Below are 72,089 nucleotides of genomic sequence, written 5' to 3' on the forward strand. Positions count from 1 at the left end.
TTCAGGGGGGCAAAACCGAATCTCGCTCTCATGGCAGGGGGGCATAGTATATTAAACCCTTACTTTTTTAATAAGTGATTTTCTACCTAAATTAAACTCTAAAAACTTGGATGATAAAAACTAAATTCTAAGGTCATATTTATAGAGTTACAACTAGTATTGAGTGTCTTCAAATTGTGTTGGAGAAGTGGGAGAAAAATATGAAAAGTGGAGGAAACTGAATCTGACTTCGTTGCAATTTTCCAAGTTCTAAAGTTCATGGCCATTGCCATCAAGCCAAAATGTTATTTTTGGGCTTCCGAGGTTCATGGCCACCACCATGGCCCAATGGCCACTACCATCAGGCCAAAATGTTTTTTGGGCTTCTAAGGTTCATGGCCACTGTCATCAGGCCAAAATGTTGATTTTTTTGTCTTTTTTGGTTGCATTCATTGCCACATCATGACAAGCGTCATGGTGGACGCCATGACTGCATAATCTTAAAATTTTCTTTCGCTTTGGCCGTTTTGTTCCATTTTCTCGCACGAAAGCTCCCGCTTGTTAAATACTTGAAATAAATATAAAATACCAGGGTAACATAATAAAAAGGAGACAAAATAATATAAAATTTCATGTGAATCGAGTAAAAAATGAGATATGTTTTGTGGTTATCAATTGCATATTAAATATACACATTTAAATGTAAATGTAAATGAACAAAATAATGTTAAGTAACTACATTTAATACGAGGTTTATGTTCTAATTTCTTTTTGATGAATAATGTGATTAGAAAATAGATGTGTTTTGTTTAGTTATGGAACTGGAAATAGAGAGGAATGTAGAAACTACGTCGGAGCAAAGCTTCCAGAGCACTACGACGACGTGACATCATGGATCGAAGGTCGCGATCAAAGTGTTGCTCGAACTAGAGGTTTTGATTTTGATACGACGGCGTTAATAGGTGTTCGCTATCTCAGGTACGGTGGATCTAGGGGGTACCTGCATGGTCAACATTCCAACGCTCAAGTTAGTTTACGGTTTAAGATAGTGGTAGTGAACATTCATATTATATAGTGTGTACTCGAAAGCCCTTTACGAAGGTATTTATACCGTGGTACTAACAGGGTAGATTGGATAATGGGCCTCGTGTTTGTAGGCCTTTATCGGGGCAGAGTAGTAAGTCTTGGGCCTTTGGTTGGCACATAACAGATTCCCCCAAGGATATCGGGGGAGTATTCCACTAGTCGTGGATGGCCTTTGAGGATGTGTGTCCAGGCGTCAATTAGCACGCGCCACTTAGGTTTTGCGAAAGCGTGATGGGGATGTGAGCATTAAATGCAATCCCATTATTGAAACATTTTTGTCATTTTTCTTTAACATTTTTGTCATTTTTCATTTTGTTCCATCTTGAAAGCTTCATATTTCTAGATCAAGGCCAGAGCCATGGTTTCCTTCACTTGCTTATTTCCTTCATGAGTCATCCTCAAAGAATCAAATATAGACTTAGTTGAGTCTCTATATGTAATCTTCTCATACTCAATATAAGAAATAGCATTCAGCAAAATTGTTCTCGATCTGTGATGATTCTTGTTCTCGTAGTCCTTTTTTTGTTGATCATTCATCTTGTTTCTTCCAAGCTTTACACCATTTGAATCCATAAGATGTGTGTAACCATCCATTACCATATCCAATAGATCTGCGTTATATACAAGGAAAAAGCTTGTGATTCTATCTTTCCAGTAGTCAAAGTTTTCTCCATCAAAGATGAGAGGTTTACTAGAGTAGTGATCTTTATCATAGTTGTTGGTAGATACCATATCGTGTTCAAAAAAATACACAATGATAAAAATACACAATGATTTTTATATTAGTTCATTTTTAACTAAGATAATCTAATCCACTCGTCAGAGTGATTTTGCCTTCTCACAAGGACATAATTCACTAATCAATCAGATTACAAACTCAAATACCAATATTCAATGACTTCTCGAGGCTACAGACTAAACTTAGTCCCTCGAGGAATTTAACCAAATTTATAATACAAAGATTGCGTGTTTACTAGAATGATTTTAAATAAGCGGATACACAAAATGAATTTCAGAATTTACATTTAAGAAAATATACAAGAATTATCTCTAAGTGTAGTGAGTGTAGTAATTGTTGTTTCTCTTGTTGTCGTGTGTTATTATGTTCGTTGTCATTCTTCGCCTTCAAAATCCGTTGTTTTCTTTAAATAGATGATGAATAGTACTGTTGGAGGATGGAATTAGAAACTTCTTTAATTTCACACTTGTAATAATGGTACGGGGTTGAGTCGTGAATTTCAGAGATCCGTTGGTAGTACATTTTTAAGAAATCCAACATATTTGTCCTTTTAAAGGAATGTTTGATTTTCCCTCTTGAATGTATCATCTCCGAGAATATTCTTTCAATAATTATTCTCTAAATCATTGGCTTCGTATTTGAGATGATTTGAAGCTTGATCAGAGTTCAGAGCCTTGAAGACTAAACTTCAGGGTCTAGTGAAAATGAGGCTTGAGTTATTAGAGTAAATATGGATTGTTTGTTGCAGAAGCTTTGTCTTGGTTATCTAGATGATTGACTATCACATGAACACTTCTTCATATTTCAACTTAGTTGAAATCCGGAGTCCAGAATTTCTTTGTCTAGAGTCCGCTTTATCAAGAGTCTAGAGTCTACTTTATCCAGAGTCCAGAGTCGACTTTCATTATCTTAGGATTCTGCACACTTAATGAAACTATTAGTTTATAAAATTATTCTCTAAACTTTGTTACATCAAAACTTAAGGATTATTGATAAAGAGCCAAACTTGTTCCAACACCCTCTTCATGAGTCGCCATCCAAACTGGTTTTCTTTTAATCCTTGCTTCTCTCCCTTAAAAATCAAGTTCAACATCATTTGTTTAACTTGTTGGTGACCCGATCTCATTTAAAGTGCTTGAGAATGCACCTTGATTGTTATCATCACTATTTCCTTCTTAATCTTGTGCAGGTCCTTAGTTTTCACTATCTTCTTCATTTTGTTCTTTTTCCCAATATAGAACATCAACTTTGCATTCTTCTTCATTTCTTCCCCAATCCCAGGCATCGTCTTCTTTAAAAGCTACATCAATGTTCACAATGAATTTCTTTGTGTCACGGTGGAAAAATTGAGACTAAGCTAGTGACAAGAGTCACCACCGAACTTTATAGTTTCCAAATAAAAGGGAAAATATCGATAAAATCCAACAAAAGAAAAGATCTGGATACGGGGGTTGGTTATGCAAGGGGAAGGTATTAACACCCCTCACATATGTGGTATCCATAACAACCTTTTAAAAATTTGCGTTTTTGGCTAAAGGGTTAAGATTAGAAAAAGACTAAAGAGATGAGAAAATAAATGTTTTTATTATTATTGTGTGCTCGATAAGATGTCGCATCTTATGTTTATATACCCCTTTTGTGCAATATGGAAGTAAGAGCATTTGTAGTTCTGCTAAAAAAACACGGAGATTTGGTTTGTTTGATTTTAATGGAAAAGACATTTCGTCGCTTTCGAGTGGAAAATACCAATTGTCATCCACTAGTATGAGGAAATGTGTATTTGTATAATCTTGATACAGAGAGATTTAATTGGATTTAATCAATAAGCATGTCTCACATTCAAGGGGAAAATATTAACAACTTCAACCTCAACTCTTAGGGGCTTATGGTTTACGTCACTGCAAGAATGTAACTAATGTTCTTCCTTTTTGAAAATGTTTTCAAAAGAAAAATGCACAAAAGGCATAAAAGAAAATTTCATGATGTTTTCCTTTTTTAAGGTTTTTTGAAAGTGTTTGAATATGCTTAAGTATCTTTTTAAGAAAATATTTGACGAATCACTTGACAAAATCAAGGTTTATTATGAAAAGGTGTTAAGTTTGAAAACAAGAAGGTTTTGAAAAAGAGAGAAGTTTTGAAAATTGAAGAATGAGGTATTAGAAGAATAGACTATCCTAAAGCATGAAATAAAAGGTCTCATTATAAGGTAGCCCAAAAGAAAGCCTTTATGAGTGCAAGTGAATTAACCACAAGATGGAGCAAGCATTTGACATTTGTCAAAATAATCATTCTTTTCCCTTTGGAGTTTAGCCATAAGATAAGCAATATGATCAGCTGAGTCCTAAAGCCTCAAATTAACCAAGTCTTAGATGAAATTCAGGACCACAAGTGTATAAAATTAACATAAAGATCACAAAGCATCATATGAATCCCAAGTTCAAAAGTTCAACTATTTATCAAAATAAAGGCCAAGTTCTAAGATGAAAGTCCAAGATCCAGATGAATCAAAGTCTTAGATGAATCTCTAATCCAAGGGAAAGCCTCCTAAGTCTAAGTTCAAAGTCCAAACTCCATAAGCATGGGATAGTAACATCAAGTCCACACAAAATTATTAAGAGTTTTTAGGGATTTGTCATATTTAGACGTTTTTTAATCTTTTGATAAGCAATGATGAAGCAATAAAGATAATAAGCAATAAACATAACGACAAGAAATAAATGACAAGAAATGTAAATGGAAAAATGATAAATGACATTAAAGTAAAGGACATTAAAAGTTAAAGTGCATAAAAGTAAAGTTAGCATAGTTATAGAACATTGTTAGTTATTAATGATCAATCAACCGATTCAGGATAATTTTGCGCTATGTTAAGCAATTGTAAGTGTACTTATGTAGAAGTAGCACCTATATGAGGCTGGTCAATAGCAATTTATGTATCATATTTGTTAGATAAATGATAGAAATTATTCTGTTACAACAAAGTAGCACAAGTCAAAGCAAAAGCTAAAAGAGAAAGAGATAAAGAAGAGAAGAGGATGAAGAATTAATCAAGCACTAAGGCAAAGGAGACATGATCATTACTTCAATCCACTTTCTTCATGATACCTTGAGACAAACTTATCATCAATCCAAAGTAATAAAAATGATCAAATAATCATTTAATGGTAGATTTGAAATGATGAAAGTTCATCAAGCATTAATCCAAAGCCATTTGAACAAGATGAAGCTTCAATCAACCAAAATTGATCAAGTCAACCAAGAGTCAGAAGCAAAACATCCATTAAAATAAAGAAAAAAATATTTAAAAGATTTTTAAATGAATTAAAATGGAAATTAAGGAGAAAATACAAAACATATAACAAATAATCAAATAAATGACCAAGAAAATTAGAAAAAAAATCAAGAAAACTATGAGGAACAAGTTATCAAAAGTTTGATCCAGAAATATTTGAAAATGATGGAGAAATAAATTATTTAAAATTAATTAAAAAGAAAATAATGGGAACATAACAAAAAATATTAAAAAAACATTTTTAAATTCTAAAAAAACATGTGATAGAAAGTATTTTTATGAAATTATGAAAAAAAATTGGAGTGAAACATCATTTAGGAGACATTTTTAATATTTTTTTAAGAAAATAGAAAATAAATGAATTAAAATAGAAAAAAGAAAATAAAAGCCAATGGATAGGTGAGGTGTCAGCACGCTATTGGTCAGAGAATTCAAACTCCACTATGAAGCGCGCGAAGCACTTCATCTTCAACTAACATCATTGTTCATGTTTCTTCACTCATGAACAATTTATTTGTTCCGAGTGAATAGAATTTTGCAGAAAACCTAAAGAACGCTAGTTCTTCAAAGTAAAATTAAATGATGAACACAATGAATAAATTCCAGTTATGTTAGATCTTTTGATCAAGGGAATAAGACGAAGAGTGTGGTATCTCGTTTGAGTGAAATAGGAAATCGTATCTACCTTTCTCAAGTGAGCTTCGAAGGTCTGAAAATGGTAAATGGTGAAGGTGCTTTAAAGGTGTTTCCAACTTTTGTAATGCTTTAGTTAGCTTCAAGCAAAGACGATGAAGCTTTATGGGCAGATATTTGAAGTTGAAATGAAGATAAATGGAGAGAACAAACTTATGGTTTTTGTGTTTTTTATGATTAATGGAGGCAGAGTTTCTGTGGCTTTCCAAGCTTGAAAATGAAGGCAAAAGGGTGCTCTATTTATAGGGAATGAAATAAGATCATATACGTGTGGGGTTCGGATCCCAAATGTGTGAATCATCGTTAGAAAGCTTAGGTTTTTAGAGTCTCTTGTGTTTTAAGTCTCCTACGTATCTTTTGATACTGTGTGGTATACTGTATGTAGCTTGACTATTTTTCAAGTTGTTTGTTCTCACTCAAAAGCCTTTAGGTAATGAGTTGAGTTCTTTGTTCTCACTCTTAAAGCTTTTAAGCAGAAGAGTAGAGTTTTTGTATTGGAAGTGTGATATTCTAAATTGGTTTATTTTTTATACAGTCTCTAGGATTGGGACTGTTAGGTATCACTACGGTGATTGGAAGTGGGATGGCAATTTCTTAGGTCTAGATGATGACTTCTAGGCAGAAGTAGCGTTAGGTAGTGATTAGGCGATAAGTTGTAAACTGGGGTGCTTAACTTCGAACTAATACTGTTGATAGTGGACTTCCTTCCTGGCTTGGTGGCCCCAGAGTAGGTGTTGTTTGCACTTAACTAGGTTAACATCTCTATGTGTTATTTATCATTCTACAATTTAAATTCAGTATCAAATTCAATCTGATAAATCTGGTTTATTTCCAGACGTTGTAACATCTGTCTTGACATCATGTAAGACAGTTGTGTTAGCATGTATTATGCATGTACCAGAAATTTCAGAACCAATTCAAAAGGATGCTTGATGTGAAAATGGAAAGCTTGAAAATTTGGGTCGTGCCACTGAAAATCAGGCTGGGCATTAGGTCAACCATGTCATGAACTTGGTTTTGTGCACAAATGACCTGAAATCCAATCCAAAATTTGAGATGCTTAGAAACTGAATTGATGTTTTACCTCTGAATGAAAGTTGTAGAGGACATCAAGAGGGACATTTGACCTCAATAAGCTCCCATAAATGTTGAAAGTTGAGAAACTTATACCCTTTTGACCATATGGTGTGCCATACTCGATTTTAGGTCAAACCAACTTGGGATATTTGAAGTTTTCTTGCATTCTAAGGCTTATTGATGATCAAATGAATACCATATGAATGAAAATTGATTGCCCTTGAATTAGTATTGATAATTGCTTGGGAAATTGCATGGAAAAGGCATGAACATAAACCATGAACCAAACTTGAATCACTTATACAAATAAACCTCAAAATTGAACTTCTGTTGATCCAATGGTGTTGAAAGAAGCTTGTCATGAAAATGGCCTAATATTATAGGTCATGCATTGAAGAAAAGTCCATTTGACCAATATTTGACCACAACTTTGACTTTGATGAACCAAAACCTAATTTGGAAACAATGCTTAATCTTTGGGAAAACCTCAACCACAAGCCAAGTTACCTCGAGCTATTGAACATGAAATAAGATCCTCTTGAGTAGTAGACACCCTATTTCCTTTGATTTCCAACCACACCTTCCACAATAAGAGAAAAGAAAACCAACAAACATGCTTTTGTATTTTGAGTAGAAGTTGATGAAAGTTAGATGATAAGCATAAGCAAATAGAGATGTAAAAAAGAACACAAAGGGTGCTTGGTGATCTCCCACAAAAGATAAACCCTAGGATCAAGGCGATATGAGAGAAGCATGCTTGTGATTTTGTTCAAAAGAAAATGAATGATAGGTGGAATCTTAGGGGTAAAAATTAGGGTATGACACTTTGCAATAGAATAAAATAATTTATAAGCTTTAAACTTATCACTAACTAAAAAAAAAAACACATTTTACTTTTGCCGTCTAGCTTACTTATCTTTTGGTCTGGTACATAAGCATGAGCTATGCATCCAAAGATATGAAAATAGTCAACTCTTGGCCTTACACCAGTCCACGCTCCTTGTAGGGTTATGTGATCTACTACTTAAGTTATACTTTTATTTTGTACTTGTACACAACTTCTAACTGCTTTAGGCCAAAGTACTCTTGGAACTTGTCTCTCATTCAGTATAGATCTTACTGCATTTATGATCATCATATTTTATCTCTCGGTGACTCCATTTTGTTGAGGAGTATATGAAGCTGTAAATTGCCTACAAATGACTTGATCCTTACAGAATTATTCAAAATCATTATAGGCAAATTCACTGCCTCTATCAGTCCTTAAACAAGTGATGAATGCACCCATTTCTTTCCCAGCATACGCCTTGAAAATTTTTAAACCTACCAAATGCTTATGATTTTTCATGTAAGAAATAAATCTAAGCTTTACGAGTAAAATAATCAATAAAGCTTAAGATTTACCTCTTATCGTTGTTTGAAGATGGTGTGATAGAACCACAAATATTAGCATGAAGTAGTTGAATCTTTTTTGAGGCCTTCTGCGAGCTTTTCTTTGGTGTTGACTCTCTATGTTGTTTTCCAATTAGACACTTAGTTCATATCTTCTTTGAAGACTTCATGGAAGGTGACCCAATGACCACCTTCTTTCAAGTAAGTGTACTGAGCCCTATGTAAATAAGGTGCCCAAAGCGATAATGCCATAATTAAGTTTCTTTCTTTGACACCATTCTAACTTGTAGACACATTTGAGTTTTGTTTGGTGTTGCAGAAACATTCAAAAAGAAATTCCTATTTCCCTTTATACTATTGTTCATAATTAATCCTTCATTTAGGGGAAATACTTTGCAAGTGCCATTTTGAATCATAATTGCTAACCTCTTTTCTTGGAGTTGTCCTAAGTTTAACGAATTTCTTTTAAGCTTAGGGACAAAGTAAACATCATAATTTACTCGAGTATTCATTTGCACATGTATGCTTCTTTTTGTCACAACAATCATTGTTTTATCATTCTTAAGTTTCACATTTCTGCAAAATCATTCCTCCATTTATAATAATAATTTTTGTTTTCTATCAAATGATTATTGCAGCCAGAGTCTAAGAACCAAGCTTTTTCTTATGTGGGTTGACACAGCTCTTCATACGTCATCAATAAGATTTTTTATTCTGCTAACTCTGCACGTTGCAGTTAAGGCATTCATACTAAAAGTGACCCAACTTGTGACATTAAAAGCACTCAACAATTGCTTTGTTTAAAGATAGTCTTCCTCCGCCATGCCCCCTCTAAAAAACCTTTACCTCATCTACTTCTGATTGGTCTATCATCATTGGTTATTTTCAACACATGTTATTCTATCTTAAATCCATACATTTTTTGCTCATGAACAAGACAGTTGTTACGTAGTTCATTAATACTCGAGGTACTCAAATCATTTGATTCCTCTATTGGACACACAACATCATTCAATTTAGAGATCAAATATTTTAATATCTTGCAAACCACCATATTTTTCTCCATTGTTTCACCATTTGATTTCATCTTGTTTACCACATTAATAGTTTGTCCCAATAAGCTATCAACCTTCTCGCATTCTTTCATGGTCAATAGCTCACACTCTTTCCTCAATGCTTTAAGTTATGCTTTTTTCACCTATGTGCTTCCTACGGACCTTGATATTTCCTTCGAAGTTCCCTTGTCAAGAATCATCTCTAAAATTTCTCTATCAATAGTTCGAAACAAAAAAATTATTGACCTTCAGATCTTTAAGCTTGGCCTTTTCCACACTCTTTCTGCGTTTCACTTGTTGATGTTGTTCCAATTGATGGTGTTGGGATTCCTTTTTCTGCGAGGCACCACATCTCTTTACTTCGAAAAAAATTCTCCATCGTTATTGACCAATTATCATAATGGCCATTGAACCTTGGAATGATCGGACGTACAAACTTTTCAGAAGTTCACATGTTGATATTTTGGTGTTTCTTCTCACACACTCACTTCATACGCATGCACTTTAGTTCCTTGGTGTTTCCCCCTTCACTCCCCAAACAATGTGAAGGCTCCTTTAGAGTTTTGATACCAATTATTAGAACTAGAAATAATGACGTGACAAAAAATTGTGTTATTCGTAAAAAAGTAAAAACGGACTTATATAGTCATTCCAATAGAAATACGTCATGAGTCAGTACTACAAAACAATAAAACAAAAATAAATAAAAATATTAATCATAAAATATAGAATTTCCTTCTAAAAAAAAAACTTCCTAATTAAAAAAAAAAAACTTGACTTTAACTAACAAAATATAGTTTTTTTTTGACAGAAATAATATAGTTAAAATTTTAATTGTGATAAATCTTACAAAGTGCTCCCATTGAAAAAACATGATAAAAAATTAAATATAACTTTTATCAATATTTTTGAACCATGTTACACATCATCATCAACTTAACAAACTACCCACATGTAAGTTTCAAGTTATTCTTTAAAAAGTGGAATTGAAATATCATTATTTGTATTTTACTTTATCTCAAATCAAAAGATGAATCAATAAATCTCTTTATTGATAAAAAAAAGTTGAAACCAACTTTGAAAGTGTAGAAAGCCACATATGAGTTCATCATAATGAGATGATGACAAAGAAAGAGATAAAAGTCCCTAAAAGTGAACACGCATATTCAACTATAGTTGTTTCTTTGTGTTCAGAATCTGAACACAACGATGACCAAAAAGAACCCACAAAACGACAACAGGCCCAATAACAGCCCATAATCATACAAACAGGCCCATAAAAGCCCACCAACGCATTATCTATAAAGATTAAGAAATTGTCATCGTACGATCATATCATCTACCCCTAATTCCAACCGTTGGATGAAAACAGTAGGCCCCACAAAACCAACCTTCATTGACTCTTCACACTTCATAGCAGGCACAGTTACAGTACTCAGAAATAGTAACACTCGAAGACGACATTGCCGCGTTTGCGTTTTGGTGTTTTGCTCGTTTCACACTTCACTCTGTTACGACGTCGTTTTCCAACAAACGACGGCACCGACACTCTTTCCTTCCATTTCTCGCTTCTCCGGTAACCATTCTATACCTTCAAGCTTTCGCATTTAGATTCATCTTCTAATCCAATGCTCAATTCTAGAATTCACATCAATCGATCAGTAAGATTTTCAAGAAAAGTGCTTTCTAGAAAAATCCAAACGAGTCCTTATTTTTCCGTTTTTTTGAGATTCCAGTGTAAATGTAAATGCCGTTGAGACTGTTCCGTTATTTTGGGCAATTTTTTTGTTATTGTTGTTGAAGTTGCATGATGATGATGCAAATTATCGTTAATTGATTTTTTGAAATTGCGTTTGTTTTTAAGCTTCCGCAATTTTTGCTTATGTTATGTGATTTTAATTTTGACCTTTTCTTTTTCTTTATTTTTTGCATTAATTCATAATAATACAACGTAAAGTTTTAATTTTTGTGATAATTCTTGTTATGAGATTTATTAGGAAGAACCATTCAAAGTAGTAAGGCTCCATGAATAGTTACATTTGAGTTTTGTGATACAATTTTTACCCTATAGGCTTATGATTATACTTTTTTTACTGAATAAAATTCAGTTTTGTAAATTCTCGCCACTATACTTACTGGTTTCATTTGAGTTTCTTGTTTGTCACTGCGGCCGATCAAATTAGGGTAATTGCAGGTTTATTTTCTCTTTAATTTGATTTTGTAGTTGGTCCCATAAGTCTAACTCCCGGCTATTATTACGATTAGGTCGACATTACTTAATACTATTATTTGTTCTGCATTTGTTTAATGTGGTTAATAGAAGATATATTTGTTTATATGTGATAACTCTGTTTATGAATTCTTTGTTTTTGGAAGTTTGATTTGTAACTGTAATTCAGTTGTGCAGCTGGTTAAAAAGCGGTGATATTTTCGCGAGGGAAGTTTCTTTGAGAGGCAGAAAGGTAGTTTCAAAGGAGGTGCTTGGAATGTTTATCCAATTGATCTCGAGTTAGAACTGAAGCCTGAAAGCTATCCACCAGCATGAGTAATAAACTTAGTGATGGGTTCAAACCAGAGAAGTCATCTCTGTCGTATGCTGATCTTAATAAGGAGATTACCAAAAATGAGGCAGACGGTTATTTAAAACAATTACCAAATCAACAAAAGCAAACAATCCGTAGAAGGGAAAATGATGAAGATGAGCTTGTTATGCACATGTCAAGTTTACCAGGTTATTTGGAGAAGGGAGAAAAAGTCCCCGAGAAAGTTTTGAATGTTGGGGTCCTTGATTGGGCCAGTCTAGAACATTGGCAGTACAGTCATAAACATGTACCCCATAGAAGTAGTCAAAGCTCGACATCTTCTAGTAATACATCGTCTTCTATTCGCACTGAGGAATTATCTGGTAATTCTAAAAGGGGCCTGAATTGGTCTCCTCAGCAAAGGATAATCCCTCCGTCAGTGCGATCTCACTTTATTGCTTCTACAAAGCAAGACAGTTCTGTTGCTGTTAAGTCCTCTGCAGAAAATTTTGGAAATCGTCTGAATCTTAGAAGCAGCTACAGTAGTTTTGACATACAGCGAAAAAATGTTCGCACTGTAGATCATCTTTCCCGAAACCATTCTACTAGTATACTGAAAGGATGTGATAGGTTGGAAATGAGCACACGAGATGATCAAATGGAAAAGAAAAAGGAGAATTTACCTAGAGAACAAAATAGTGATATTACTGCACATGATATGCTTGGGAAAAGCAAACCAATTGTTCTTATTATACCTAGAGACATTCCTCAAAAAAACAATCATTGTGGAGCTTCTGATATGCGAACAACCTTCGATCAGAAGTTAGGAAGCCATAGTCGAAAAACAAATTCAGTAAATCCCAAGGAACCTTCCTGTACATATATGAGTTGCGATGTTTCAAAATCACGTACTTTGCTAGATGAACTTAGTCAAAGTCATTCTCAGCCTAAAGAGTCACGGTCCAGTTCCTTAGATTCAGAAAAATTCAAAATTCCTGTTTCTACCTTTTCAGCACCTTTACCGGGCAGAATGGGAATGAGCCCAGGCAGATCTAGAAAGGCTGAGGAAAGGAAACCCAGCATTGCTGGATCTTCATCTGCAAATGAGCCTCCTAGAGAAGCAGAACAGAAAGTAATTACCGATCATAAAGTAACTCCTGAAAAACCAAGAAGCTCTTCCCCTTTTCGCCGATTAAGCTTCAGTATGGGATTCACAAATAAAGTTTCTGGTTGTAAGGAGGTTGCACATGTGCCACACCAGAGCTCCATAGCGACGCATAAAACTAGTTCAGAAAATGTGAGGGGTAATGCTAGCTCAAACATTCCAGGCAGTGATAAACCTAGAAGTTCCAGCAGAAGCAGGGCCAGCCCTTTGAGGAGATTCCTTGATCCACTAGTGAAACCAAAGGCAGCAAACTGCCATCATTCTGTGGAGCTATCTCAAAAAGTTTCAGAAAATGCAAGAGGCAGTGATGGGTCAAACATTTCAGGGAACAAATCAAGTGCTGCCGGTAAAGGCAGGTCCAGCCCTTTAAGGAGATTACTTGATCCACTGCTGAAACCAAAGGCAGCAAACTGCCATCACTCCATGAATTTATTTCAAAAAGAGACAGTGTCAGCAAATAAGAACTGTAGGTCAGGGAATGGGACATGTTCCACTATACTGCCAGCAAAAGAATTGGACAAAGACGAGAGGTTTGGTTGTTCCACAGCTAACACTGTGGAATCGTCGAGTGAAGAGGCGCATATGCCATCAACATCTCAATCTATACTGAGGATTTCCATGAAGAATGGTCAGCCCCTTTTTACATTTGCTGCTGGCAACAATAGCAACATTCTCGCTGCCACAGTGAAGAGATCCACTGTCTTAAAAAAAGATGAATGCAACTGTATCTATACTTTTTTCACCTTTAAGGAGATTAAAAAGAAGAATGGTAGTCGGACGAATCACAGCGAAAAAAGCAAAGGTCCCGATTATATTCGCCAGGTCATTGCCCAAATGAAGCTTTCCGATATGCACTATGATGATTCAAATAGTCAGAGTCGTGTGGAGTCTATCACAAAAGAGTTTGTTTTGTTTTCTGTAAAGCTAAAGCAAGGAGGTGCTCAGGTGACTGACTATCAGCCAAATGACGAGCTTGCTGCGATAGCTGTCAAATCACCTAAAGCTGTCAATTATGCGCATCAAAACAGTTCCCAGAATGAAAGTCAAGATCTATTACAGCTGACAGTGGTGCTTCCAAGTGGGGTTCATAGTCTTCCAAGTGATGGTGGACCTTCATCGCTGATTGAGCGCTGGAAAACTGGTGGATCCTGTGATTGTGGTGGTTGGGATTTGGCTTGTAAACTTAAAATTCTTGCAAACAATAATCAAATGTGCAGAAAATCAAGAAGATCGGAAGCTTATTTTGCAGATCAATATGAGCTTTTCTTCGAGGTATGTCTTGATTAATTTATGGTTGTTATCATATTGCAGATTAATCTTTAGTTGGTTAGCCTGGAGATAATTGATTACTAAAGTTTTTTTTTTACCATAAATGCTTAATACAGGGAAATGACCAATGTCAAGATAGCCATCCTGTTTTCAGTTTTTCAAATTTTGAAGCGGGAGCATATTCAGTAGCTTTTGGTTCATCGCTTTCACCCTTGCAAGCGTTTTCAATCTGCATAGCAATGTTGGATGGCAAGCTCCCTTGTGAACTTTCTGGATCAAGAAACTCCATTGAGGAAACAAATAGGAGGCAATCTCAATTGATTCAAACAGATGATTCAAAGGATCATAGTAAATTTGAGGGCATTCCTGCAAATTATGTTGCTTATCCTCCAATCTCTCCTGCTGGAAGGGTCTAAACTTTATGGAGTAAAGTCATTTCTTACATCTCCTTGTCATCATTAAGTGCACAAAGTGGGTAACCAGCAAATAATCGTTTTTTGATAGTAGTATGCTATTCTTCATATCTGCTGCATAGGTGAAAAGCCTTGCAAGTTCATAACAATCATAGAACATCATTGTCTACTAACAACCAATTGAATTGTGAATAGCAATAAGTTGCAGTTTATCTTTTGGTATTTCATATTTGTCCCGTTGGCATGGTTGACCATTGAGAAAATAATGTATTTAGAGCCTATTCATTGAGTGGATAGGTAACCACCATTCAATATGCCAGCTTGAGGTAATGTGATGCAAGTGTACTATTAAACCTCTTTTAATAATGGATAAAATAAAAAATGGTTTATTTTCTAAAAGACCATAACAAATTAACAATTTATGTAACGAAGATATATAGGTGATAACTTGAAAGAACAAGAAGACAAAAAGAGGTATTGTAGTAATCTACTGTGCATTTTCGGCAATGGGAGCTCATTGCTCTAAACAATTTTTTACTATTGAATTTTTCAAACTTTAAGTTTTGTTTAAGGGAATTTCTTAATGAATCTTAAAAAAACACTTAACAAAAATTTCAAAAATGTATTTCTAAACGCACTATTTGTCATTTTAAAATATTTCGAAAATGTATTTTTAAAATAAAATTAGTCATAAAATTATGGTGTTGTTCAAAAACGAGAGTGATTTCTATGTTCGAGGTGCGTTAGAAAATATATTTCTAAAATATGGGGTGTTAATATATTTTTACGAGGTCTCTTAGTAATCCTTAGGTTGCATTAAGAAATTCCTTGTTTAATGTTGATCCATTTATCGGTATAGATGATAGAAACAAGGGTAAAGAGAATGGTGATTGGGGGTGGATTCACTGAGTTTGGCTTGGACCAACTAAAAACTGCCACGTTAAATATTTCACCCGACAAATTATACTAGAACACGGTGAGGAGACTCCTAAATCCTAATGTTGTCTACATAGGAAAAACTGTAGATCACGTGCTCATTTATGTGAAACATTTCAACAAGTTTGAGTGGCCTCAATCACACCAGTTTGTGCTTCTCCAAAATTTCCTAGCATTGTCACTTAAGATAAAGACATCAATAGATCACTAACACACATATTGTAACATTCAACAATTCCAAAATATATTGGTGTTGACGTAGTAATATCAACATGGTATCGGGGTCTATGTCTATGCTTCATAGTGTTTTGCATGAGTGAGCTAGTAGAGGCAAGTTGATGTTTGATATGTTTTGTATAAGGGATGACAAACAGGGGCAGGACGGGGCGGACATAACTAAGGATACGGGTCTAAAACATTGATCTGCTCTGTAAAAAGTGGGGGCGAGGCAAAAGATGCCAACGGCCTTTGTATCTTTTAGACTTAAAAAAGTAAAATTTTATGTAAAAGCCCGAAAAAAATGGAGCAGGACGGACATATTAGAGATTGCGAGCCTAAAATGTTAACCGGCCCTGCAGAAAAATGCGGACAAAACTGACATGTCCAATGAACCGGACCCATTTTGTCACCCTTGAGTTGAAGGGTTTCAACAAGTGTGTTTGGGGAAATCCACACCAATTCCTAGTTCGTTTGTGTTTCTTTATTGAATTCCTTTTTACATATGTAGCACTCAGGTGGAAGCTATAGACATCAATACATCACTAACTCATATTGTTGAGTGTATCAATGTGTTATATAACACTGTCGCTTTAGATTGAAGATATTGACATCAATACATCAGATTGAAGATGCTAACATCAATACATCACTAACACGTATTGTTATATTCAGCAATTCAAAATTATACTGGTATTGACATAATCGTGTATATGGGGTTCTTTGTTGTATTGCCTTCGTCTGTCTTATTTATGTTTATTAAAGAATCATATAGAGATAAAGGGCATCTAGGTAGCAAGATAATGTAGTCAAGAACAATTTGTTGACAGAATAACATAAACTGAGGGTAAAACTTGAAGAGTCAAATTATAAATGAAGAATGAACTAAATTAACTGAGTAAATTATTCTAGAGTTTTGTGTGAGCTACATCAAGCTCATAAGTATTCAAACTCTTTCTTAATAAAATAGCTTGACCTCAACATAGTCATGGAAAAAATAAAGATCTTGCAAAATATTAAATCTCCTCAGGCTGCAACTACTAATATTGCAGTCCTAGCTCAGGCAAATCAAACCGCAAAATAGAACACCGATATAATACACTGCGATCATTGAGGCTTCCCGGTACCAAGCAGCTGACCAATTAGATTAGTCACCTGGCAAAACCAAAAAACCCAACTTTAGAAACAAGATAATGATTATGGTTGTTAACATGTGCAGTTTCCATGAATTCATATGTAAAAACCATATTCAGATTATCAGAACTTTTGTGATTCATTTTCTTTGCATTGTATCACACTATCGAGGCACTATATAGTAAAATTAAAGAGCATACTATTTAACAGATGATAAAACCAACTAATTGCATCTTCAAAAACCATATTCAGATCACAACTTCTATGATCTATTGCTTTGCATTGTATCATACAATTAAGGCAATAAATAGTAGAAATTCCAAAAAGAGCACACATTTTTTAACAGAAAGTAAACCGAACTAAGATTGCATTCTTAAACATCTGAGAAACTATTTTAGCATTAGAAACGAACAATCAATTCCTGGATTTGCAAATAATAAAAAAAAAAGAAGATAGTCTTACTACTAAAATAGCTGAAATAGACACACACACACACACACATAAACTTGCTAGTGACACATTCAATCCAAAAGAAGACATGAAGTAACATCTTACATGCCAGTATTTGGAAACACAGCGATCAATGCAACTATTTTCACCCATATTTAGCTCAGACTCCTTGTACCTGAGAACATAACACAACAAACATATCATTATATAATTCACAACAGATAAACCTTCAAGTGAACAAGAAACTAGTCTCCAATTTTACCATAAGACCTTCAAAACATATCAAACATAACAATTTCTTAAAACACTTGCTGAAACTGAAAAAAAGAAGAGTTTTTTCTTACTTATTGTCAACACACTTGTTGAAACAGGTCTGGGTCATCCTGGATATTAAAAAAAAAAAAAAAGGTAAGCCAAATCAATTACTATGCCAATAACAATTTTTCATTATCCTTGTTACAAAAATCACAGAGCAAACACATAACAAGATAGATAAAAATATCTAATTTCTAAAAAATGAAAAAGGGGTAATGCAATTGGTGTGATAAGAGAAGTTGAAGGAACCCTACTTGTTGAACAATTCGACTCTATATTCCATCTCTTTTTCAGCCATTCCAAATATCTGCACAATTACCAAATCAATTATTCAAACACATCCAAAAAAAACTCAACCAAAGAATGATAAAAATAATACCCAACAATAAAAAAACAAACTTGGAATGAAATCAGAAAAATGAATCGGAGAAAGGGAAAAGAATACCTGCCTGTTCTTTATCGAGAGCAGTAGGGGGGATTCCGCTTGCGGCCATTGTAGAGTAGAAGAGTTGAGATGACGGAGATGATCGAATTGCAGAGAAGACGATGCAGAAATAAACCCTGAAACTTTCGATTCGGTGGAGTATATGATTTAGGGTTTTTGGAAGTGTGTGTACAACACTACAACTTGACGGCGTGGTAGATTTCTAAAAGGCACACTTTTTATTTGTTTTTCTTTATAAAAAAAATAGTTATTATTAAATTTTGTTTATTTTTATTTTAAACCATAAGCACATACTATGTGGTAAATTTCTAGTAATTATTAAAATTTGCTTAGCTAAAATTTAATTAGCAAAAAAAAAAAGATGAGTTTAAATTTATAAAATGTTTTAATCACTATTCCCTTCCATGTCTTTGATGATTAATTGCTATTTTGAATATCATCACTTTATCACTATTTATTTCAAAAACTTTGATGTCGAATTGCATACACTCTATAAATACTTTAAAAATATTTTATAAATAGATATTACATTATTTTTTTTATAATCAAAATGCGAAGTTACCATTCAAAAATATTTGAATGAGATGGTAAGAGATTTCTTTCAATTTAACTAAATATTTTGAGTTCGAACTCTTTGCAATTGCACGCATTCATCTTAAAAAATGTCATTGGCTAACTATCATGGTATGTAATAAAAAACAAGTTAAAAAATAATACTATTAATTTATAGCAGGTAGAAAACTTAATACATTTGTGAGATCTCTACATTCCAAAATCTTCATTCTTTTCATAAAGCTTTAATTGAAGCTCGTCCTATATCTTACATTTTTATCCTAAATCGGCCGACCCAATTAACGTAGAGACTCCATTCTAATTTTAAAAATGAGTCAAAGTTTAAAATATAAATACACTTATAATAATTAAAAAAGACACATAAAAAAATACAATTATGTATTAATCAATAATCAATAATATATTTAATTATAATTATTTTGAGTTTTGATATATCTCAATTTTTATATGTATTGAGTTTTTATTATAGATTTTTTTTATTTATTGTATTTTTATTATAACATTTTATTTATTTCGATTAATATTTATAAAAAAAATTGAACTTTTTAAAAATTTGGGGCCTCCCAAAATTTGGGGCATGTGCTGTAGCACTTCCTGCACATGCACATGGCCGACCCTGGTGATGTATTGCACTAGTTATGAATGATTACAATGCTAAAGTATTTATAGTAGTTATTTGCACTACAAGTAACTAACAGAACTCTAACTACCTAAAAATCGTAACTAAAATTAAAACCGAATTTTCTCACTAACTACCTCTCACTTGCATACCAAGTAAGTCTCACAATAAATTACATTTAACACGCCACCTAATTCATTATGAATAAGCTTTTTACACATATCAAACTTTTAATTTTCTTGAACACTACTAATTGCAATTCCTTGATTATGATGTATGCTACTTGGTCTTCACTTCTACAATTCTCTAAACATTACATTGCTTACTTGTACCTTAAGGTAGTGGAACCTCATTTCTATGTGCTTGCTTCTACCACGTGCAACGCAATTCTTAGCAAAATTTATGGCATATATGTTTTCAATCTTCATGGTCATGGCTCCATGGAATTTGCCTTCAACTTCATCAATCAAATCCACCAAACATATCGATTGACAAGCACATGTAGCTTCACATGAAGACAAATCCGACATAAGTTCCTTTCTTAATCTCCAAGCTATTGGTGTACCACTTAGCATGAACATATAACTTGTTATTAATTTTCTATCATCAACATCATTATACTAATTAACTAGAGTCAGTGTATCCCATAAGCTTGCACTCCCTTCACCATAAAATTCAATTTTCTATGAGCATTGATGAAAGCTCAACCAAACTTGATAACTTTTGTCTAAATCTGATCCTAATCGATCAGAAAAAGGCTATAAAACAATACTCTCCTTCCTTATTTTTATTCATCTCAAAATATTTTCCTCTCTTGCTTTCATTCTCGTGTTTATACTTTTTGCTTGTTATCATCATCTTCAATTGGCCCCGAAGAGGACTCTTTTCTTTGAAAACACATCATAAAATTTCTATGAGTCTAGATATATCTCCTCTCTAAGAGGACTTCTATAAAAAGTACTTCTTTGACCGTTGTGTTCTTAAACCTGTCTACCTAGATGCAAGTTTTTCTAGAAAGTTTGAATTCTACGTAAATCTTTGTCAAGCAATGTTCAAAACTTCACCTCTAGCAAGCCATAATAGATGTATCCCAGGATGATCAATGTGTTTTGTGCCATCCTCAAAATCAAGGAAGGTGTAATCACATTGGAGGTATGTAAAACTCAATTTTTTCTCAACATTTAGAACTTTAGAAAACTCTACTCTATTGGTGCACTATATAGTGTTCGAAATTCCAATATATCCTCCCTACTTAATCCTTTCTTACTTATCCAAATGCAGGTCATAGACTTCCCCTCAATGTGAGCTATATGAAAGCATTTTATCTTTACATTCTCCGTTTAATATCACATGTGTAACGTGTTATTCCCAAGGAAATCCAACCATGATGACCCAAAATATTAAAACTAATTGGGCAAATAGGGTAATTTAACATATGTTGGGGGTGCAAAAGAGGGACTAGTTTATAGTTATCATATGAGGGTTTGATTACAATTTTTTTTGTCTTATTCTGGAGTCAGCTTAGAAGGGGAACTTTCATATTCAACTGACACAATCATTGGAAGGAACATGCTAAACTATATACAAATTAGAGACAACTATGTGATCTCAGAGCATGAGCTAGCAAACATGGAAGCTTTTGACTTTGAGAATACTTACACTCCTTCGAAATAAGATTTATTGATCTCAATCCTTACAAGCACGCAAGACAACAAGAAGTTACTACAAAACAACGCCGAAACTCTTCGTCGGGTATCCAAGCAAGTTACCTTTCTAACAAATCAAGTGATTGACTATGGAATAAAAATTTATCTTGGTCTACTTATTGATGATGATGACAATAATGAGAATTTTCTTGTTTTAATTGTTTCCTGATTTTGTGTTTTTTATTTTCCCGTCTTTCTAGTTTTTGTAATTAGTCTTTTCCCTTCAGATATAATAATAAGCTTTGTTTGCAAGTATGTGATATATGTGGCCTATGTGTTTATTATTTTGTTTCTCACCTTTTTTATAATTCTAGAGGGGAAAAAGTATATGTGGAGTAGAGTATACTCTCTTTATCTATGATGGGGAGTTAACCCCTCTATTTTGTTTGTCTGTCTCTTTTTCTTTTGTCACCTCCCTGATATATGTGTTGTCATCTGTTAGGGGTGAATTAATGGTATTTTCATGTGTTGGTATAACTATTTTCGGTTTTAAACTTAAGCAAATTGTGATAGTTTCATGGGTTTTTCGGTAAGAATTGAACTTTATAGGTTTAGTTCGAGTTGTGAAGCAAATCGAATCACTTTAGGTATTATTGATGCAGGTTTGGAGCTGAAAAGTAGTCTTACAAGAGCATGAAGAGGAAAGAAAGCTGGAAGAATTAGAAGCAAAGCAAAAAGGCAAGATACAGCAAGGCCGCGCCGCGCCAAACCCACTATTTTGGGCCGCGCCACGGGAATTCGTGTCGCGCCGCTGAGACGGCGTATCCAGTCCAACTCTTATAAATAGAAGCCTTAGCTGCCAATTAAGGTGTGCAATTTTTGGTGAACGAAATTGGGAGAGAAATTCGATTCCGAAGCAGAGGGCAACAATTGAAGGTGGATTCTACATCAATTGAAGAGATTCTCCTGATCATGAGGAATACCTCAATCAAACCTTGTGTGTTCTTCATGTCTATGGAGAGCTAATTCTCTTTTGTTGAGTTTAAGGTAGTAGTTAACCTATGATTATGCAATACCATTGATTAATTCTTGTGAACAATTGTTTGAATTTATTATCAATAAGAAACCTTGTTTTTATGTTAAATTATTGTTAAATCTTTGATCGAAAGAGAAGGTTAAACTTTTTCCCTAGGTTCCTTTATTGATTCATTCATAATTTTCATAGATGGAATTGTGAATGAGTTTTCATTACTATCGTGGTTTATTACTTTAATCGATATTGATGTTTTGAGAGATCGAATCTCATACCGGTAGAAGTTTATCTAAATTGATCTGCAGACATGAGATCTATTTTGAGGATATATGAAGATGATGATTCAAATGATGGTTCACTTATGATTTAATTAATACATTGCATAGGAATAGGTTGATGAACCCTAAAGCTCAACATATCTCTTTTATCGTTAACCAAATTTCAGCATTCTAGTTTTAATATTTGTTTAGATTTAATAGCATCTTTAAAATAACAAAACAAACTCAACTATATTTTCTCACTCAAGATAATTTGTTATAGAACGACAGTGATATTAAACTAATCCATGTGGATACGATATATAGAAAATATTTACCCAAAAATACTTTCAAAATCATCATAAAAAGGGAGAGAATATGATTCTATATGATGTGGAGGTAATGTCGTCAAACAATTTTGGTTTTTATGATGACAAATATTTCAGTGGTTCTTTACAATGGTTCTTGATAAGGACATATGAACAAAGAATAAATTATGATAACTCTACTGAGGGTTCTTGATGGCAACTCTTCCAAGGGTTCTTGATGACATCTCTTCAAATGGTTTATGGTGATGACATTTGAATAAGAAAGTGATATCACAAGCCTCATTTGTCAAATGTTTCAAGTTCCAATTGAAAGTGATATACAATGTTGAATCAAGCAAATGAACTTGAAATTATGAAATTGTGAAGTGTCAAAGCTCGTCTGATCCTGTGCTCAGTGTTTTAATTTTGTACAATTAATTGTAAATAGAACAAGAGTAAGTCTTGAGCCTTGAGGTACTAAGACAATGCACACTCACACAAAAATATTTCAAGCTTCTTTTCTCTTTTGATAAAACTGCTTAAAACCATTAAAGGCAAGTGCTTAACTGGTTATAAGCGAGTTTAATCAATTAAAAAAGTAAAATACACTAGTTGATCGATTAAGAGGTCTTTTGAATCAATTCAATCAAAAGTGAAATATCTCCTAATCAATTAAAGATGTTGGTAATCGATTAAGTGACGCCGAAAATCAAACTTCTCTACTTTGACTTGGTTAATCAATTAATACATAGTTTTAATCGATCAAAACTTAAAAAACTCATGGATTATTTTATTTTTTGAGCCATATTTTTTCCTATATAAAAGATGTTCCCCCTTATTTCAAAACACTTCAGCTTTTTGAATAGAAACTCTCTAATATAATTTTTTCCTCCCATTCCTTAAAAGATTCATTTTCACTAGATTGTCTTAATGGAAAAAGGTTCATTTTCACTAGATTGTCTTAATGAAAGAAAGTAAAATGTTTCATCGTGATCTCTTAGTAATTGATTTGAAGGTTGCAAGCTAAAACATTTGAAAAAACTTGGGTGAAGATTATTGAACTGAGCCTATTTAAAAACTTTGATTATTGTTGAATTTTTTTTTGTTGATGATGCGCATAAACTCAAGTTATTTCAGAAGATTATTTGGGATGATCTTGCATAAAAGCTCAATGTTGTTTTAGTGGAAATCTTAAGGAAAAAAAAAACTCTTAGGGATTGGAGTAGGCCAAGTGGTTTAGGACGAATCAAGATAAATCTCTGATTTAATTTTTGAATCTTTTATCTCCTTTATCTTCTGTTATTTATTTTACTTTGCTGTTTGTTTCACTGCCTTTTTTCTTTTCTATTATTTCATTGTTGCTTTTGTATTAATTTATTTATCATAACTTAAACGATTTTAAAGTCAAATATTTTTATAAATTAATTTTTGAATTTCGAATATCAATTCATTCTTCTTCTATCTTGTGTTTGAAGTCATTTGATCAACAATCTATTATTGAATATACGACTCTCTATTTTATGATTGAAATTATTTGATCAATAATATATTATCAGATATACTGGTCTTTCAACAATTGATTGTTGGATCATTAATTTCAATACAAACTTGAGGCTATAGATATATTGGTTGAGAAATTAGGCGTTGATCTATAGGAAGACGGAAACATTTGATAAGAGTTAAAATCAAAGAAATCTTTGAGTGGATAAAGCGGTTGATTGACAAATTCTCAAAAAAAAAAAAAGTAATCTAAGACTAAGTTTAGTTTCTGTATACAAACTAGTCAGAGACCCGTGCTGTCGTCCGGGTGCATTATTTGTGGTGTAATATTTTTTAAACAATACGAAAAATGTGAAGAAAAGAAGTTTGAAATTTTAAATTATGAAATTATTCGATTTTGATTGTTAATACATATTCTAATGGTTATAATTTATTCTCTCATGTAATATAATGAAAAATTATGAAATCAAAATATTACAATAATATGATTATACAAAATATAATGGTAAACTTGATAAATGATGTATTTATATACACATGTGAATTTAAATAGAATTACATAATTATAAAATAAACAATTTCTATATAAACTCAATTATATCAAATAATAATAAAAAACATGTAACATGGAGAAAGAAAATAAATTTAAATTTGAAAATAAGAATTGTATCTTCAAATAAATGTAATAATTTGATAGTGACCCGTTAGATAAAAATAAATGTAATAATTTGATAGTGACCCGTTAGATAAAAATAAATGTAATAATTTAATAGTGACCCGTTAGATAAAAAATTAGTTGTTTAAATGACTATGTAATATTATTCAATTTGATAAAATATATTTTTAATTTTATTGAAGTTAAAAAAAATAGATTAAATAGTACTTGATAAAAAACATATATTACTAAGACCTAATTAAAATTAGTTTTGAGAGTTAGTGTTAGGAACACTTTATAGATTCCATTATCTTAGGTAGTACTCATTTCTAAAGTAGTAATCATATACATTTTATCGAGTGTTTGACAAATCATTGAAAAAAGTGTTTGTAACACTTTTCTTATTTTGATTTTTCAAAATTCTGTTTTGATATTCTAAATAATTTGAAAATAATTATAATAATTATTGACATAAAAAACTAATATTTTTTATATTATCATATGTTTACATCATTTAGGTAAACCCTTCAAACTAACAGACTTATTGAAATGACAAACAAACTACAACCCCAAGTGCCCATCTTAAAAAAAAAAAACTTCTACATAAAAGTTATTGGTCATGCATCATGTAGTCCTTTCAAGCAAAAAAAGGAGAATACACTAAAGTATCCAACTGAAATCAATCTCCATATCAAATTTGAGCCAATGACATCAATAGATAACTTGAAGTTCATCATACCAAACAACTCCTGTATATATCATAGTTAGGCCGCATATATAGCACAAAGCCACAAAATATACAGGATGCATATATAAATGCGAAAAATGAGATTAATTACTGTATTTTTTGTGATCCTAATAAATCATCCAAGACTCAGTTAAACAAACACCGCATTGCAATAAAGGCATCCAGAAAGACAACAAAAACAGATAGATGCATATGATCCATGAGAACATGGTGGCGCATTCATGGAAAGTACATGCCACTTTCAAAACATTAGAAACTAATCTAGATTGTTTAATATTTTATAAAAATATTTAAAACAAAAGTGTTAGTATTTACTTAAAAAAATCATTTTGACGAAGTTAAATTGGACTAAAAATACGATTATTTTCCATTTAAACAAAAGTTACATTTTATATAACAGAGATGAGATTCAAAGATCATTGTGACACTTCCATTTACTACTTAATGTGGAACTAAATGTAAATCTAAAAAGCCACCAAGCATATGTATAGAAACTGGGAAAGCAACATCAAAATTGTATTCCTTGCGAAGAACACTTAGTAGATCTACTAGGTGAATCCGTGTCTTTATATATTCCTTTGCAATTACAAAATTCCTAGCAAACATTGAAAAAGTGAGCAAAATATACAAATTTTACCAACAGTGGATAAGTTAGCTGCCTATGGTAGATAAAAATACTAATTTTCTAACCAAATCTTGAGCGAGTTTGATCAACTGCTTTATTGAACCCAGAAATATGACTAAAAGAGCATGAACTGCCTCCATAAATTCATGAGTTGTTGCCTATGATAGGAAATGGAAGAGAAACAATTTTAATTTATCAGTCTCGTAACATCAGATATGAAATAAAACATATGTACAAATCAAAGTAAATTAGGGTAAGTTAGAAAGAAAAAAAGAATGTTGGATATAATTAGCAAGCTTATACTTTTTGGCCTCTAGAATTGCCAATCCCGCGGGACGTCGTAGCTTAGAAATTAATATCGGGTCAAGAGCATTTGTTCCCAATTACGCCTTACATTAAAAAGACCAAAGCAAACATACATGATGAATAGGAATAAATGCGAAGCATTTAAGAAAAATCTTCTCATGTATTCCATCATCATAAAACCCCCAGATGCTGGGTTAGTTATGGAATGAACATGAGTTGAAAAATAATCAAGAAAATAGAGCTTCACATGCTTGACAGTAAAAAAGGATATTGTATCCGCATGCCAATTGAATCAGAACTTGGGATAACAGAACCATGTAAATTATGGTGTACATTTGTAGCACTATTTAAATCCTGCAATAGGTTATTGAATACCAAACTGAGGAAAGTTTGAATGAAAACACAAGACAAGTATTAAATTTTACATAAACACAATGCAAGAAAAGATTTTTCAGACAATAAAAATCACAAATATAAACAAAAGTTTACAGACTTCAAACTCAATGAAGCAGACGGTATGCCTCTCCTGCCTTAAAATCTTCATTTGCTTAAAACCATGTTGTCTGCATTAGAAAGCCAAGTTCAACAGATTAATCACATACATAAGACAACATAGCAAATACTATATAGTTTTAACAGTAGAGCCTGTGTGAAAGGATAAGATGCATATACACAGTGAAAAGGCCCCTCACTTATTCCTCAGTAATGTTCTCTCCAAAGTTCCCAAAACCGTTAAGAATAAGCCATCCATTCCCAAAACGGTTTCCTTGCAACCAAATACCACACATGCCAATACAATTTCCCTGCAATACACAAAAATAGATTCAGCAGAAAAACACAGATGAAACCTACCTCATATATGGAGAGTTGTCGTTTTTTTCCTTCTATACATAAAAACAGATGAAACCTACCTCATATATGGATGTAGAGACGTTAAAAAACAATTGAATAGACTTGAATAGATTTCATAACCTGCACAAAAATTAACAAAACACAACAACCCAAAAATTGAACAGAAAATCCTTGCAAAATGAACAAAACCAAAGTCTGCACTAGTTGTGAAAGTGTATTGCGAACCTATTACAAGATTGAGATAAAATCACGGTTTGGATCCGCTTTGTGCGGTATGATATAGATCCGGTTTTTGAAGAAACAGTGGAAGGGTTTTTGGTTTAACGGTTGTGTGGAGTGAAGATGAAGGTCAGTTTTGATGTTGTTTCAAGGATGAACCATGGTGAAAGCTTGTCGTTGCCGGCGGCTAAATTTTAGGGTTTGAGGAAAAAATAGGGAGAAGAGTCTAAGGGAGAGAGAGAAAAGACAATGTTATGAGAAAGAGAATGAGTGAGGTAATGTTCCTTGCAAAACTGTGTGTTTGGTTGGAGGAAAAAGTACTTATGCAAGTACAACTTTTGATTAAACTACGAATGATAACGCAACACTTGGCATGGTTCTTGTTTATTTTGTTGATTACGTGAATAACCTTTAGTAAGACTAAGCTTTTTATTTTGGAAGGGCAAAATGGACAGTTTAGTCAATACTTTAGTATTGGGTAGATAGTAGATTAAATAAAAAGTACATTTAACTAAACAATTATAAGTAACATTTAATCTTATAATTATGTTATTATATCTTTATTAAGACATCATATTACATATTGCATTTTTTTAAAGATGTCACTTGCATTCGATTAGATAAATCATCTAATTAGATGGAGTCTCTTCCAGCTTAATCAGAGATTCTGGATTCGAATGCAACCTTGAACATGTATCAGTGTTAAATCTCTTAGGGAGAATTTGCAGTCTATTAAGATCCTACAAGACTCGAGGGATTAGTCTTTGTAGTTGCGCGCAGAAGATACTCGATTTATAAAAAATAAAAAATAAATTACATAAATCAAATATACGATAATGAAAAATTCTAGACAGTAGGAAATGAATCATTGGATTGGTAGTGCATAATTAAGCTAACAATCTTGTTCAATCTCCCACACTAATTTCCTACTATTGCAGAAAAGAAATACACATATCATACCTAAAACCACAACCCCAAAAGCAATCTAATGGAAGAATATAGATGATCAATGGGGATGGTGGGGAACGGAGAGTGCCATTATCTATGAGTTGGTCGATGAATGAGTCCAGTGCTTTACTATCTCATCAGCTAATTTATATTTTTTGGAGATGGCAGACAATAGAGAGGGACGTTTTTCTCATGTAGTTCCCGAGTTTTGTAGGAAATGGCGGCTTATAAGTAAGTAGCATTTTACTTAACATAATAATAGTAATAGATAATAGATAGATATAATATAGTAGGCCAATGACATACATATCAAGAAAGAATTAAATGCACTTAGCTCACTCTCCCAAAGCAAGTATCATGGTCAAGAGGTTATTCAATCAGAAATTTAAAGATAGAAGCACATAAACCTTCCTTGAACGCGCAAGGTGTATTTGCCGATCGACTCAAAATGTTAACATAGTAAAAAAAACAACTATGCCAGATGAAAATCTAATCTAAAACACAAGGCATAATGTCGAAAACATAAATCCCAACCCAAAGTCACTACAAAGCATTAACTTGCTTGTGCTTCAACTTTTAAGTCACTGTCTGTGGAACTTGTCAAGGTTGGTGAAGTTTCTGATGCTTTTACTACATTTGGGAGGTACCTCCAGCAACGCTTGTGAACTCCACTAATTTTTTTTGGAGCATCTACTAAAGGCAAACCTGCAATAATTTACATTAATAGATATCAAAGCATGCCAGAGAACAGTACTGAAAAATGCTTCCGTACTCATAAAATGCAAACTTTATTATTTTTGGTACATAATGTTTTATATATTATTGCTACAACAAATTTCATCTAGTTTATTGAATAGTGAAGCTTCTAAGCAACACATATACAATTCTTATATAAGCAAAGTTAACAGATCATATAAATTTTACTTGGAACACGACTGAAAAAGATGAAGTTTACCTCAAACAAAGAATAAAAGCATTCAAATTCATGTGCATATTCAAGCTCCCACTTGAATTCAATATTGAAAGTAATGAAAAATATAAGCATTACAGAACCATAATAACACTTGCATGGAAAACCCCTACTGATATGCAATATCTTCATTTACATATACACACTACACACTTAGAATTGATGAAGCATACTATATCTTCATATTCTAGGTTAGAGTCTAGCGCTTTGATCAAAAGGAAAATCCAACCAAATGTACACATAACTGCTTTGGAGTAGATTCTGTACTTTGAAATCTTTAATCATTTGCAGGGAGTGGGTGATTTTTCCAACTTAGAAGGAAACCAACCTAAAGTAAAGCTGAAATGTGACAATTTCAGCTGTGCTATTACTAACTATACCACTTACAGGAGGCTTTCATAATAAAATAATTTTATCTAAAAGTAGAATAGAACCAAAATAGTTAGCCTAAATACAACCCTTATAATGTAGCATCATTCACTTTGTTTTTCAATTATCAATAGCTTTTTACATGAAAACAGAGTTCAACTTTATGTCTACAATCAAGTCACAATATAAAAGTTTGTTGGACAGGGAGTTCATCATGGTTTAAAGTCAGTGATCCATTGAGCTATGGGATTTAATTAGTAATATAAATAGAGATATGGGATTTTATTAGCAGAGTTGAGTGGGCTTATGTACTAGACATAGTGGTTATACTATTATAAACTTCTTTTTGCCGTGTATGCTAGCAGCCAATGTTGAAAGGTACATGCTTAAGGCTTTTTAATTTCCTATTTTGATTGAGCTAATCATTAGAGTTGGTCTACACAGACATTTTGCTCAAACCTTTAGCCATTGCACTGCTGGAACTTCTACAACTAAAAAAAGTTGACCTTTGTCTACATCATTTGAGTTATAAAGCACTGAAATTCAGAGTTCTGTGTAAGATTCTAAGTCAAATTTAGGATCAGAACCTCATAATTACAATAATAACTTTTACAGAAGAACTACTAATATATTGATTTGGTAATTTCTCTATTTTAAAATAAGCTCAATTGTGGTGAAATTTCAATCTTTTATATGTCAGTAGTCCTAACAAAGATAAGGTTCTATTTGAGTTATAAAGTTTTCTTTGTCTTAGTATTATGGTTGGTTAGCCTATCTATAGTATTATGACCTATGAGAATAAAAGTTAGAGTTAAACTAGTAAGTTCAACAAAAAATAAGTTCTTGAACTCAAACATGCATAACAGCAAATTTACAATCCTTGCAAGCAGTACATATTTCATCCTTCAAAAGTACAGCAATGAATTGAAAGGATCTCGGATTTGTTCTTAAACCAAAAAGCTTAGCTAAAAACTTAATTTCTGACTTAAAAGAAAAACTAATTACAAATTTCTTGGTTTTGACATTTGATGATGCACTAGATTTTATACTAACAGAACCAGAAATGAACACAATTACTTTCTTCAAGAAAAGAAACAAATAGCAAAAAACCATTGCCCCACATCTTGTCATAAATTAACCAGACCCTAAAAAAGCAATAAAGTGGAGGGTACAGAAGATGATTCTATGTTTATATCCTCAGAAACAATCCAAAAACCATTCTGCAAAGTCTGGGTAAAGTGACCCAATGACCATATGGAACGTATATCAAATAAATCAGATTTTGGGATACTCCCTTAAACATAAAAATAAGATGTGGCTTATTTAATACTTTGAAGAGTCAGCAAAGAGCGTTAACATACCAAAGCATATTAGTACACAGTTAGTATCAGGTGAAGACGAATTAAGAAGTGGGACTACTACTAGGATTCAACCTTCACTACAAAACATGGACATGATAGAAAGAGTCAAGTCATTGAATAGGTTAGTTAGTGGTGATGCCCACTTTGAGAATCAAGCTAGTGAGTGTATTCAAGGTTTGAGGGTTCCTTTGAATCAAGCTGATCTTACTAAGAAGTCTTCCATGTTTTCTAGTCAAACCAATAGGGAAAGTTTGGTCAGAAAATCTCCAATAGCAGGCTGGTCTAAGCCTGATCTGAATCATAAGGAAAGGAATTCTGAATCTTCCCATACACAGAATTTACGAAGAATTACACCTACTGTAGCCCGAAGAGAAAAGCCACTGCCTCATCAGATGGTAATAAAGCCAACTCTATTGGACCAGAGATCCAACGAGATTAAGGTGAATTCCCATCAACGTAGAGATGAATCAGTTTTAGACAGGAGAGGAACTGATAAGACACGTCATGTTGTGCCTCGTAAAACTAGGGTTGAAACCCAACTTCGTGAACCAGAGGAATCAAGCTCAAACTCTGACTCTCCTTCTCAAAGGACTTCTCAGCAAGACAGTGCCAATACTGGTAGTGAATCTGTGGACTCCTTCTTGTCAGTTGGTACACAAGGTTCCAAATCAGGAAGGATGGTTGATGAAGCTCAAATTTCAATCAAGACAATGCCCCTTCACCTAGGTTCTTATCAACTGAATTTGGTATAGTAGGATATAATACGACTAATTAACCATATAAACTATTAAAATCATAAAAAAATGCTGACTTAGGACATTTATCAAACAGTTTATGGGCAGAACAAAAAGAAAAATAAACTCATCTGAAAAACTAACAACTAACCATTTTTATGAGCAATGCCCCAAGCTTTGCCATGTTTCCCATCCTGCAAACAATATACAAAAAACCAATCAACAAAAAACCAGAACGTAAAACTAAAGAGAAAATTGAAGAAAAAAACGAAACGGGAAGAGAACCTTGTAGAGATTGAGTTTAGTGATCTCGTACGAAACTTCTTTCCAGTGAGTCTTGGCCATGTGGTATCCGATTCCCCAGCTAGGTAAGAACTGAGCCACCTCGAAAAAGTTTTTCTTCTTTCTTCGCTTTGATTTCTTAGTAGTAGCGGCGGCATCAGTAGATGGAGAAGGAGTAGAAGATGATAGGGTTCTGATGAAACTGAGGGGGAATCGGAGTAACGAAGAGTTTCGAAGAGAGTGAACTCTGGTGCCCAATGCAGTCGACATAGCTTCGGAATTTCTTTTCCTTTCTCCGGCGGCTATAGCCCAAGAAGTGGAGACAATCACAACGACGAGTTATTGTATGGAAGGAAAAAAAAAATCTTTTTATTAGAATATTTAAAAAAAAAAAAAGTTTGAAAAAAGGGGATACATTACTTGATTTGCTTTTTTAAAATAATCCTATTTTCCAATTAAAATACTAAAATAATAACCATGTTTACTGATTAATTTTTATAGTATTCATGTTAAAAAAAAAAGTTTATATTTTCCAATGTATGTCTTCTTTGGATAAAAATTCTTAATTAAGCGTTATCGTATAAGTACTTATCTAACACAGTTCAAATCATGGGATACTTGTTTACCAAATGCTGAAAACACAGCACCTTATGAGCCGCTTAGCGAAGTGACAGAGATGCTGAGAGCAAAGTTCTGAAAAACAAATTAAAGTGTTAATAGCTTGTCTAGTATCAAACCGAATGGTGTTACAGTTTGGTGAACCGGTTTTTTAGTTCACAAACTGCACCAAATTGTAAAAAAGAAATCAACTTCTTTTGATAGCAAAAATCCGAATTTCCATTATGATTGCTACCATATTAGAATTTGATTTTTAACCATCATAATCCATCCCCTCTTATGTTTGAAGTCACTTAGTCAATACCGTGCATATTAAAGCATCTTGGTACTTTGTCTATGTATATACTTTGACTTAGGTCAATCAATTTTTGTGATCAATCTCTATAGATCCTGATTCCCAATATATAAACTGCTTTATCCAAGTCCTTCATAACAAAAGCATTTCTCTAGTCAATTTCCATCTACATATAATACCAAAAATACAATCATGCTCCCACTAACCTTATTATAGACACAGGTCTCATCTTCATTTTTAATGAAACAAAACTGTTTACAGTTTGATCAAAACGAAGATTCCAACTTTTGAAAGCTTGCTTTAACCCGTCGATTTCACTTCTAGTTATGTCACGTACATATCCTGAAGGAGATTCCCCTCATAGAAAATTATGCTCATTTCCATATGACATATTTCATAATCATGATATGCAGCGATAGCAAATAAAAACCGAACTGGTTTGAGCATTGCAAATGGTAAAAAGATTTCACCATTGTCTGCACCATGAATTTGCTAATAGCCCATAGCAATTAGTCATGACTTATAGCTATGTATCTTATCATCCACGTTAGTCTTATTTTTGAAGACCCGCTTGTATCCTATAGGATTAACTCATACATGAAGCTCTTACAAGATCCAAACCTGGTTTGTGTACATGAAATTCATTTCAGATTTCATGGTCTCTTGCCACTTCTCATACTCACAACTAATAATGGTCTCTTGGTTGGTCATAGACTCATCTTGATTCATTAGTAATACATCACCTTGATCGGTTATGAGAAAATGTATTCTTTCATGGTTAAGAACTGTTGGGTGTAACTGGGTGTTTACACTAAAATACAACTCTGATGGATCCATCGAAAGGTACATAGTTCGGTTGGTTGCCAAAGGATTCACTCAAACCTATAACATAGATTACTCAGAGACTTTTGCTCTTGTTCCTTGTTGCTAACTTATATGTAAAAAAATGTCTCTCTCAATGATGATTTAGAGGAAGAAGTGTATATGGACTACCCTTCAGGCTTCGAAGAGAAATTTGGGTCACAAGTGTACAAACTAAAGAAGTCTTTATATGGACTAAAACAATCCCCAAGAGCTTGGTTTGAAATTTTACTCTGACAGTGAAGAAACAGAGATATACCCAAGTACAAGAAGATCATACCTTATTCACAAAGCCAAGTCAAAAAATAAGGAGTGGTTGCTAAAAGTAATGTTGAAGCTGAGTTTAGAGCAACTACTAAAGGAATTCGTAAAGATATGTGGATTCTTACAGTTTTTGAAAGAACTCAACATAGTGGTAAAACTCCCCTTGAAGTTATATTGTGACAGTAAAGTCGCTATAAGCATAACTCATAATCCTATTCAATATGATCGGACATAACATATTAAAATTGATCGTCATTTCATCAAAGAGAAGATAGATTATGGTATTTTCTACTTATCGTTTGTTCTCTCCAATCAACAAAGAACTGATATTTTACCCAGAGTTTGGCAAGGACAACATTTGAATATTTGATTAACAAGAGTATTTGAAGCACAAATTTGTCCAAAGTTTGTACAATAAGAAATAGGTGCACATAAAATTGTTCAGTGTAGATTACTTCTGTTTTCTCATTTTTTTTGCAGCACTAGTAATTGTCCAAAGTTTATCATTTTTATTTTAGTTTTTCATCTTCATTTAGTACCTGTAAATATATTTGTTGTACAAGTTTGATCCTATATTTCATGTAATTTTCTTAAGAGTATGAGATACACTAGGAGGTTTATTTTGTACAAACTCTGAAGCAGAGGTAGATTTTTAACCAGTGCCTCAGCAAGCAAATACAAATCATGCATGTACCAATGCCTACTCTTTTCAAAGGATTTCTCATCCAAGTGACTATAAAAACTATGGAAAACTTTTATCCCTATAATAATGTGAACCACAATGAAATGGTGGCCAAATATAAGCCATGATTATGCTGCATTCCTAATGTTGTTGGCCCCTAAGGAATTCCCATGGTCCTGATCCAGTTCCAATCCTGCATTAACATAGCTCATTGATTGAATGAACTCATCCAAAAGTTGCGAGTGTGTTGGAAGTAAAGTAGAAGAGTATGACGAATTACCTCAAGAAGCCAGCAAATGCTCTTAGACTCATATAGATGGTCAAAGCAATCCAAATTCCAATGAATCCGCCAGAAGATGACAAAATAAGTAGACAAATTATGCTAATAATTGCCACTATAACCTGAGAATGAAGAATGCCACTAACTGTATATAGTTAACTTCATACTTGTTAGTCAAGGAAACAAAACATTGCTGGAAGAGTTTGGATATTGAAACCTATGAAGGACTAACACAAATAGGAACTCCTGACACAATACTGACACGTTGGCACAAGTAAAAATTTGAGAAATTTGAATGAAATCACATTTGTTGATGTTGAATACTGACACGTGTCAAGCACCAGATACGACTTTGATGTGAAGTATTAGTGCTACATGTATTGAAACTACATTATTTTCAATGATTCTTTAAGATAAGTGTGTATTAAAACATGGAGGAAGATACATACCATGGAGAAGGCTGAATATGCAAAATCAGATGCACCAAAGTTGACACCATCAAATACAAATGCCAAAGAGTTTAGGGGCTGAGTGAGTGCTACAAACTGGAAGAAAGAGTTAATATGAATGTAAGTTCAGTTACTCTCTTTAGGAGGTTGAACATACAGATTACCAATAAATCCTTCCCAAATTTGAACACGAATAAATTACCGGTATCCCAATTCTAATGAGATGGAGGACATTTGCGTCTTGTGTAAAAACTTTAGCTCCAAAGTGCAGTCCTGTTCCGAGAATGAATGCAAGTGCCGCTCCTAGAACTAAACCCATCTGCATTATAACTATCTATCACATTTACAATTTAATGCATTCAAAAAGATATTCGCGAGCAACGTTTATCCTTGTACTAAAATACCTGCAATACTCGAGATGCAGTTGCTGTGGCCTTGTCATAGTCCTTGTTAGCAAATGCACCTGCAAGAATGGCCTAATACAAGAATAGATAAATCAAGTGTAAGTGTTTGATATTCTATCTATGATAACAAAACACGAGGAATTTTAGTGGAGGGAGTAATCGATCATATCTCACCTGCCCGGCAACAGCCAGACCATCTGCAAGAAGAGACACTGCCAACCAAACCTGCAGACAGACTTGAAATGCAGCCATGGACGTTGATCCATGGCGTGCAGCTAATGATGCAGCGAGTGTCACGCAGAATGTTACAGCAATGACTCTCATTAATAATAGAAAACCTGCATGACAATAATGACGAAACCCTCTGGTAAGCACGATAAACCCCTCTGGCAAACACGGTACCCCTCTGATAAGCACGATAAACCCTTACCATTTTTGAGAAATCGGTCAAATTGAAGATGCTTGAGGCTTGGAGGTATAAGATCAACTTGTTTCATCAAACTCCACAAGAGTATAGCCGAAATTAGATACCTACATTGATAAGAGATGAAAAAATAAAGGCGAAGCGAAAGGAAATTAAGACAATGGACATGATAGTTCTGCATAAAGTATTCCTTAAATCCGTATTTGAATCATAACCAAGTAAAACATACTGAGATATAACATGTGCAATGGCTGCACCGGTGACACCCATGCGGAAAACAAAGATGAATAGAGGATCCAATGCTATGTTGGTCGCGTCTCCAGCCACTAGATTACAAACAACATATAGTAATTAGAATCATATGATGGCAAATAACAATTTAAGTTTGTCAAGGCATTCATACCGGTAGCATATAAAGGAGTTTTAGTGTCTTTAAATCCTCGAAAAACTCCCTGCATTGCTAATGAAAGAAGAACTGCAGGAGCACCGAGAGACCTCAATTTCAGGTATTGCTGTGCAGGATGTAGCATAGGAGAATCCTGTATAGATAATCCGTTATAATTTGCTGTCATCCAATGTTAATACGAGGCCGAATCACTTAATGCGGACGAAGTAAGTCTCTTGATGTTTTTACAAAAGTACTTACAGAAGTTACTCCCATGAAGCTCAATAAAGGTTTTGCTGCAGAAATAAGTAATATTGCCTGGACGACGCCTAGGATACCTCCGATAAATAACGCGGACGATGCTGAAGGAATATGCCTTCTCTTATGTTCAACATCCTTAACTAAATTAAAGCTTTTAAAATCCGAATCTGAGTTATAAACACATTCATATGTTACTAAATCAAGAGTCGAAGCGTGTATAATGTAGTAAATTGAGAAACAAGGATTCAAAAACTAATCAGAAAAGTAGAAAGAAAGATACTTTTCTGCGGTAAGAACTCTTTGGTTTCATGATCCAGCGGTGTCGCGGCTTCCAAGCATCTGTTCTCCTCTACCTGCGAATTCGCTCCACTAAGGGTATCTTCCTCTGCCACGAAAGAGGTTGTGACACTAACAAGTGGGAATATTGCTATTCGCGATGCTTGATTGAAGAGAGCTATGGAAACTCCTACAGCAGCAAGCTCCACTGGACCTGTAAGGACTAACATTCTTCAGCACTAAATCCATTATAACAAATTCAAATATACAATCTAAGTTAATTACACTGACGCGTCAACACTGATAATAGTTCAAGACGTGTCTATACGGTGATAAAATACCTATTTGGCCAATGAATGCAGTGTCAACAAGTGAAGCAATAGGATCAGCTGTCAAAGCCATAGCAGCAGGCAATGCAATTGACAGTATCTCCCTACCAAGACTATCTGATTTAAATACTAATCTGAAATAAAAAGAAAATCAATAGTTAAATCTACGTACATAAAAAGAACATCATAAACAACCGCGGAAACGATTAAAAAATTGATGCAAAGTTCATCATAACAGTTTATCACTCTTCATATGAAAATTTGCAGATGAAAAAAAAAAACAGTTTATAAGATGATAAAAAAAATGGTATACCTAGCATCTTTGAAGAAAGTTAAAACTGGTATTCTCATCCAATCACTTGTTGAAGAAAACAAACTCTCTTTCTCAGTCATCTCTAAAGTCCCAAATACACTGAAGAGAATTACAACAAGAAATTAATATTTCATCTCGAATATTAGTCATAATTTAGAGGCAAAAAACCACATATAGGAATAAGAATCTAATAATCTAATAATGCATATATGAATAAGAATCAAGTTATGAAAAAAGTTAATAAAATGCTTTTACATATTATTCTCCAACTAACTTCAAAGTTTGGAAAAAAAATCCCAGGAGCTCTATCTAGCTTTGAAATGAATGGAGAGTTGTGAAGGAAAGAAAAAATCATGAAAAGAGTATGAAGTAACAGAAGAAGAGTAGTGTGTAGAATCAAAATCAGAAACTTGTTAAAAGGAGGCAAAGAAACAAAAGAAACTAAGATTGAAGTTGTTTGCGTATGAAAAATGTGTCCACAAAAAAGTGGGACCCAGTTTGCACTATAATCTTCACCAGTAGTACCTAAACTAAAACAATAATCATGTGAAAGTGTTTGGCATTTTCGTTGTAACAGTTTTATAGTATTATTGTTTAGTTGAGGATGTTTCTGTTTCTGCTTTGAAAAGTTTTTCAAAGTGTCGTTGCATGAACGCACCTGTGAATGACACGTGTGATAGACATTCTTCTGAGGAAGGTCCATCAGAGAAAAAAAAGAGAGAAAATAGAAATATGATTTGAAGACTTTTGACTGGTTGGTGTTAGTGGACGAGAATTTTGTTAACATCTTTTCAAGTATTAGAAGGCTTTAAAGAGTGGCCATGAACATTCGTTAGTAGTATTTCTTTGGATCTGGTGTATTTTAAGAATTTTAAATAAAGATAATACTTTATAGAAAAATTGACCATTTGAATTTTCAATGTATTAAATGGGAATAACTTCTCCATTCTTAATTAAATATTAAATGATACTATTTAATTTTACCTATTTAATTATATATTAAATAATATAATTGTTTGTTGTTTTTAAAGTAGTTTACATTAGAGATAACCTTATCAAACTTTTGTATTTGACTAGATAAGAATTCACCGTTAAATGGGTACAACTTTTCTACCTATCACAAAAAATTAGATAATATATTTCTAAAAAACCTTATTTTTTTAAGGTTAAATATATTTTTAGTCTCTATAAAATATTAATTTTGTTTTTAGTCCCTGTAAAAAAATTGGTCGTTACAAAATTATTATACACGTAACTTTAGTCCTTATTGTTAAACCAACATGTATTTTTAAATGATTATTTTGCAAATATGTTTAGAACGTTTTAAAAAGTTGCTTGAAAAAAAATGAACTCAAAATTTAATTTTTAAATCGAAATTTACATTACTTTTATCATTATCTTATAAAATTTAAAAAATCAATACTAATTTTTCTCATTTTAAAAATTTTCAGTTTGATAAATACATATTTTATAGTATTTTTAACATGTGTAAAAAAATTAAAAATTAATTAAACAATTTTTAAAATTTTAAAAAATAATAAAAATTATTAATAAAATTTTTATACGGACTAAAAGGTGACTTCTAATAGGTGACTTCTAAGGTGAGAAAGTAAGTAAATCTTGGTGGACCATTATAATAATTAACTCAGGAAAGATGGATTAGGAAAATACATATGATTATGATAGGCACTACCACACTTAATTACACCTATATCATATTTTTCTTTCTCAACCAAATACATGTTTTCTGTCTCTAATAAAATCACAGCGGCCCCTTTCTCTCTTGTTTCTTCACCATCTCAAATTTCATGTGACAAAAAATCTTAATAACAATTGTTTCCTTCCATGCCTCAACCCTAACTACAATTTTTTTTATATAATTGGGTTAAATATATAACACCCCTCTGTAATACTAGCGAGTTTTTGTTTTTAGCCTCTGATAAAGTTTTTTTTTGTAATTCCCCTTGTAATTTCTAGATGGAAGTTTCTAGATTCCCTCAAGGAACCCCTGACTGGCACATTGCAGCAAAGATTCTTTTTTGTGGATTTTTTTATTTTAATCATTTTATAATTCCACGTGAAATAAATATTTTTTTTTTAAAAAAAATTATAATTTTTTTAAAGAAAATTAATTTTTTTTAAATAATTTTGTTACTGCTTTTATTATGAGGGGGTGTTCATAATAAAAATTGTTACTGCTTTTATTATGTGTTCATAATAAAAACAGTAATAAAATTATTAAAAATTTAATTTTTTAAAAATAAAAAAAAATTCCACATGGAATTTAAAAATAATTTAAAATTAAAATGAAAAATCCGCGTGGACATTACAAGGGAGTGAATCTTTTCTGCTATGTGGCAATCAAGGGTCCTTGAGAGAATCTAGAAATTAGAAATTAGAAATTACAAGGGGTGATTGTAAAAAAATTTTACAGGGGTTAAAATCAAAACTCGCTAATATTACAGAGTGTTTTATATATTTAACCCTAAAAATTTTATTAAAATTTATGCAAATTTAAAGCAACTTGGTATCACAACGAATTGTTGAAAACTGTGAAATAAAATAATTACCTAAGAGAAAAAGAAAGACCAAATCAGTTGGCAAATAGAGTAATGCTATTCATACACCTAATTGCTACACCAATACTTACACCCAACAGTACTTTACAGTAGTCATTAAATTTGGTTAATGCAGTGTAAAAATTTGGTTAATGTAGTAATGAAGTTGGTTAATGCAACATCGAGGTATTAAAAATAATTTTTAACAGTCACCAAACTTGGTTAATGCAATGTAAAAACTTGGTTAATGCAGTAATAAAGTTGGTTAATGCAACATCCAGGTATTAAAAATATTTTTTAGCAGTCATCAAACTTAGTTAATGCAGTGTAAAAACTTGGTTAATGCAGTAATGAAGTTGGTTAATGCACGTCCAAGTATTAAAAATGAACGTCCGTACATGAATAGTATTCGTCTGTACATGAACAGTATTCGTCCGTACATGAACAGTATCGCCCGTACATACGGTGTAGGTGTAAGATTTAGTGTAAGAATAACATTTCTGATTTAAAATAGCATGTTATCAACATTGAATTTAGACTGGTGGAACCAAATCAGTTAGAACTGAAACAATTTTTTTTCCTATCTCTAAATATTGTAGCAGTAATAATTTAAGGGTTCTCAAACCGGCACCGCAGCGCTCCTTTGGTCGCCATCAAACCGGCACGGCGGCACCTTTATTTTTTTCCTTGCTTCTCACTATTTTTTGTTTTAGAAAATTTGCTTCTTCTAAAAATAATATTAAAAATACGGCAGCGACTACGGCAAATGCTCTCTTATTTTATTTAATGTTTCTTTACGTTTACGTACTGTGACAGAGTTTGTTTTGTTGATAAGAAAGTTAATTATGCTAAAGCTTTTTATGGTTTGCTTGATAGATTGATCAGAATAAAAAAAAACTTATCTTACTTCTGAATTCTGATAAGAGAATTTTGAACAAACTAGTGGAAAACCCGTGCGTCCGCACGGGTTCTGGTGTGGGTTAGACCGGGTTTATCAAATACATATAGTCTTAAGTAAAAAGATCTAAAAAGTTATTATATATGAAATTGAAATATAGAAGTTATCTGGTTGAAATACGTTAATTTATTAGCAAACATAGCATGGAAACAATCACACAAAAATGCACAACTTTAATAAGAGAAAGTAAAGAAAATTCTTTCAAATTTATTCACACATGTTTTCCGACCATGGTGTTACTTGCTTGAGCAACAAAAATAACATTTCAAGTTCCTTTAAAATTGAACCTGTGCAATTTCCAGTTACTAAAACTAAACCTGTGCAAACCTTGTCTTTAAATTAATGTAAAAGGGAGGAAGTAACAGGAAGAAACACAACTTAATACCAGTAGAAAAAACTTATTCAATTAATGTCGATTGTATTAGCTCAACAATTCTAGCCATAGCAGAAAGGGATACAGAAACCTTACGCACAAGGCAATCTTTTTCAGTTTATTCATAGCAGAGAATTGCTTCAGACGTGATAAAACTACATAGTTAATTGGTTTATCAGGTGCGATGTTGTCGTCAACAATCCATGGGTGGCCTGACACATAAATACACTTTAGTGACATAACCTTGCAAAAATCTTACCGATGTTAAAACTAATTTAAATATTGTTGCAGTAAACTCAATTAAGATAATTGCTTAAAGTAAAGTTTGAGAGATGTACGAAGTACTTCATGTGCTGCAAGCCTTGTTCTTGGATGTTGATCAAGCATTTTTCGAGTTAGATCCTTTGCGTTGTCCGAAATGCTAGGCCAAAGATCACTTTCCAAATTAGATCCTTTGCGCTCTCACCTTTATGGATTCAATTATGAGTTTTGTATCTTCAAAGCCTTTGTCCTATTAATATTGCAATAATAAAAGTGCACCAGGGAATGATAATTTGTACATTTAACAGTAGGACAACAACTTAACAGTTGGACAAAACTTAACGAAACTACCCAGTAGAAAGACAAACCAACAAAATAGTATAACAACAAACTTCAACACACAACCATATAATGACTAAACTTGCAAACAGAGACATGTTATTAAGACCAGCTATTTCACAATCCTAAGATGTCATGTCAATAAATGGGACAGATTCAGTGTTGTATTTTAATTTGTGTCTCATCCATTATTTGGGGAGTCCGTTCTCTCGTTTTGGCATAACTAATCGTCGGCGTTCATTAATGGTCTCACAGTTACTCAAATGAAGCGCGAGGTCTCTAAGTACATCATGTTGAGTAACTGAGATCTTAAAGCAAGTGCTATACATGCCACCAGTACTGATTGATCAAGTAACCAAAATATGTTTATAATACATTTCATTCCTCATTGCAAATTAACAATACAAAAATATTTTAAGAATGATTTCGAGTAGCGTATCGTGCTTCTTTCACCAAAGTGAGAAGATTTTTGTTAAAGAGCTCAACAACAATAACAAAAGCATATTTCTCATCAATATCAACAATTTCAACCCACATATTGATGAGAACATCTAGAAGGATTATTTTATTCTCAGGGAATGAATAAAGATCCAAGAAACATTTCTTGATGTTAGTGCTTGTTCATTCAAAATAATGGACATCCATGAAGAACCTAGATGGTAGTACCTACACAAACAACCTGCAAACATATATTATTATCATGGGGATTGCAAAAGCAGCTTCCAAATGCCAAATTGAATACGAACTTAGATCGCTCATAAATATTTATTTCAGCTCCTAGTGGCTTACCCAAGGTTTCAAATTCTTTAGCGGCAAGGATGCGAAATCAGTCTTTTATGCTGCATAAAACTATAGGAACGACCAAGATTACGGGACGACAACAACTTGATTCTGAAGGTGCCGAATCCTCTTCGGAACAGCCACCTTTGCCACAACAGTCTCCACAAATTGGCCTGGTAAGACACGCACACTTACTCTTATTCTTGTCCACTGGATTATCCGAAACTTCCCAAAATTTCTTGAAACATGTTATGTAAACTGTTGTTACAGCTACTCCAAATAAGTATTTTTCTACATAACCAATGAAATCATTATAAACTAATAAAACAATTATTAAACCACTATGACAACAAAGTAATTGGAAAAAGTGAATACCTGGGCGTTTATTTCGGAAGCTAATTTAGCACGAGAAGTATCAGAAGCTGAATAAGCTTAATTTTATCGTTCGAGATACAAAAACCAACTTTTCTCCAAAAAATTCACCTGCACCAGACCAACCAAAATATTGATAAGAACAAAACGCCAAAAAAAAAAACAGCTGCAACAATGACTAAACGAATACGATGCCTCTTCAAATTCAGAGGAGTTCCTCTGCAGCCCCCGGAAGTTTTGGTCATTAAAAAGAAAAAAGATTAAATTACAGAATCACGTAAAAAAACACCACCAAACAACCACAACTTCTCTTCAATCGAGAAAACCATGACATCTTGATTTAGCTCAACTTCTAAATATAAAAAGATAAACCCAAAGCTCTAACCTGAAAGTTTCGAAATATGATGTGTCGCGCATTTGGAAACTTTACATTGCTCTCATGATTATCGTTATTACTCGGCAACTTTAAACCCAAAGCCTATGCAAATATTATCCAACAAGAACATAGCCTCAGTTAATAAATCTCATTTAGTTTAACGTAAGATTAAAATTGTAACATGTATTGGAATGTTACCTTTTCATAAAACTTAAGGGCTTAACATAAATTGAATCTCAACTCTAGTAACTGTCGCACCCCAATTTTTGCCCTATGTATTTCATTCATTTGGATGTGGCGCACGCATTCATCATTCAATCATCACATCGTTGCATATCAACTTTTTATTAAAGTTAACTAAATAACTTGCATTTCGCATCTTTGCATATTTTTTATTCGAGACTCCATAGTTTTTTTATCATCACCATTTTAAATAAAAATATAAAAAATTAGTTTTAGATAATTTAGTGTAGAGTTAGTTTATTTATTTAGGATTAGTATTATTTTTATTTTTTAGTTTAAATTTATCTTAGTTTTTTTTATCATTAGTCAAAAAATTGTATAACAAAAAAAGTAGAAATTTGTGTGGATTTGGCCCATTTCACATTACAGCCCAGTTCATACTTTTGAAGTTATTACACAAAAAAATACAAAAAAATATAACAAAAGATTCTTCACGTTTCTGCACTCTCTTGCTGCTGCTCTGCATCTATCTCCAACCACCACAACAGTCCAAACTTGCTGCTACAGTCTGCATAAAAACGGTCCAAGCTATGCCATGCTAAACACATCAGGCCAAACCTTTCACCAAAATACTATGGCAGAAGCTGCATCAAGAAAACACCAAATTCAGCTTCCATAAAATTTCAAATTTCATCCCAAATTTCCCCCCAATTCTACATCTAAAACCCTAATCTCAGCCTATATAAACAGAGATTCATCACAACAGCAAGGGAGGCAACAGAGAGAAACCAACGAAAATCACAAAAGAAAAACTCTGTAAATTGAGACCAAAAGTCTTCCTCCAAAAGTCTTCAACCAAACCTTCAACTTCACAAACCTGCAGCAACAACCAATACCCTCCAAACAGAAACAAACCAAAACAACTACCTAAAAAACCTTCACTCAAATCACTTATCCACTCATTCCAGCAAGCTTCAAAACCAAACACACCTGAAACCTCCATCGAATCAATCTTTCAACATCATCTTCAAATCATCGCATACGCATTCTCCGCAACACAACTCAGTGATGAACAACTCCGCAACGCCGACGAGGACTGGATCGAAACACCGAACCTCATTCAACACGCTGATTTAGTATCAAACGCACAAATTTCGGAAGGAAGAAGAAGCAACGAAAGCAGAGAGGGAGAAGAAAATACCTGGGTTTTTATTCTATCTTCCTTTTCATTTTCTGTTCATACTTTTGTTTGCGTCTTTTTCTGCTTTAATCGCTATAATGTTTGTTGTAGTTACCTTTGAAATCTAATGATTTGGGGCTTAGGGATTTTGTTGTATCGCCTTGTTGTTTTTTGTTCATGGTGAGGAATCGCGAGAGAGAGAGAGAACGTCATAGATTGTTGTTGTTCTTCTATTTTGCGAAGCAAATCTGTGAACAGAAAGATCGAGACCGTGAGAGAGTTGTGAGGATTTTTCTCTGTTGTTGTATTCGCGAGGAGAGATTGTGAGACGTGTTTAATTCGAGAGAGATAAAATCCGATAACACTTCTGTTGTTTTTTTTTCTTTTTCGGTTCATGTGCGAAGAGAGGAAGTATTGTTCCATTCACAGAGGCGCTTTCAATGGTATGATGAGAGATAGATCATGGGTCGACCTGGTTTCGGCCCAAGTACTCTCTTGCAGTTTTTTTATATATTTTATTCACTTAATCAATGTTGGGCCTATATGTTAGCGCACCCCCCATGTTTTATTTTATTGTTTTGAGCCCATTTGTGTTTTTTTTTCTCCACTTTAGTTTTATATTAATACTTGTTTTATTTTCTAATATAATAAAAAATATACAAAAATATGTTTTTTTTTAATTTAGCTTTTATTATTCTCTTTATGTTAAAAATACCAAAAACATTATATTCATCTCATTCCAAAAAATCACTAAACCTTGGTCCAACGCCAAGTCGTCAAATAATTTCTCGATCCAATGTCGAGTTTCTTCTTTTAAAACTTTCTTTAAACTACATCGAAAGATCAAGTGACAAGAAGTGTACACCTCTTGAATACCTCGATTCTTTTGGATTAACACCTTTTTTTTAAAACCTTTCTTAATTAAACCAAGAGATTAAGTGACAAGGGGTGAACACCTCTTGAATACCTTGATCTTTTGAATCAAAACACCTTAATTAAACCAAGAGATTAAGTGACAAGGGGTGAACACCTCTTGAATACCTTGATCTTTTGAATCAAAACACTTTAATCAAACCAAGAGGTTAAGTGACAAGGGGTGAACACCTCTTGAATACCTTGATCTTTTGAATCAAAACACCTTAATTAAACCAAGAGATTAAGTGACAAGGGGTGAACACCTCTTGAATACCTTGATCTTTTGAATCAAAACACTTTAATCAAACCAAGAGGTTAAGTGACAAGGGGTGAACACCTCTTGAATACCTTGATCTTTTGAACTAAAATACATTAATTAACAAGGACAACAAGTGACAATGGGGCTCGCTCCTGTTGAATACCTTGGGTAAAGACGCGCTAGGTGAACACCTATGCCCAATCCTTTGCTAAACGTCCCTTTTAAAAAACATCTTCAATTTCAATCAAACCTTTTTGCCTTATGGCCTTTTCATAATTTAAACCTCTTTTCATAAACGAATGCGAACATACTTCCACATGTGAAGATCGAATATCTTCCACTTGAATGCGATGATGGCCAAAATCTTGTCTTACTCTTGATTTAGTCATCCATTCTTGTAGTGATCTCATATCAATGTGCGCGTAGTATTTCCATTTGAAAGCGATCGAGTACCTCTCGCTAAAATTAATCAACAAACTTTCCGTGGTTCTTTGCCCGAACTACGATTGCTCTGACTTTCCCATTGCACGAGGGAATACGTAGGCACAAGATACAAACGTCTTGGCGAGCATAATAATAAAAAAAAACATTTCTTTTTTCCTTCACAATAATAAAAAACCTAAAAATCCTAACTTTTATCTTTTCTCGGTTAATAAGCTAAAGAATGCAAACATCACGCTAACACTCAAGCACAAAACTAACTAAATGGGTCCCATCGAGTACGATGGAGGTGAGGGGTGCTAATACCTTCCCCTTGCTTAACCGACTCCCGAACCCAAATTTGGTTACGAATGACCATCTTATCCATTTCTTTTTATTTGTGGGTTTTATCGATATTTTCCCTTTCCTTCTTGGAATAAATAAAGTTCGGTGGCGACTCTGTTGTACTTCGAATGCGCGAAAACGCGTCGAGTCACATTTTTACCGCTACAGAAAGTGGCGACTCTGCTGGGGATTATCCTAAGAGAGTCAACCATAGTTTAAGTTTGTTTTATGTTTGAGTGTTTGCTTTTGTTTGTTTATTTCTTTTGTTTTTAATGCTTATGTTCTTTATACTTATTCTTGTATTATTTATGTTTCTTTACTCCTGTTTTACCGCTTTTATTTATTTCTGTATATACTCAATTGTGGGTATGGGAATGATGCTTGAGTGAAGCTCTCAACCCGAGCTTTGAAAAACAAGAGAAAAACATAAGTTAGGAGGTGGTTGTGTAGTGCTAGTCCCCAAGGTGAACACCTTGAATGGCTAATATGAGAACCCCACTTGGAGGAGACTTAGTTATGAAATTTGTCATAATATGGTTCGCCCATCGCATGGCAGAAATCTGATTTCGTCGTTAACTCCAAGGACCTTTAGAACCCGTTCCATCTGTAGAGGTTATGTTATATCCAAAAACCTTGGAGTCATCATGTGAGGGGATTCTTGGGTAAAAGAACATAGATCTGTCTTATTATAAGAAGCTTTCCTCAGTAGGTTCTGTTATCTATTTACATTTATCATTTTAATTCAGTCTTTGTATAACATCATGTTGCATTCCATATCATATGACATTGCATCATTCCTACATGAAAAAATAAAAAATTCATGCATCTGCATTCATGCATTCAAGCTGTCAATAAAAGACTCATTCCGTCTGTCTTCATCCTCAAGTGGTATGTCTACCGTCATGTTGATTCCTCAACACATTGAACTAGAGGCATGAATCTGAAGACTATGGAAGAACTTCAACGAGGCCAAGATCTGCTAAGAGTAGAAGTTATCCAATTGAAGAGCCAATATATCAGTCATGACAGATCATCCTCGTCACTGATTATTCACTAGGCCTTGTTTCCTTCTGTTTGCAAATTCCTTGATTTGTATTGTGTACTGCATTGAACTTTGTTTGTTCCTGAATGTTAATTTTAATGAAATGAGCATTGCATATTTGAATCAATCCATTTACATCCATTGTGTGTTTCTTTATGCTTTATCTTTCAAAAAACAAAATATATCTCTTGTTTTTTTTTTCTTTATGCAAATATTGGAGGGAGGATGATGAAAACGAAATACCCAAGTTGTTGAATTGTGCGCTTTCAAGTAAAACTTTGCTGATGATGTACAGGCATTGTTTCCATTCCCAAACACTGGAGAAATAAGGAAGTTAATCCCTAGTCAACCCCTTTGAGCCTTCGAAGTTGGAATTTCTTTTTTAAACGAAAAAACCGCAATTTTAACCTAGGGCAGGGTAGGTCTCAGTTAATTTGTCTGTGCATTCAATTTCAAGATAATCATTAAGTACACCTTTCAATAAGGGTTTCAATCAAAAGGGACCAAGATGGTTATCATTAATCATTATCAAGGCAGTCACTATCTTTCCAATACAAAAAAATATTTTAAAAAAAAAAGATCCCGCTAAGTCAAAACCTATGAAGGAGACTTAGGCAAGATTGGGGCATCCCGCTGACTGTAATTTCAAATAAAGACAGTTCAGGCAAAAGTTAGGGATATCAAAAAAAGAGAAGTCTATAATTTCCTTGAACAACAATAAAACATTGTGAGTATCAAAAGGAAGAAGTGACTGTCATCTCAAAGATTCCCTTGGCCTTTAAACCATTATCATTATCATAGGTGCAATTCCAAAACCTCTTGGAACCTGAATGTATAGTTTAACTGAGCGTAGGATTGGAGATCATCACGAAGAATGGGTGGGTACAAATATACTTTGAGCCTATATCCTTTGTTTCTGAAACCGTGAACCAAGCCACGTTACAACCTTCAAAAGACCTAATTGAAGCAAGGTTTATTTTGAAAGCATACTATAACAAGGTTGCGTTAACCTGACTCCTAAAGATCTTTGCAAATTGTTTGTTTTACCATACCTTCTGCTTTATCCATCACGTTGAATGTCTAGACCATTGTGTTTGGACCTTTTGATTACTTTACTTTACATCTTTCCAATAAATGACTTTGATTTCAAAATATGCTTTGAGCATTGCATTAAAATTACCATTTTTGAATGAACATTTTATTTGCAAGTACTCATCTTTCAAGGAATTTCAAACAGTCAAGAGACTTGATCAGTGATCCTATCAAGGGCACGTTACTTCAAGATCCTATTGTTCAAGATTCATACTGGGGCAAGCGTTCCCAACATTTATTTTAAGAACTGAAGCAACGATCAGGTAACAATCAGCCAGTCAGGGGCATTCTTCTTCAGCGATCCCCAAGCAGTTTATCAGTCCTTCTCAAAAGGATCATCAGTGTGACATAACAGAGTTGGCAATGTTCTTGTGTCGAGGAATCAGAGTTCCAATCTTCCCTCACAAAAGAGTCTACTTCAGTTGTCGTAATCAATTACATTACATTAATCATTCACATCTCATGCATAGAAAAATTCAATATCATGCATCGAAATAACATTCATACTCATTTACATTCTTTTGAAGTCTCGTTTGTTATCAACATCTTACCTTGAGATCAAAGCCCAACTTACTTGGCACCTACCAAAGCATTTGTTTGTCTTTCTATTCCCTCTTTGTCCAATGCTACTCTTGGACGTATAATTGTTTCTCTTCGTCCAAAGCTACTCTTGGACGTCTTTTTGTTTCTCTTTGTCCAAAGCTACTCTTGGACATGTTGTTTCTCACTTTTTATCCAAAGCTACTGTTGGATATCACAATCCCTAGTAAAGCGTTATTCAAAGCTACTGTTGAATGATATTTATATCTTTGAGCGGGAATACCATTATTTTCTCATCCAAAGCCACTCTTGGACATTCTTGAGTTTGTTTTTTCCTTCCCATCCAATGCTACTATTAGATGGTCGCTCATATTTTCCAAAATTGGTATCCATTTCATCTATTGCTCCTCAGGATGACTCTGATACGTTTCTAGGTTCCGGTTTCCTTTTTGCATTCAAAGCCACTGTTGAATCTCTTTGGTTTCTGTATTATCCAAAGCTACTGTTGGATTTCCCCGATGTTTTTCAGAGTTTGGATTCCATTCGTTCAAAGCTACTCTTGGACGTCTCTGCCATAACTCCGAGTTTGTAGATCTCCTCTTTCATTCAAAGCTACTCTTGAGTCTTGTTGGTTTCCTTCCATCCGAAGCTACTATTGGATGTCTCCGATGTTTCCCCAGAGTTTGGACCTTTTTCAGATTCATTCAAAGCCACTCTTGAATGTATGTGATGTTTGGTGCCGTCTAAAGCTACTCTTAGACGTTCCTGCCCAAGTTTTATTTTAGACTCACTCAAAGCTACTCTTGAATGTCTCTGATGATTTCCTTCCCATCCAATGCTACTATTAGATGGTCGCTCATATTTTCCAAAATTGGTATCCATTTCATCTATTGCTCCTCAGGATGACTCTGATATATTTTCTGGTTCAGGTTTCCTTTCTGCATTCAAAGCCACTGTTGAATCTCTTAGGTTTCTGTATTATCCAAAGCTACTGTTGGATTGCCCCGATGTTTTTCAGAGTTTGGATTCCATTCGTTCAAAGCTACTCTTGGACGTCTCTGCCATATCTCCGAGTTTGTAGGTCTCCTCTTGCATTCAAAGCCACTGTTGAGTCTTGTTGGTTTTCTTCCATCCGAAGCTACTATTGGATGTCTCCGATGTTTCCCCAGAGTTTGGAACTTTTTTTAGATTCATTTAAAGTCACTCTTGAATGTCTCTGATGATTTCCGTCGTCTAAAGCTACTCTTAGACATTCCCACTATCTTTTTACCCATAGTTTTTATCTCTCATTTCCAAGTTTCTCCATCAACAGTTTGTCTTTTGTGACACAATATTCCCCACAGAATCCAGAGTGTCTCATATCATATTGCATTCAAAAAAGTGTCCATTGCATTCATGTCATAAGCATTGTTGTGGCGATCTTAGGACAAAAAATTGTGTACTTTGTATTTAAGTCTCTTCACATCTTCGATAGAAGAAACTTAAATAGGGGCATCTGTCGCACCCCAATTTTTGCCCTATGTATTTCATTCATTTGGATGTGGCGCACGCATTCATCATTCAATCATCACATCGTTGCATATCGACTTTTTATTAAAGTTAACTAAATAACTTGCATTTCGCATCTTTGCATATTTTTTATTCGAGACTCCATAGTTTTTTTATCATCACCATTTTAAATAAAAATATAAAAAATTAGTTTTAGATAATTTAGTGTAGAGTTAGTTTATTTATTTAGGATTAGTATTATTTTTATTTTTTAGTTTAAATTTATCTTAGTTTTTTTTATCATTAGTCAAAAAATTGTATAACAAAAAAAGTAGAAATTTGTGTGGATTTGGCCCATTTCACATTACAGCCCAGTTCATACTTTTGAAGTTATTACACAAAAAAATACAAAAAAATATAACAAAAGATTCTTCACGTTTCTGCACTCTCTTGCTGCTGCTCTGCATCTATCTCCAACCACCACAACAGTCCAAACTTGCTGCTACAGTCTGCATAAAAACGGTCCAAGCTATGCCATGCTAAACACATCAGGCCAAACCTTTCACCAAAATACTATGGCAGAAGCTGCATCAAGAAAACACCAAATTCAGCTTCCATAAAAGTTCAAATTTCATCCCAAATTTCCCCCCAATTCTACATCTAAAACCCTAATCTCAGCCTATATAAACAGAGATTCATCACAACAGCAAGGGAGGCAACAGAGAGAAACCAACGAAAATCACAAAAGAAAAACTCTGTAAATTGAGACCAAAAGTCTTCCTCCAAAAGTCTTCAACCAAACCTTCAACTTCACAAACCTGCAGCAACAACCAATACCCTCCAAACAGAAACAAACCAAAACAACTACCTAAAAAACCTTCACTCAAATCACTTATCCACTCATTCCAGCAAGCTTCAAAACCAAACACACCTGAAACCTCCATCGAATCAATCTTTCAACATCATCTTCAAATCATCGCATACGCATTCTCCGCAACACAACTCAGTGATGAACAACTCCGCAACGCCGACGAGGACTGGATCGAAACACCGAACCTCATTCAACACGCTGATTTAGTATCAAACGCACAAATTTCGGAAGGAAGAAGAAGCAACGAAAGCAGAGAGGGAGAAGAAAATACCTGGGTTTTTATTCTATCTTCCTTTTCATTTTCTGTTCATACTTTTGTTTGCGTCTTTTTCTGCTTTAATCGCTATAATGTTTGTTGTAGTTACCTTTGAAATCTAATGATTTGGGGCTTAGGGATTTTGTTGTATCGCCTTGTTGTTTTTTGTTCATGGTGAGGAATCGCGAGAGAGAGAGAACGTCATAGATTGTTGTTGTTCTTCTATTTTGCGAAGCAAATCTGTGAACAGAAAGATCGAGACCGTGAGAGAGTTGTGAGGATTTTTCTCTGTTGTTGTATTCGCGAGGAGAGATTGTGAGACGTGTTTAATTCGAGAGAGATAAAATCCGATAACACTTCTGTTGTTTTTTTTTCTTTTTCGGTTCATGTGCGAAGAGAGGAAGTATTGTTCCATTCACAGAGGCGCTTTCAATGGTATGATGAGAGATAGATCATGGGTCGACCTGGTTTCGGCCCAAGTACTCTCTTGCAGTTTTTTTATATATTTTATTCACTTAATCAATGTTGGGCCTATATGTTAGCGCACCCCCCATGTTTTATTTTATTGTTTTGAGCCCATTTGTGTTTTTTTTTCTCCACTTTAGTTTTATATTAATACTTGTTTTATTTTCTAATATAATAAAAAATATACAAAAATATGTTTTTTTTTTAATTTAGCTTTTATTATTCTCTTTATGTTAAAAATACCAAAAACATTATATTCATCTCATTCCAAAAAATCACTAAACCTTGGTCCAACGCCAAGTCGTCAAATAATTTCTCGATCCAATGTCGAGTTTCTTCTTTTAAAACTTTCTTTAAACTACATCGAAAGATCAAGTGACAAGAAGTGTACACCTCTTGAATACCTCGATTCTTTTGGATTAACACCTTTTTTTTAAAACCTTTCTTAATTAAACCAAGAGATTAAGTGACAAGGGGTGAACACCTCTTGAATACCTTGATCTTTTGAATCAAAACACCTTAATTAAACCAAGAGATTAAGTGACAAGGGGTGAACACCTCTTGAATACCTTGATCTTTTGAATCAAAACACTTTAATCAAACCAAGAGGTTAAGTGACAAGGGGTGAACACCTCTTGAATACCTTGATCTTTTGAATCAAAACACCTTAATTAAACCAAGAGATTAAGTGACAAGGGGTGAACACCTCTTGAATACCTTGATCTTTTGAATCAAAACACTTTAATCAAACCAAGAGGTTAAGTGACAAGGGGTGAACACCTCTTGAATACCTTGATCTTTTGAACTAAAATACATTAATTAACAAGGACAACAAGTGACAATGGGGCTCGCTCCTGTTGAATACCTTGGGTAAAGATGCGCTAGGTGAACACCTATGCCCAATCCTTTGCTAAACGTCCCTTTTAAAAAACATCTTCAATTTCAATCAAACCTTTTTGCCTTATGGCCTTTTCATAATTTAAACCTCTTTTCATAAACGAATGCGAACATACTTCCACATGTGAAGATCGAATATCTTCCACTTGAATGCGATGATGGCCAAAATCTTGTCTTACTCTTGATTTAGTCATCCATTCTTGTAGTGATCTCATATCAATGTGCGCGTAGTATTTCCATTTGAAAGCGATCGAGTACCTCTCGCTAAAATTAATCAACAAACTTTTCGTGGTTCTTTGCCCGAACTACGATTGCTCTGACTTTCCCATTGCACGAGGGAATACGTAGGCACAAGATACAAACGTCTTGGCGAGCATAATAATAAAAAATCATTTCTTTTTCCTCATAATAATAAAAATTCTAAAAAATCTTTTCTTTTACCTTTTCTCGATTAAGAAGCTAAAGAACACAAACAAAAACACTAACACTCAAACACGAAACTAACTAAATGGGTCCCATCGAGTACGATGGAGGTGAGGGGTGCTAATACCTTCCCCTTGCTTAACCGACTCCCGAACCCTAATTTGGTTACGAACGACCATATTATCCTTTTCTTTTCATTCGTGGGTTTTATCGATATTTTCCCTTTCCTTCTTGGAATAAATAAAGTTCGGTGGCGACTCTGTTGATATTTCGAGCGCGCGATTATGCTCGAGTCACATTTTTACCGCTACAGTAACCAACAGTCATTTCCAACCACAATATGTTTTCCTATGGCAAAGATGTCCATTAAATTAACAAAATGGCTTAACACATTCTAAGCTGAATCGATATCAACATTATTTTTGCAAATGATAACGCGACCTATAATATTTATCATGTATTTAAAACTTATGAAATAAAAAAAGAAGTTGCCATATGCTCGTTCACCGGCTCCTTTGCTGAGAAATCTTTTGTCATATGCTCCTACACACTCATATAGACATTTGATCAAACACCATGCGTGCAATTAAGAAAGTGTAAAAAAAACTCAACACATTAGCCCTTAAAAAATTCAATAAGACAAACAAAACTGAAGTTTCTTTCTGTGCTCTCATTAGCATAAACCTTGTGTGACTATTTTTAACCTGTAATACAGTTTCTCTTCATTAGCAATATAGCAAAAATAATTACACAATAACAACCATAATAATCATGTGAAGAATACATTATAAACCTTGTGTGACTGTTTTTCAACACATAATATAATAAACACCACAACTTGTTTCTCAAATACACAAACCCGCTCACATATTTCCTTGATAGATTTCTTATCACCGAAGTCTTTCCTAGATAGCTTTTGTATCTCAGATTCTATTGATGCACAAAATATTTCAAAAAAATCAAACCCGGTTATTGTTGATAGTAAATCATCGCTTACAAATATCAAAATCTCCACCGGAAATGCGTTGCCGCCACGACAGATCTACCACCGCAAAACCGCACGGTGCTTTAAAACTAACAGAAACGACATATCCCTTTGGAAACGCCATATTCGTCAATGTATACCAGATTTCGGATGCAAACATCGTATCCCCTTCCGGTTGGTAACCCGTTTTCCCCTCTTAATTTCAATTTCATTCATACTTTTTTTATTTGCTAGAGAGATGATAGTGAGAAAATGAAGATGAATGGAAAGTTAGGGTTCAAAGTGGAAGAATATAGAAGAAAGAGAAAGAAACATAGAAATGAAGAAAGAGGTAGAAGAGAGCGAGGCGAGAGAAAAAGAGAAAAAGAAAAAGAATGAGAGAGAGAAAAAGTAGGGAAAATGAAGTGAAAATGTGTGAAAGAAAGATATAATAAGAGGGGTAGAATTGTTTAATAATATAATGGGTAAATTCAATTTACAAAGACCAAAAAACCAAAAAAACCAACAAAATGAGTAGGTGTTACAAAATGGGCAAAGGTTAAAAAAGGCTTTTCCACACCTATAACTTTTCTTATATGATAGATATGACGAAGATGGAAGAGAATAAAAAGGAAAAAAAAGTAATTGTATATAGGGAAGAAATAATTGTGTGTGAGGCGGTATATTATAAAATTTGATATTATAACATATCTAAAGGCTATTAATCATGGTTCATGGTGTACCATTTAAATGGTGGTTCATTCTAGATGTTATCGGACTAAAATATGTTATTATTTTAATAAGATTAAAAATGAATTTTAAAGTATTTATAAAGATAAAAATATATTTAATTTTTTTAAGACTTTAAAGAGTGTCCTGTTAGCATTTTCATTAATTAGAGAACAATAAAACAAAGCTATGAGTAAAAGTTTTACCTAAAGGACAAATTTTAAAACGAGTCAAAGTTTTTTGAGTAAAAAAATATTCATTCATTCCAAATTGATAGAGTGCATTATTGTAATACAAATTAAAAATTGGTAAAAACAAAAATGATGAATTTGCAAACAAATTTGTATAATTTAATAGCATAAAACAATAAATTATATATATCTACGAATATAACTATGACTACATTGAAATGTCCGAGTTTAAATTTCAACTCCATATACACTCTGCAATAAATTCAAGAAAGTACAATAAATTCAAGACCAAACAATTAACTCCGTTCTTTAGTATAAACTTGTTTATAGGCTCAACTTGTTTATAGGCTCCCCCTGAGTTCAAGACTTTTAAAATAATTTTGATACATAAATTTTTTTAATCAGCACGAAAGGAATACTTTCCTGATTAAGATGCTATCAAAGTCTGATTAGTGATGCTCGATCCCTTGTCTCAGAGCTTGGCTTATTATGAGAATTTGATGAATAGAAAAGTTTATTTGGATTTCCTCTTATCAAAGCCCTGGTTATCTGAACATAATAAATCTTTAGAGATTCTGATCACTGGTTTATGAACATTTGAATTGCCTGATTAGAATTGTTCAGTGAACTTTTTCAGAGTTCCTGATCAGTCAACATTGTTAGAGACATAATATATCATAAACATGTATGGGATTAATATGTTTGGAACCTTGTTTTGTATGTAATAGGTTTTTGTTTTGATGATGACAACTGTGAAGAACTGTAAAAGATCTGACAAGAAAGATAACATCAACATTATGACAAGTGTGAAGAACAAAATAAGATGTTAAACATGATAAAGATGCAAAATGATATCAACTGTAAAAGATCATAAAAGATAAAATTCATCATAGTAAATATGCAATCATTAAGAAAGTCAACCAAAATACTTAAGCAGTTAAAGATGCAAGCCATGAGTTTGATAAAAGGATTGATAAAGTTTTTAGATAAAGCTTCAGACATCAACAAATGTTTTTCAGACAAAGGCAAACAAACTGATTACATCAAAAGCCTCATGTGATCTCAAGCAAAGTGTCAACACAATGAATACATCAGACACAGGCTTAGGGAAACTATCCCAATTTAGTAAGTGTGTGAAACTTTTGTAAAAGCAAATTTTTTTCTTTGTAGATATAGTTGACTATAAGCGCACACACACACATACAAACACACACTTAAAACTGTTGTATAATTTTTTTTTTTGAAAAGAATAAACCTCAAGAAGTATATGTAGAAGTTGCATAGAAATATTGGAACATTCAAAAATCCAAAAATACTTTTTGAATGGATCTAATCGTTTATGTCAATTGATTAGATTGGAACATTTTTTAGGATAAAGTCAACCTGAATGCCCTCAATCGATTAGCAACGAATACATATAACTTCTTACCTATTTTGGAACTCATAGACGTTACCTTTAAATGATTTAATCGATTGGTAATAGTCATTTTTGATTTAATGAGGTTTCCTCTTTTGGAGGATTTGAAACCAATAAATAGAGGGCTCATTTATCATTTTATTTCATCCAGAACTCGATTTGTGTATTTACCCAGTTTCTCTCTCTAAGTTTTTATTTTCAATTTCTCTCACTAGTTCTTATAGCCAAATGCTTTTGTGAGGAAAGATTTTTTGTGAGTGAGGTGTCTTTGTAATTATGGGTGGGTAGCATTGTATAAGTTCTTCAAAAATTTTGTTTAAGCATCTTGGATGAACACAATCTATTTTGGGATAAAAATATGTGGTTGGAAGCTAAACCCGATAAAAGCTTTGGTTGGGGATTGTGTGATTAGTTCCTAATATTTAGTTAGGTTGAAGACCGTTAATATTGTTAAACTTCCCTTTAGGCTATTATAAAGCGTTGTTCATTTGAAGGATGAAGTGTTTCAATATTGATGAACTTACCATTAGGTTCATGGTTAGCCTGTATAAAACCATAAGTTATTGGTTATCCTGTTAAACTAAATTGAGCTCAGATATTTTGTGGAGAGAAGTCTTACAACTTCAATCTACCGGTGGGAAGGAACCTTGGTCACTCCAGTCTCAACATTTCAATGGAGAAGACACAAACAATCATATCTTCTCTCTTGTATTATCATGGTTGTAGGACAACCACCATATCCTTGTATAAGTGGGTTCGTGAGCTTTACCTACTAAAGTCTCTCAAGTATTTAATGGAAAATCTCAAGATTAATTATTGGGGAGAGGAGTAGGTCCTTTTATTTTGACCAAACCTCTATAATTCTCAGTGTTCTTCTTCTTCCTTTAAACTCTTTAAATTATGCATTTTAATTTTATATTTATTTTCCGCTTCATATAAATAGAAAAATATTTTTCAACCCAACCTTAGGTTACAACCAACCTAAATTGAACGTTTTCAACCAGGTCTAGATGGCATTCAAACAATGAATGATTATGCATACTTTGTTTGTGTGTATGCATAGATGAGAGTTTGAAGATGGTGAGAAATCATAGTATGTGTTTGTAGTTTCATCAAGTTTAAAATTATGCATGTATGATGTATCTATAGTGGTGCAAGTTGGAGGCAATAGGGAAACCTAAAAATGTGAAAAAGAATGCAAATTTTCTGAAAAATAGTAGCATGTGTCGACACATGTAAGTCATGTGTCGACCTATATTAATGCATGTGTTGACCTGTATTAGTTTATGTGTCAAAACATTCAAATTGAAGCTACATGCTTTAAAATTGTATCACATGTGTCGACCTGAAAATCATAAGTGTCGACATTTAGAAGTAATTTCTTCAATATGTGTGGACCTAAGATATTATATGTGTCGACTCATGGAAACAGAAGCTACAGGCTTTAATATTGTAGTACATGTGTCTACCTATACTTTTTATGTGTCGACCTGTACACTTGCTTTTTGAGCAAAAACTAATTTTAAGTATGAAACTGATTTTTGATCCTATGTAATCCATGTTTGATGCATGATATCTTTTTCAATCATGTTTTGGATGCATTCTAAGATCCCTAATACAGAGGCACACATAACGATTCTGAGATACCGTTCAATGTACATAAATGCTAAGGTTTTCCTAAGTTTTGACATCGTGCAAAACATCTAATGGGCAATTGCACTCACAATGATTAGAACACTTACAGAGTAACAACTTGAATCTTTCCTATGCATTCTATAATGGCCTGGACTCTTCCTGATAAAAGTTGGAAATTGCGGCTTTTCTCTTCCCAAATTAAGCATTTGAGTAATAACTCTCTAAAAACTTGTCTTCCAGCTATTTCCAGGTCTAAATAGTACAATTTGGGATGCGTTGCAGCCAATCTTTAGCGTGACCTATCAAATAAAAGTAAAAAAAATGTAATTTTACCTGACTATCTATGGTATCACCATTTGGCTTGCACATCGAGTATGTCTAGTAGAATTTAGGGGTATGATCCCAAGGGTCTCTGAATGCTTTCCCTTCGAACGAGTTCTACTTCAATCCTGAAATTATATAATTCTTAATATTAAAAGTTACAGGATTAGCCAGTTGAAATCCCAAGGATATCTGTCCGACATCAATTCTCCTGCAATAATCCTCCAATATTTGTTGTGGTGGAATATTGTCTTATTGAAATTATCAACAATCTTCAGCAATTGTGCCAAAAACTTGATGGATTAAACTAGCAAGTGTACTCGTCTTGTCGAAGTAATAAAATAATTTGTCTGTACACGAATTGCGAATCAAAACAAAGAAGTAACAGTGTAATTTAAATTAAATAAATGAGGGGGGGGGGGGGGTTCAATAGCAATTTGGTATGAAAATAAGAATGAGAAAATTAACTGAGTAAAGTTTGATGACGAAAGGCATTTAGATCTTTTATGAATCTTCTAATCTTACCTGTTGATGAACAACATATTTAAAGAATCACAATTATATTTAAATCTCAGGACGAATTAATAAGGCCATTGTACCTAATTCCTCGGTGTACATTTCACTAATTTACATACTAATTCCCTAGTTCCTTAGGCCAATTCAGAGTTAGTCTAGACATTCTAAGTTCGTTAATTCAAAAGTCACAACTTATTATTACCTATTCCTAATTAATTACTAAGTTGAATAATTGGCTCGTTAACACACATCATATGATCCAACATATTACAATTAGGTTCATCTCAAAAAATCTAATCTAAATTAACTTAGCTACTTATAATGACAAGAACAACTACCATGAGTTGATAAGAAGTATACAATGAAATCAATGAAAAATATACTCTCCAATGGCTCCAATGCTCTCCATAATCGTGCTCTAAAGCTCTTGACCGTCACTTTCTACCTCAAATTCGGAACCCTTAAAAAAGTAGTCAAATTCTCCTTTTAAAGCTACAAAAAGCATGTCACGAATTTGCTGCATCGTACCTATGTTAGTTCTTTTCTTGACCACGATGTGACGCCGTCGTGCCCACAATGACAACATTGCGACAATAAAAATTCCAAAAGCAAAACTCACTATTTTCTTCCTTTTTTCTTCAACATATTTGTTTGACTTTTCCTCATTATTCCGCCGATTGTGTCGAAATTACTCGCCAATTCTATTATGGAATTTGGAATCCTTGCAGAAGTAACATATTTTTCTATTTAAACAACCAAAAACATGTCTGACACGCGTACCATTGCCACCACAATCACGATATTTTTTTATCGCTACCACTATGAGTGCATCGTGATCGTGAAAAATCGAGGGGCGAATCATGCAATTTCGCTTGTTTTTCTTTTTTATTTTTTCTAATTCTACAATTTCTCTTTCTTTGGCTAGTCTCCCCGTTTACTTATCACTTTAGCTCATCTTTTACTCGAAATTTCACTGATTGTATAAAAAAGAAACCCGTAAATATTACGCAATAACATAGTATCATTAAAAACCTAAACAAACATATTGGTTTTGTTGGAGAACATCCATGGATTAAGAATCCTCTTTACCCGTGTAATACATTAGACCATCTCTAATGGTAGTTTCTTCTATTGAGTTCTCCACCTGTACCATTAATTTAATAATTAAATATTTAAAAAATTTGTCATGTCATAATAGAGTTGCATTGCAATGCAACAACTAAAAAATTGTAGTACCAAATCAAATCAAGTTATGAGGTAAAGTTGTGGGACCCATATCAGATTTTTATTAAAGTTAAAATTAAATAAATTCTTTTAATATGATGTGGCTTAGTGGATCTCATAAAGAACTCAAATATAAGTTGCACCATTGAAGATGCTCTTAGAGTTCAAATGTTTGTGATATGTGAAACTCATGCGAAATAAATGTCAACATGAGCCAATAGTAGCCATGGAGAAATCCCCCGCCTCAAGGTCAGTTTCAACAATGTTTGGCTCCAACCAGCTGTCGCCGATGTTCTACTACCTCTTAGACATTAATCATTTGATATCAACATCGTAATCTACACCATCAAGAGGTACTTTAGGATACAAGTTAAACACCGATGTATAAGAAACCTTATTTTGATTAGATGTGTAAAATGATACCTGAGGTTATAAAAATCCATACTTTACCAACTTATCTACAAAAGATGACAAGTCGATTATGTTGTAAATTGGAATGATTTTTGCACAACGCGATGGGAGAAAAAAACACGAATGCAACAAACTACATTTGTACTCTTTATCGTTGATAAAAAAACATTTTCGTGGTATTCTTATCTCCCACCAAACTCAATACACACACCTAGGCAGAGGGGTGGAAAGATGTTTCCATGGGTGCTTTTGTTGATCTTAACTCAAAGTTACAATAGAAGATCTAATGTACTTGAAACAACATGAAGATGAATCAACTACAAATTTTATTGAGAAGTTTAGAAAGAAGGTTGACAAATGTTCTGTTTAACTTCTTGGAATTGAAGATGAATCAATTTCCATTATCGACATACATCTCTGACTAAAAGAGAAATTTATTGGACAAGTCTGCCATCATCTAAACGAATTGGCTTTTATATCAACATGCATCATTGGCTTTTATATCAACATGCATAAAAAAAATACATCCATGAAAGGAAGAAGAAATGTGTTAAACGAGAAAGAATACCGTGTTTAGACATCTTTGATATGAAAGAATTTGATGACAATAGAATATTTCTTTGATTTCATGAAAGAGAATTAGATATTTGATTATTTGCTTATGCATCAACTTAATAATAACTAAAAAAGTTAATAAAATGCTTGTACAATTGCATATAGTCAAAATTAATAAATAGAGAACTCGAAGAAAAAAAAAGAGATTTTCTTTACAGACTCCCTATAGAAAGAATTTCCAGCGAAAACTCAAAAATACCCCTACTTCGAAAATACATTTTTGAATTAATTTTTTTTTCAGATTTTCTAAGAATTTTGGAGATGCATCTCCGAAAAAAATTGGAATTTTGGTTATTTCAGAGATGCATCTCCGAAACACAAAAAAATTGGGATTTTGATTAATTTGGAAATGGATATCCGAAAAAAAACCCCAAAAAATGGTCAGAGGTTTTTTCGGAAATGCATATCCGAAAATATCTCAAAAATTAAAATATTTTGAGATATTGATTAACTCATATATTATAAAATTGATATAATTTATAAGCTATAAATAATAATAATAATAATTATACTATCCCAAAAATTATTTTTTTTTGAAATATTAATTAATTCATATATTATAAAATTGATATAATTTATAAGTTATAAATAATAATAATAATGATAGTTATACGATTGATATTTCTATTCTAATTTCAATTAAAATTAATAAATAAATTTCATATTAATAATTACTAAAACTATAAATAATACGTAATTATTATGATTATATAAAAAATAAATACATTAATAATTATTCAGCAAAATTTTAAAATAAAAGAGATCAAATAAGAATAAATTATTTACTATTTTAATATAAATTTCCAATTACATAGTTTTTCAAAATAATAAATAAAAATATAAAATATAAAATTATTTTAATAATTAATTATGATAAAAAATCATTTTTTATTTAGTTCAAAAAAATTAAAAGAAAATTTTGTCTTAATTTTATTTAATAAATTAACTAATTAATAAATTATATATTTAATTTTATATAATTCAAAATTTACTTATGAAATTAGAATGTTTTTAATTTATATAAGTTAGTAAAATAATTTTTAACTTGAAAATTGTTTAGGAAATTTTTTAGTTATAAAATAATTTTTTATACCTATTAAATTGTTTTTGAAAATTAGTTTATAAAATAATTTCTTTTATGTATCATAAAAAATAGAAAACAAATATCTTTATTATTATTATTATTATTAATTTTTTATATATAAATAAAATGTTAATTTAAATATTTATTAGGTTAATATTATTATTAGGTTAATATTATTAAATATTTAATAATATATTTTAATTTTATGTATTGATTCACCTTGATTTTAATTTTTTAATAATTATTGAATTTTGTCGTAAATTCATATTCGAAAATACATTTTCGAAAACACTTTTTTTGGTGTTTTCGAAAATACATTTCCGAAAACACTTTTTTTTAGTGTTTTTAGAAGTGCACTTCCGAAATCAAATTTTAAAAAAAAATGATTTCGGAGATGCATCTCCAAAATATATGAACATTTTAAAAATTTCGCCGCAGATTTTCAAGAAGACAGTGGTCTTTAAAGAAATTCTAAAAAAAAAAAATCCAATCTAACTCCAAACTTTGAAATCAATGATAGCTTCTCAACCCATCGTGTGTTTGGTCCAAGACCAACGTTAGCTTTGATGGAATCACGTTGAAATTCTTCACATCTAGCTAAAAGTTTGGTTTTGGAGCTTCTACATTTTCACATTAAATTTGCATTGAAATGCAATATATGGTGTTCAAATACATATCCAAACACACACTCAATAAATATGTTCAAACACATTTGTATTTGTTTGTTTGCGTATGCAAAGTATGTCCACAAAAATATATTTACATGGGACCCATTTTCCATTACAATTTTCACCGGTAGTACCTAAATTGTAATCTTGTGAAGGTTAGCGCTATTAAAAAAATACTATAAACTGAATGGTAACGTCGAACCAAATAATCAAGCCGTTATGTTTTTAGTGAATTAAACTATATTGCACAAATAATTTTAATATTGAATTGAACCGAAATTATAATCGAATCGAATTGAAACTGAAAATGAAAAATATGAAAAACAAGTTTTAATTTTTTTTAAAAAGGTTTTAAATTAGTTTAATAGTTCGGTTCTTTAATAAACGGTTTGCTTTGAAAAAAATTACGGTTTGAACTTTTAAAACGTTATATCAAACCAATAAATATGGTTCGGTTCAGTTCTGAATAAATTGAAACGGTTCGGTTCAATTTAAATAAATTTTTATTATAGTTTAGTTCGATTTAGTTTGGTTTTCTCAGTAAATCATACCAATGAAGAATCCTAGTGAAGTTGTTAGGCATTTTCTCGGTCACCGTTTTAATAATGAGAATCTCTTTATACACCCATATAGGGTAAAAAACACAATTGAAAACTCCAAAATATCCTTCATATATGCTTATTCGAACACACCTTTCTTTCACATTTTCAAGATGTTTTGGATATGCAAATCTGAAATGACCTTTTTTAAACGTTTTTATTATTTAAACGTTGGATTTATAATTTCAGAGGTATTTTCGGATTTGCATATCCGAAAATACCCTTCCTATACATTTTTCCCACCATCACTATTTCATTCACTTTCTTTCACTAAAAAACCAAAACCCTCTCCAACACCTCAACCATTTCCAATCCATTTTTCGTCTCTAAACCAAGTTTCAAGTGGTTGATCATAGCAAACAGAGAATATAAAGCTAAAATTTGAGGTAAAGTTTCCTCATTTCATTTCTTATTTGCTTGCATTGGTGCTGATTTGTTGTAAAAGAAACCTGCGTCACTTCGGATATGCATTCCGGAAATCCACCAAACTTATTTTGAATATGAATATATGAAAACATGTATGTTACAACAAAATAGATTTAACAAAATGTAGGTTTTATGCACATGTTAGGTATGGTGCACCCCGATAACATTGCCAGAGATGTTGTAGATGTTCCATAGGAGGTTAACGAAGATGCTAAGCCAAAAGAGGTGAATGACGATGTTAAAATGATTGTCGTAGCGATAGATGTTCGACAAGAATTTACAAATGAAATGACTTTCACTTCTCGTCAACATTTGCTTGAGTGGATTCAAATTGAAGCTAGTAAACTTGGATTTGGTGTCGTGATAGCAAGGTCTGACAATGAAACTTGTAGAAGGAAAACATTTGTTGTGATGAAATGCGTGAGGGGTGGGAAATATGTTCCAAAAATTTGGAAGTTAAAACATGATGACACGGGGTCGAGAAAATGTGCGTGTCCGTTTAAGTAGCGTGTATCTTGTAGGGTTGATGATTTGTGGCATTTTAGTGTCGTTTGTGGACTTCATAATCATGTATTGGACACCAAACTTAAAGGGCATCAAATTGTGTGTCGGCTTAATCCCGAAGAGAAGGAATCTATTTCAGAATTATGAATAATTAAAGTTGTGCCGAGAAACATACTTGCTAATTTGAAACGAAAAAGACCCGAAAGTGTTTCAAATATCACACAGATATACAATGAACGTTATAAACTGAACAATGCGAAGAAAAGTTCGAGGTCGAAAATACAACAACTTTTGAAACTTTTGGAGGATAACCAATACGATTCAAGGTACAGAGCTTGTGAGGACAACGTTACTATCCGTGACATATTTTGGACTCATCCAGAAAGTATCAAGTTGTTCAACACATTTCCAACCGTCCTTATTATTAATCGACGTACAAGACCAACAAGTATAGGATTTTGCTTCTAAAAATTGTTGGTGTGACCTCTACCGACAAGATATTTTCAGTTGGATTTGATTTTTTGGAATGTGAGAAAGAAGATAACGTTACATGGACATTGAAAATATGCAAGACTTTGTTGATTGATCCACAGAATATGCCTAGTGTCATTGTTACCGACCGAGATAATGCCCTTATGAATGCGGTTGGTACCATCTTTCTGACATCAACCACATTATTTTGTCAGTATCATATAAAAAATTGTGATATCTAAGCTCAAACTCGCAGTTGGCACCAAAGAAAAAAAATATGAAGACGGAAACATAAATACATTACCCGGTGTTGTGGTCGAGAAAATAATGGGTGCATGGAAGAATATTTTAAATTCATGTTCCGAAAAGTTGTATACCGAGAATGTGGTACACTTAAGGACATTGTGTGTCGGATATCCCAATTTTCTGAAATACGTTGAATCTACTATCCTTGAAAAGGTGAAAGAGAAAGTTGTATGCGCTTGGACAAACCATGTTAGACATTTGGATTGCACAACAACCAGCAGAGTTGAATATGCACATGCAGCGTTGAAGAGATGGTTGGGTGATAATAAGGGAGATCTTTGTAGGGAATGGGACACGGTGAACCAAATACTCCAAAATCAACATAATAAAATTTAGACGATGTTTGGTCGGAGCAAAACTGTGGCGGAACACCGATTTAAGGGCAACACTCTCTACTAGCAAATGATTTTAAACATATCCCAGGCGGGATTGAATTTTATTTTTCATGAAGCGAAGCGGGCGTATATGACGGATCCAGGTAGTTCAAAGTATGGATGTACAATTAGATTAACTTACGGGCTTCCATGTGCATGTCTAATTTCTAAAAAGATGAAGTTGAATTCCCCGATACGCATGGATGAAGTCTTCAATCATTGGAAAAGACTCAAATTTGATTACTACGAACCGGCGAAAGAGGCTACATCCAATGTAACCATCACAATCGAGTTGGAAGTGATCATGGATATATTTTCTAAAGCGGATGACACCATGAAATTACACATAAAAGAACAATTAAGAAAAATCACTTTTCTAGAGACAACCGATTTGAAACCTCCTTCGCAACCGGTTAAAACCAAGGGTACGCATAAAAAGGTGAAAAATACCAAAGATGAGACATCAACTAAGCGGACTCCTTCTTATCATGAAGTTATTGATTCTTTGTTCCCGAATTCACCTACACCAAAATCCAAATGTAGTGCTAACAAGGGAGCAAGCATTTCCAAACCGCCTCGCATACCTCCGTTTAAAAAACCATCGATGATCTACATTGATGAGATGCCTCTATTTATGTACAAACACATTAAAAATATGGTTGATATGGGGACCAATGGTAATTGCGAGTATCAGGCCGTTGCTGGCTTACTCGGTAAAGGATAAGAGAGTCACACTCTTATTCGTCGAACAATTATTTCAGAGTTGACTTTGCATAAGGTCCTTTACACCCGACTTTACGAGAATAAATACAACTTTCATAAAATTCATGATGCCCTTGTTCCATCTCTTACCGCTCACACATCAGTTTCAAAGTGCGTATGATCGGGTGTGTGTCGATTTGACGAGATTTGGATTTCCAGAGACATTTTTTCCACTTCATAGTTGCCCACCTATAGACCCGTCCGGCCGTATCATTTGTATCGGGTATCTAAGATCGTGCCACTTTGTACAAGTTTTTTTGAAACCGGGGTGTCTTATTCCGGCGACGACATGTCAGTTGATGACACATCATACAAAAGAGATGGACACTTGGCCGAATCATTTTTTTGAAAGGATGGTGGAGTTCTAAGAAATGATGAAGCAAAAGAGTGAAGCAAATATGGAAAAGTCGAAGAATTTACCGGTTTTAGAATTAAACGGTGACAATTCGTTCGGTGCATTTTAGGACGTCATCGAATCATTTTTTGTATGTCTTGTCGTGAAAAATGTAAAACTAATACGATTCAATACATATATAATATATCTATATTTAATGTAATCAACGTTTATTCTTACCGATTTAATTGTTTTATACGTTGAATAATTTGATTGATGTTGATTTTGCCATAACATGTAGGTATTATTTGGGATTATGTTTCTACATAATTCGGAAATTCATATTCGAAATTTTAAAGCATCAGGGCTTATTTCGGAACGAAATATATCCTGATAGCAAGATAAGATTTCTTGGGTCCATATTACTCCAAAAAGTTTATGAATATGGTCTCTATAGATTTTCATCAACATCACAAGCCACAATCACAAATGACTCAAACCTACCCTCACCTTGCTTTTGTCTACTTCGGCAGTGGTTACCCAATGCCACTTCAATTTAGGTTCTTGTGAGACACGCCGTTCACCGAGCTGATTTCGACACTGATCCCTCTCTTGCAATATCCAGAAAATTGGAAGGTGGTCAAGCTTGAGTATCGCTCACCTTCACTTGACGCCGAAGGAAAAGTAAAATTCACCCCATTTGATCTCAAGAACGACTATGGTTTAGAGGTTATGTGGACAACTTTTCAACAATATTCTTCAAAGGGTCCGATCGAGTTGGATGCGAAACTTCAAAGATCAGGAGAAGATGTTATCAAAATGTTGCGCCGTCCTCAACTACTCGTTTATATTAATATGTAACGTTAAATTTTTGTTAAACTATCGATGTAATTTCGATTATTTATGATAAATCTATGCTTTGTTGCTTTGTTGATATGAATTCTGTCCTAGACATATTTTCATATATGCACCTCCGAATTCATATTTTTTTCTAAAAACAGGTGATTTTGGCGATGCATATGCAAAGTCACATCTTTTTCTAAAAAAAAGTGACTTCGGAGATGCATGTGCGAAGACACATTTTTTCTTAAAAAAAAGATGATTTCGGAATTGCATATACGAAATATAGAAATATTTTAAAATTTTTATCAAAAATCCCAAAAAAAAAATATAAATGCATAAAGAAATTCTCTTAATAATTATTTACATGAGAATGTTCTGTTTTGTGGTACGAATATATTTCCACGATAAAGTTTTTGAAGTGTGGCTGTTTGAATACAAAGATTGATTTAGTAAAGAGAAGCTAGACCAAAAAATCAAACGAATAATAATAGTAAACCATCAAAACAAGTGGAAATTTCCTAAGCCAAACTACTACAAGTGTAATATATGTATGCCAACTTACCTTTAGATGGGTAGTGGAGTTTGAGTAATTGAATTTTAATGGAAGAATGCTAATAACACTTTCTTTCAAACTTTCTTTAACACTAATCTTTTTAGTTGATTAAAACACATGTGAATTCCACTAAAAAAAGCAAGTGTTGGAAAACGAATATTAAAAATAGAATGTTGTTAGTACTTGTCACGATCATAATATATGATTTTTTTGCTTTATACCACCAGTTTAGTCCGGTTTGGGGGCGAGTTCTGGGAAAACGAATATTAAAAATAGAATGTTGTTTGTACTTGTCACGATCATAATATATGATTTTTTTTGCTTTATACCACCGATTTAGTCCGGTTCGGGAGCGAGTTCTGACATCAAGTGGTTTCATCCTCTTTCGGCGGAGAATCGAACCGTTGTTCTTCCTACCAAATCCAGCGTCAATCACCACTGGACCAACTATGATCTGATAGAAAAAAACAACTCGTATTATTTTAGTCCGAACCACATTTAATATGGGAACTCTTTAATATAATGTCTTTTCTTTCAAGTAAAAAAAATAGTTGAGACAAAAACTTCATATAATTTATAACCTCTAAAATTAATTTTATAGTTGTTGTTTATGCAAGTTTCTCAATCCACCTCATTAAAAATGCAAAAGGTTATAAAAAAAATCTTTCTCTGATAATATACTTTAGGGTTAATATTTATTTCCCCTCTATCAAATTGGTCAAATTTAAAAAATCTTCTTGTAAAAAAAGTTTGAATTTTCTCCCTACCATATGAAAATTATCTTGTTTTGTTATTCAAGAAATTTACACATCAATAACCTATTAAATGTCATATACTCAATATCTATTTTATCCTCTGTCGAATTGGTAATTTTTAAAAATTCTCTGCTATATTAGTGCTTTTGATGATTGAATTTTTTGAGAGGATAAAATAGAAGAATTTTCATATGGCTGGGAGGAAAATCAAAAACTTTTACAAATTTTTTTTCTTTAAAAATGATCAATTTGACAGGGCAAAATAAATTTTAACCATATATTTTATGTTAATAAGTTATGAACTATCCTTTTATATATATATATATATATATATATATATATATATATATATATATATATATATATATATATATATATATATATATATATATATATATATATATATATATATATATATATATATATATATATATATATATATATATATATATTTATTTATTAGTTTTAAGCATATTAAAAGATTAAGATAGGCATTTAAAAAGATAATTTGAAAAAAAAATCGTTTATTTGTTTATTTTGTTGTTTAAACTTTTTATTTCTTTTATTGAATCCCATATTTTTTTTAGATTTTGTCCTGCTACCCTTCACAAAAACCTAACACCATTCAATTAAACTATTTTTTTTTCTATTGCAACGCTTTTATCATTATATTTTTTTATATTTTTAAAAAATATTATGAGTTTTTTTGGATTTTTGATTTTTACTTTTTAACGAAATTTTAAAGAATTTCATGAGTTTCTTTACCGAATTTGAAAAATTTAATAATGTTAACTTAATTTTTTACTTATCGGATATGAACTATTGAATTTCTCAAAAATTCGAAAGCTTATAAAACATATCAAATTTATTAAAAATTCAATAGTGTTAATTTTGTTTTTTATAGGTCAACCTGATATGAACTATCAGATTTTTATATTTACTATCAGATTTCTTTTATTTTACTGTTTTTTCGAGAGTGAATTTTTATTAAATATTAATTTGAGATGAAATAAATATTGGCATAGGTATTAGGACAAAATCGCACTTTTTTATTTGGCTAAATTACAGTTTTGGTCCCCCTGTTTTAGGGTTTTCACGATTTTGGTCCCCCTATTTTTTTTAAACAGTTTTGGTCCCTCATCCCAATTTTGTCTATGAATAGTGCATGAACAGTACATATCCGTACATGAACAGTTGCATCAAAATTGGGATGGGGGACCAAAACTGTTTAAAAAGAAAATAGGGGGACCAAAATCGTGAAAAACCTAAAATAGAGGGACCAAAACTGTAATTTAGCCTTTTTATTTTAGTTATGGGCCAAGTGTAATTGCTCTTGTTTGAAGGTCGCTATTACTACCAACCAAATCACTGAAAAATTACACATCACACCCATATAAATATACTTCCACTCTTACAATTATTTTGAACTTTTCAAAATATTCATAATTTTAATAAATTCAAAAAATTCAAAAATTCCAGATGTGCCACCAAGGATCCTAAAAGAAGACAAGTGAATTTCATTTGACAATTTCTTTATCCACCACCCAACCTTCTTAAGAACTACAGCGAAATTTTAAAAATGTTTTTATATTTCGGAAGTGCATCTCCGAATTTTTTTTTTAAGTAAAAAAATGTGTTTTCGGAGATGCATCTCTGAAAACAACATTTCAGAGATGCATTTCCAAAAAAAAACGCGTGTTTTGCTGTTTAAACAAAACAGTGTCCCCCCATTTTTCAGTTTACCCTAAAACACCAAAACTTCAAAATCACAAACCATTTGCGCCTACACAAATCAAAGGCTACTTCAAAACAACAACAAATTGCTCTCCAACCTTCAAAGACTACTTCAAAATCACCATCAACATCACTTCAAATCTGTAAGTTCTCACAACTTTAACTCTAGGATTGAAATTCATATTAGGGGTGTTAGAAATTAGTATAATGTAGTAGGTTTAAGTTATTATATGTCA

At 33.0% G+C, this 72,089-nt stretch overlaps 4 protein-coding genes across 7 annotated transcripts; 1 reads left to right on the forward strand and 3 right to left on the reverse strand.

Annotated features, from left to right (window-relative positions):
* Window positions 1-10,701: 10,701 nt before the first annotated feature.
* On the forward strand, window positions 10,702-15,331 carry LOC131653967 (uncharacterized). Of its 2 annotated transcripts, none has more exons than XM_058924325.1 (3): window positions 10,702-10,889; window positions 11,713-14,272; window positions 14,386-15,331. In XM_058924325.1, exons 2-3 carry the CDS (start codon window positions 11,855-11,857, stop codon window positions 14,683-14,685), a joined length of 2,718 nt encoding a protein of 905 aa, XP_058780308.1. In that variant the 5' UTR covers window positions 10,702-10,889; window positions 11,713-11,854; the 3' UTR covers window positions 14,686-15,331. The 2 variants fall into 2 exon arrangements, with proteins under 2 accessions (XP_058780308.1, XP_058780309.1); XM_058924326.1 differs by having other exon boundaries at window positions 11,721-14,272.
* A 1,370-nt stretch (window positions 15,332-16,701) lies between these two features.
* On the reverse strand, window positions 16,702-18,389 carry LOC131648274 (mitochondrial import inner membrane translocase subunit TIM10-like). The gene is made up of 5 exons (XM_058918049.1): window positions 18,183-18,389; window positions 17,988-18,040; window positions 17,763-17,801; window positions 17,524-17,593; window positions 16,702-16,989 (listed from the first exon to the last, which is right to left on the reverse strand). The coding sequence occupies exons 1-5, from the start codon at window positions 18,225-18,227 to the stop codon at window positions 16,942-16,944; spliced, it is 255 nt and encodes an 84-aa protein (XP_058774032.1). The 5' UTR covers window positions 18,228-18,389; the 3' UTR covers window positions 16,702-16,941.
* Window positions 18,390-28,509: 10,120 nt separating this feature from the next.
* Window positions 28,510-32,542, reverse strand: LOC131653968 (uncharacterized). Its single transcript, XM_058924327.1, has 3 exons — window positions 32,187-32,542; window positions 32,053-32,095; window positions 28,510-29,172 (listed from the first exon to the last, which is right to left on the reverse strand). Exons 1-3 carry the CDS (start codon window positions 32,451-32,453, stop codon window positions 29,021-29,023), a joined length of 462 nt encoding a protein of 153 aa, XP_058780310.1. The 5' UTR covers window positions 32,454-32,542; the 3' UTR covers window positions 28,510-29,020.
* Window positions 32,543-34,771: 2,229 nt separating this feature from the next.
* Window positions 34,772-38,536, reverse strand: LOC131653969 (protein DETOXIFICATION 42-like). 3 transcript variants are annotated; one of them, XM_058924330.1, is made up of 14 exons: window positions 38,299-38,536; window positions 38,025-38,123; window positions 37,724-37,845; window positions 37,387-37,596; window positions 37,107-37,273; window positions 36,864-36,999; window positions 36,690-36,786; window positions 36,467-36,567; window positions 36,211-36,374; window positions 36,037-36,108; window positions 35,835-35,951; window positions 35,633-35,728; window positions 35,184-35,305; window positions 34,772-35,096 (listed from the first exon to the last, which is right to left on the reverse strand). In XM_058924330.1, exons 2-14 carry the CDS (start codon window positions 38,102-38,104, stop codon window positions 35,045-35,047), a joined length of 1,536 nt encoding a protein of 511 aa, XP_058780313.1. In that variant the 5' UTR covers window positions 38,105-38,123; window positions 38,299-38,536; the 3' UTR covers window positions 34,772-35,044. The 3 variants fall into 3 exon arrangements, with proteins under 3 accessions (XP_058780313.1, XP_058780311.1, XP_058780312.1); XM_058924328.1 differs by having other exon boundaries at window positions 38,280-38,536; XM_058924329.1 differs by lacking the exon at window positions 38,299-38,536 and having other exon boundaries at window positions 38,025-38,197.
* Window positions 38,537-72,089: the final 33,553 nt, after the last annotated feature.

Source organism: Vicia villosa, linkage group LG2 (genome assembly GCF_029867415.1).
Source record: "Vicia villosa cultivar HV-30 ecotype Madison, WI linkage group LG2, Vvil1.0, whole genome shotgun sequence".
NCBI classification, from domain to species: domain Eukaryota; kingdom Viridiplantae; phylum Streptophyta; class Magnoliopsida; order Fabales; family Fabaceae; genus Vicia; species Vicia villosa.

Bases quoted from the DNA above. Each gene is read 5' to 3' on its own strand.
- LOC131653969 (XM_058924330.1), bottom strand. From the start codon at position 38,104: ATGACTGAGAAAGAGAGTTTGTTTTCTTCAACAAGTGATTGGATGAGA. The intron at 35,952-36,036 runs GTATTTTAGTAC...GTTATAATGCAG, and splicing joins CTGCATCTCGAGTATTGCAG to ATGGGTTTAGTTCTAGGAGC. The intron at 35,729-35,834 runs GTAATTTATTCG...TCTTTCTTCCAG, and splicing joins TCATTAGAATTGGGATACCG to TTTGTAGCACTCACTCAGCC.
- LOC131653967 (XM_058924325.1), top strand. From the start codon at position 11,855: ATGAGTAATAAACTTAGTGATGGGTTCAAACCAGAGAAGTCATCTCTG. The intron at 14,273-14,385 runs GTATGTCTTGAT...TGCTTAATACAG, and splicing joins AATATGAGCTTTTCTTCGAG to GGAAATGACCAATGTCAAGA.
- LOC131653968 (XM_058924327.1), bottom strand. From the start codon at position 32,453: ATGTCGACTGCATTGGGCACCAGAGTTCACTCTCTTCGAAACTCTTCG. The intron at 32,096-32,186 runs GTTCTCTTCCCG...TATTGTTTGCAG, and splicing joins CTAAACTCAATCTCTACAAG to GATGGGAAACATGGCAAAGC. The intron at 29,173-32,052 runs GTTAGTTGTTAG...AAATTATTGCAG, and splicing joins GGGCATTGCTCATAAAAATG to GTTTGCCTTTAGTAGATGCT.
- LOC131648274 (XM_058918049.1), bottom strand. From the start codon at position 18,227: ATGGCCGCAAGCGGAATCCCCCCTACTGCTCTCGATAAAGAACAG. The intron at 17,802-17,987 runs GTAGGGTTCCTT...TTTAATATCCAG, and splicing joins AGAGTCGAATTGTTCAACAA to GATGACCCAGACCTGTTTCA. The intron at 17,594-17,762 runs GTAAGAAAAAAC...TTATGTTCTCAG, and splicing joins AACAAGTGTGTTGACAATAA to GTACAAGGAGTCTGAGCTAA.